Below are 72,089 nucleotides of genomic sequence, written 5' to 3'. Positions count from 1 at the left end.
CCCTGACCTCTGTGGTCATGAAGGTCCTGGAGCGCTTTGTCCTGGCCCACCTGAAGCTCATCCACAGATCTGTGCTGGACCCGCTGCAGTTCGCGTACAGAGCCAACAGATCCACAGAGGATGCTGTGAACATGGCTCTGCACTACACGCTGGAACATTTGGACTACGCAGGCAACTATGTCAGGATCCTGTATGTGGACTTCAGCTCGGCCTTCAACACCATCCTTCCACCCATCCTGGAGCACCAGCTACCTGCTGCAGGTGCCGGCCTCCACTCGCAGGTGATTACCGACTTCCTGTCCAACAGGTCTCAGCGGGTGAGGCTGGGGAAGAGCATTTCCAGCTCTAGGTCCACCAGCACCGGTTCCCCGCAGGGCTGCGTTCTTTCCCCACTACTGTTCTCCCTGTACACCAACAGCTGTGCCTCTCTACACCCCTCGGTCAAACTCCTGAAATTCGCTGACGACACCAGCCTGGTGGGTCTCATCTCCAGGGGGACGAGTCGGCCTATAGGAGGGAGATCGAGAGGCTGCAGAGCTGGTGCAGCTGCAACAACTGGAGCTCAATGCTCAAAAGACAGTGAGATGGTAGTGGACTTCAGGAAGAAAGCAGCCCTGCCCCCTCCCATCATACTGGGGGGCACTCAGGTGACCTCCGATTCCTCGGCATGACCATCTCCGGGATTTTGAAGTGGGAGCTCAACATCACGGGCCTGCTCAAGAAGGCCCAGGGGAGGATGTTCTTCCTCCGGCAGTTGAAGAAATATAAACTGCCGAGGACCATGATGGCCCAATTCTACACGGCCATCATTGAGTCCATCCTCACCCACTCCATCATCTCCTGGTTCCCCGCTGCAGCGGCAAAAGATCTTGCCAAGCTGCAGCGGGTGATTCGCTCCGCGGAGAGGGTGATCGGCTGTCCCCTGCCTCCCTCAGGTCCCTGCACGACTCCAGGGCGCTGAAGAGGGCGAGGAAGATCATGGCCGACCCATCCACCCCGGTCACAGCCTCTTCACCCTGCTCCCCTCTGGGAGAAGGCTGAGGATCCCAAAGGCTGTGAAAGCTCAACACAGACTGAGCTTCTTCCCCTCAGCCACCAGGCTGATCAATGCCATAGGTATGTTTTATGCATTGGCCGTTGGCACCAATGCATTCGCAGGAGAGTCTTCTCGAGTCTTCTTCTTTCGCTAGAGAAAAAAAACATAGATATCTTCGGAAATATTCCTCACGTCATTATCGTCATTTCCAGAATTCATTGTCTACAAAAACGGTCAATAATTTGGTCCGGTCACCGGGAGGCAAAACCAGAAGTGGAAACTGACGCTCGTTGGCTGTTTGGTCTTATAACCTGAAATTGGAAGCATGTAATAGGCAGAGTAGGGTGTCATTCAAACAGCTGTCATTTTAGCTTTAAACTGATGTGTTGGTTGATAGACAATAACATAGCGTGACACCGACAGACGAGGCAAATGTGCTGCGACCAGGTGGGCCGTCGGAACGTTAGGATAGGCACATGTGTTTTTACTATATTTCCTGCACTGTGCATGCTCACCCCCCTCCAATGTACAGTAAATGTCCTAACCCAGTAATACACGAGACCCTCTTCTTGGACCTAGTAAGGTTTTGTCAATAATCCAATGTACAGTTACCCCCCCCCCCCCTGCCTACCCACCACCCCCCCCCCCACGCACCCAACCACCTCCAATGTACAGCCCCCCCCCCCCCACCCCACCTCTACAATCTACAGTTTCTTCGTCAAATGTATATACTCTCTCTTTTTTTTTTACTCTTTTTGTATCACAAACAGTACTGTATTTGTAATCTGGTATGTCATAAATGTATAGATGTAGCAGTACTGTCTATCTGTATGTCATGTATGTCATATATGTTATGATGAATCGAAAATGGGGACCCTGATGTAAACAAGACGAAAGTCTTTCTCTGGTCTGCATCCCTTAACAATTGTGTGTATTGAGCTGTACTGTATTGTACCCATTCTGCAATCTGTTAATACAATTTTCAATCAATCAATCAATCAATCAATCACTTGCTTGGTATTCGTCACAATAGTATGTACTGCTGGCGGCTGGCGAGCCTGACGTCACTGTCTTACCACTGAAATGTTTCAGCACTACGGACAGCGATTTCTGTGTGTGTAATAATAACTTTATTTGTATAGCACCTTTCATACAGGGGATTGCAGTTTAAAGTGCTTTACATCAGTAAGAAATAAGACATAAAATCAGTGTAAAACAGGCAGCAAGAGCAAAGCATAAAGTGGGATACAATAATGCAAATATATTAATCAACATGATATCAGAACCATTCCAATAGGCTTCTTGAATTTCTGTAATCTGTACAAAACATGATAAAGGTCATAGTATGCACCCAGCGGATAGTGGGGCATAGAAATTAAAATAATAAAAGTAAAATAATAGCAAAGGTAAAATGATAGTATTGAGAAATGTAATTACGTCTCTCGCCCTTTGTCACTTCAGAACATGACATTGGAATTAGAAATTAGACAAATACCCTCTGTACCAGAGTGTAGTGTTGTTTCACTTCATTCTGTCACTTTTTAATTGTCACTACTGCTGACTGTTAGAATCCTATGATTATTTCTGTCTTCAGTTTTAATATGTTTAATCTCCGCTAACTCTGCATCTGTTAGACGATCCTGTGCGCCGTGCACCGTATAAAGATCAAGTGCCTTGTTGCTACCGCTGCGTCTCAACCTGCTCCATTTTGTGTGTGAATCCACATGTTTGCTGTTTGTTGTAGTGGAAAATTTTCTAAAACTGGTGTAAAATGTTGACCTTTCAAATGAATGAAAATTCCAAATGATGTACATGCATTTAATATGACGTTATTACATAAGGCTGACTTCCACATCCCTGTATAATTGGGTGTGGTTGAGGGTTTGAGATATCTTGTTCTTCTATGTGGCTCTTTGCCCGTCAATGTGTGGCTCTTCCATCCATAAAAAAAAAAAATATATTATAATTTTTATTTATTTATTTTTTTGGTCAACGGCAGCTTTTTGTCCAGTGAATGTCATCCATCAAAGCACCCGCTGCAGGCTCGCTGGGGGCCATGGGTAATATGGTAATGAGTTGCTCCTGCTGCTGCCATGGTGACGGACCCACCGCTGGCGCTGTAGTGTGCCGAGTGCCACCCCTTGACACTGGGCCCATACAGTCACTGAGGCCTGATGATCCAGGATGCATAATGCAGAGGATGCATAATGCAGTGTCATCTCTCTCTCACTCTCTCCATCCATCCATCCCTCTCTCTCTCTCTCTTTCTCTCTCTTTCTGTCTAGCTCTCTCCATCCTCTCTATTCATCCCTCTGTCTACATCTCTCTCTCCACATCTCTTTCCACCCTCTTTCACTTTCTCCACCTCTCTCTTTCTCTCTCACACTCTTTCTCTCTCTTCATCCCTCTCTCTGCCTTTCTCCATCCCTCTGTCTCCCTATCTCTCTCTAGCTCTCTCTCCATCCCTCTCTCTGCGTCCCTCTCATTCTCTCTCAATCCCTCTTTCGCTTTCTCTCTCCAATCCCTCTTTCGCTTTCTCCATCTCTATCTCTCTATCTCTCTTTCTCCATCTCTATATCCCTTTTTCTCCAGAGAGAGAGAGAGAGAGAGAGAGAGAGAAAGAGAGAGAGAGAGAGAGAGAGAGAGAGAGAGAGAGAGAGAGAGAGAGAGAGAGAGAGAGAGAGAGAGAGAGAGAGAGAGAGAGAGAGAGAGAGAGAGAGAGAGAGAGAGAGATGCTTAAAAGGATTTGGAAACTGCCCTAATTTGACATAATGAAGGGGCTCTTATCATTATTTGATCTGACTCAATGTGTAAGTAGGAGCGAAAATGCTCCAGATTGAACCATTAAAGTAAGATAAAAGGGGCTTTCAGTTCCACAGGGGGAATAACGTTGCCAGTGTAATGCAGTTGAAACCATTCCGTGCAGACATTAGAGGGACGGAGACGGGGTCGTCCAAATGTCCCAAAAAGCACATTTGCAACAGATTACAGACGACTGAAGTCCAGAAGGCGACCCCCCCCCCCAATGTCTGGCGCTGGTACGTGTTGGGTATCATCAGACCGTGGCTGCACGGTTAGAGAGCACCTCGCTTCCTATCGGCTTACTCCCCCCAGAGCGCTCTCCATAATTACACGAAGGTCGCCCCGGTCGCCCTCCTCTGACCAGATGACAGCGCTCTCTTGTCCATCTGTTCGGGCCTCTCGGCGGCCGTGGCCCGGGCAGAAGAGCCGCAGCTTGTGACTCCTGTGTGACTTCACAGGCACAGTGTGGCCGCAGAGCGGGGACTTGGAACGCAGTGGAGCCACCACGGTGACGTCGGACAGCTTTCCAGCCTCTCGGATTCCACACGCCCGCATACGATTAGTACACAGTTACTTCTATCATTCAGGCTCCACGGCTCGAGCATTTACAGTGTATATCCAGTGGTGGAAGAAGTACACAGTTCCTTTACTTAAGTACAAGTAGAAATACCCAGATAATGAGTACTCTGGTAAAAGTAAAAGTCCTCCATTCAAATTCTACTTAAGTAAAAGTAGAGAAGAATTTTCTATTTAATGTACTAAGTATCTAAAGTCAAAATAGCATTATACATGACGTTTGTGTATTCCAGTGCATGGGAGCATTCAAACCTCGATCCATTGACCTCTAAAGGTTATGTTAAAGTGGTATGTGGTCGAGTTATGCTGCTCTGATTAAAGGTTATGTTAAAGTGGTATGTGGTCCAGTTATGCTGCTCTGATTAAAGGTGATGTTAAAGTGGTATGTGGTCCAGTTATGCTGCTCTGATTAAAGGTTGTGTTAAAGTGGTATGTGGTCCAGTTATGCTGCTCTGATTAAAGGTTGTGTTAAAGTGGTACGTGGTCCAGTTATGCTGCTCTGAATACGTCCTCTTGAAGTTGACAGGCTTCATATGTGAAAGTACATAATCTTCATACATTTTTGCCATGCAAAATCTTTTTCTTCAAAGTAACTGATGGGTTCAGATACATTTTGTAGAGTAAAAAGTACAATATTTCCTTGAAATGTAGTGGAGTAAAAGTATAAAGTTCCCTAAATTAAAATACTCACGTAAAGTACAAGTAGCTCGAAATTGTACTTAAGTGCAGTACTTGAGTAAAATTACTTAGTTATTTTCCACCACTGCGATTAGGCTACACGGATCTGAGAATGCGGGGTCCGACAAAACGGACGCTCGGTTGGCCGTCTTGCAGTCTTGAACAACTTCACCGAAATTACATCTCGTGGTTTCTTTTAAGAGGACCGATGGTGTTGATTGAAGAGGTTTGATTGATGCTTTGAGATCGCAGACCGTGACATTCCCAAGTGCCATGGAATCAGCCATTTTCTTTTGGTTTTTTAACAAGTATAATTTTTCACCATGGGACATTTGTAATTAGGCGGCGCGTTGCGCCTTGCGGACCCCTTTACATTTAATTGTCTTCATTAAGAGCCTTTGGTAACATTATAATGTACAGTCATTATTGCGGTGCTTCGTGGAACACAGGCATGTAATGAATTATGGAGCGTTTTCCATTAGCGGCAGCCTATTGTTTCAGTAATTGAGTTTAATGACACGGAAGACCTCACATAATATTATTTTCTGAAGCACACTGCGACCTCAGAGTGATGGGATATTTGTATCCGTGATGAGGTGGCAGAGGAAGGATTACTTTCCTGGTTAAACATTATGGAATCCACTGATGTCTGACATCACACACCCAATCATTACCCAGTGTGTGTGTGAGCCCTACCATTACAAGCTTGAAAGATTCTAGCAATATTCCAATCTTCCAGATATTGGGTCTCATTCACCAACGGACTTATGACAAAAGTTAAGAGCAAATTTCATCGTAGCTCCACTTAAGACCTTTTCAGGCCGATTTTGGGATTCACGAACGGTCCCTTCTCTGGGATTCGCTCATAGCTAAGAGAGCAGGATTTAGGAGCGCTGAAGAGCAGTCGTAAGTCAGATAGACTGGTGTGCGCCATGTTCTTAAGGGCTTTATTTGGGAGGAATCATGGTGATTGCATCCATGTAGATTCTACAGACATCCTTGGAATTAAATAATCATAATAATAATAAATACGACAATATAAAAAAAGAAAATTGATCCACTTTTTCTCCTTATTTTTCTATTTTTCTCCCATCCCAATTTCGTGTTTCCAATTCTCCCCTCCCCTGTCTGAACGTTGCTCGCATATTCCCCCCACTGGTCGGTTGTAGGGAGGATAGAAGCCTTGCATCACGTGTCCCCTCCGGTACACGAGGAGTCAAGTCAAGTCAAGTCAAGAGTTTTATTTGTCACGACATACAAGTATACAGTGAAATGCGGGGGGTCTTGCCTGCAACAATAATAATAATATAATAAGAATAGAATAGAAGGATAGAACGACATTGTGCAATAATACAAGTAATCAAAGTAGGGCATATCGGTATATGTACATGAGTTTTTACAGAGCATGGTAAGACATGCTAGGTCCTGCGGTAGTGCAATACACTGTTAGCTACGGATGATGCACTGGGTCTTTATGTACTGTACACTGCTATACAATGCTATATTGTACAATCTCAAGTTATACTATACTATTTTTAAAGTGACCTTTCCTTTTGTAAAGTGACCATAAGTGTGAGCGTGTGCAGCATGAGTGTGTGTGTGCTCATGTTAAAGTGGCTGCTAGTGTGTGAGCATGTACAGTGTGTGTGTTGTGTGTGTGCTCATGTGTGCTTGTGTGTGGAGTTCAGTGTTCAAGGCTCTGATGGCCTGGGGGAAGAAGTTGAGCCCAAGTCTCTCTGTCCTAGTTGCTGGTGTTCGCAGGCGTTTGCCTGACCGCAGCAGCTTGAACAAGCTGTTGTTGGGGTGGTGAGGGTCTTTCATTATTCTGAAGGCTCTGGATTTGCACCTCTTGTTATATAGGACCTGCAGGGGTGGTAGTGCAATACCCGTAGTACGCTCGGCTGAGCGTACCACTCTCTGTAGGGCCTTCTTGTCCTGTGCCGTGCTGTTTCCATACCAGGCAGTGATGTTTCCAGTCAAGATGCTCTCTACAGCTCCGGAGTAGAAGGACTGGAGTATCTTCCCCGATACTCTGCACTTCCTTAACTGTCTCAGGTGGTAGAGGCCCTGCTTCGCCTTTTTTACGACTGAGTCTATGTGTGTTGTCCATGTCAGATCCTCTGAGATGTGGATCCCCAGGTACTTGAAGCTGCCTACCCTGTCCACGGTAGCCCCGTTTATCCAAGTCAAGTCAAGTCAAGTCAAGTCAAGAGTTTTATTTGTCACGGCATACGAGTATACAATGAAATGCGGGTGGTCTTGCCTGCAACGATGTGCATAATACAATAGTAATAACATATAATAGAATCCAATAGAATGACATTGTGCAATAAAACAAGTAAACAGAGTAGGGCATATCGGTATATGTACATAAGTTATTTACAGAGCATGGTAGGACATGCTAGGTCCTGCGGTAGTGCAATACACTGTTAGCTACGGATGAGGCACTGGGTCTTTATGTACATGCTATATTATACAATCTCAAGTTATACTATACTATTCTTAAAGTGACCTTTCCTTAGTGGCCATAAGTGTTAAAGTGGCTGCTAGTGTGTGAGCGTGTACAGTGTGTGTGTCGTGTGTGTGCTCATGTGTGCTTGTGTGTGGAGAGTTCAGTGTTCAAGGCTCTCATGGCCTGGGGGAAGAAGCTGAGCCGAAGTCTCTCTGTCCTAGTAGCTGGTGTTCGCAGGCGTCTGCCTGACCTCAGCAGCATGAACAGTCTGTTGTTGGGGTGGTGAGGGTCTTTCATTATTCTGCAGGCTCTGGATTTGCACCTCTTGTTGTATAGAACCTGCAGGGGTGGTAGTGCAATACCCGTGGTATGCTCGGCTGAGCGCACCACTCTCTGTAGGGCCTTCTTGTCCTGTGCCTAGTATGTGTGTCCCCTGCTGTTTTCTCCTAAAATCCACGATCAGCTCCTTGGTTTTACCAATGTTCAGGAGCAGGCTTTTGTCCTGGCACCAGCATTCCAGTACCTCAACCTCCTCCCGGTAGGCCTTCTCGTCGTTGTCCGAGATCAGCCCCACCACCACTGTGTCATCCGCAAACTTCACTATGGAGTTGGAGCTGAACTTGGCCACACAGTCATGTGTGTATAGTGAATACAGCAGGGGGCTCAAAACACAGCCCTGGGGGGACCCGATGCTCAGGGTGATGGTGTTGGAGGTCTGACCCCCCACCCTGACCGCCTGGGGCCTTTCACTCAGAAAGTCCAGTATCCAGGCGCTCAGAGCGGAGCTCAGACCCAGCTTAATCAGCTTGTGTAGTAGTGGCGCCGAGGAGAGTGGCAGCCTTTTCATAGCAGCTCCCACCCCCTTTACTTCTTATCCCGTTTACTACTTTCTTACTTATTCTTTTTGTGATTATACTTACTTAATAGGTGTATAAGTGACTGTGCGTTGCTTTAGACCAAGTTAAGGCATTTGTAACAACTTTTGTGAAGTTAGCTGAGTTAGGCAAGTTCGGTCGAGCACAACTCTGAACAATGGACACCGGCGGCGAGCTGGTTTACCCGCGGCAGGACAACAACAACAACAACAACAACAGCAACAACGGCGGGCTGGTTTACCCGAGGGAGGCTCTCCTCTGCTTTCGAAACAGAGTTGCAGAACCACCGAGGAATCTACCAGCCGAAATAAGGATTCGCAGACGGGGAAATCGAGCTGGCACGAGCGTGAAGGACAGGATAAAGGACATCAGGAGATTCAAGCCTTACCTGCCCGCTGTCGTCATGGGGAACGTGCGATCGCTGGCCAACAAGACCGACGAGCTCTCAGCCCTGATGATCAACCAGCGTGAGTACAAGGAGGCAAGCCTACTGTGCTTCACCGAATCCTGGCTGAACGAGAACATCCCGGACAGTGCAATAGAACAGGAGGGCTTCACGGTGGTGCGCGCCGACCGGAGTAAACAGAGCGGCAAGCGGAGAGGCGGAGGGCTTGTTGTCTTTGTTAACTCCAAATGGTGCCACCCGGGGCACATCACCATTAAGGAACGTATCTGTTCCCCCGACATTGAACTATTGGCACTGAGTCTGCGGCCATACTATTTACCGCGAGAAATAACACACGTCCTGGCTCTCACTGTTTACATCCCACCCAGCGCGGCGGCGGCGCAGGCGAGTGACGTCATACACTCCACCGTCGCGGCGCTTCAGACAAAACACCCGGATGCATTTATTTTTATCAATGGGGACTTCAACCATGTCAGACTGAACAAGACCCTGACAAACTTCACCCAGTATGTCACCTGCAAAACCAGGGGAGACAAAACTCTGGACCTCCTGTATGCTAACGTGAAGGAGGCTTTCAGTGCGACTTCCCTGCCCCCCCTCGGCCAGTCAGACCACAACCTTGTGAGGCTTGTATCCACATACACGCCTCTCATTAAGAGACAGCCTCCGACCACCATGTCTGTCCCACAGTGGTCTGACGACGTCGAGGAGGAGCTACAGGAGTGTTTCAGGTCGACAGACTGGGATATGTTTGAGAGGGCCTACGGTGATGACATTGATGGACTATCCCACTGCATCACAGACTACATCAGGTTCTGTGAGGAGAGCATTGTACCCACAAAGAGGGTACGCTGCTTCTCAAACAATAAACCCTGGATTAGCAAGGACATTAAACACCTGCTAAACAGGAAAAAGAGGGCCTTCATGGCAGGGGACACTGAGCAGGCCAGGGCTGTCCAAAGGGAGCTCAAAAAAGAGCTAAGGGCAGCCAAGGTCAGCTACAAGGACAGGCTGGAGGGCAGACTACAGGCCAACAACACCAGGGAGGTGTGGGCGGGGGTCAGGAAGATCACTGGTTTCAAACAGCAGGGCACAGCTGTGGAGGGCCCTCCAGAGCGTGCAAACAAGTTCAACTCGTTTTTCAACCGCTTTGACCAGAGTGGCCTCCCCACACCCCTCCCCCCACCCATCGACACCAGCACCAGATCACACCTACAAAGCAGCCCCCCCACCCCCCACCCACCCACACCCATCAGCAACGGCACCCCACCCCCAACACCAGCAGACTGCCCACCACCCCCAACCCTGACGATCACAACCAGTCAGGTCAGTAGGCAGCTCTCCAAAATTAACGTAAACAAGGCCAGAGGACCGGACAACACCAATCCCAGGGTGCTCAAGGTATGTGCAGAGCAGCTGGCAGCACCGCTCCAGCATCTTTTCAACCTCTCCCTGAGGCTGGAGAGGGTGCCCCAGCTCTGGAAGACCTCCTGCATTGTCCCGGTGCCCAAGAAGGGACGTCCCAGCACCCCCAACGACTACAGGCCAGTCGCTCTGACGTCACACGTCATGAAGACGTTTGAGAGACTGGTCCTGCAACACCTCAAGCCCCTGGTGCGTGACTCCCTCGACCCCCTGCAGTTTGCATACCAGGCAAACATCGGGGTGGAGGATGCCATCATCTACATGCTCCACAGAGCGTACACGCACCTGGAGAAGCCGCGCAGCTCAGTGAGGATTATGTTCTTTGATTTCTCCAGCGCCTTCAACACCATCCAGCCGTCACTGCTAGCGGAGAAGCTCTCTGCGATGCAGCTGGAGCACGGCTTGGTGGCCTGGATCAAGGACTACCTCACTGAGAGGCCACAGTACGTCAGACTAAAGGACAGTCAGTCTGACGTACTGGTGAGCAACACCGGCGCCCCCCAGGGAACTGTGCTGTCACCCTTCCTCTTCACCCTCTACACCTCAGACTTCTGCCGCAACTCCAGCGGGTGCCACCTGCAGAAGTTCTCAGACGACTCCTCCATCGTAAGCTACATCACCGACGATGATGAGGAGGAGTACAGAGCCCTGGTGGAGAGCTTCGTGGGGTGGAGCGACAGCAACCACCTCCAACTCAACACCAGTAAGACCAAGGAGCTGGTGGTGGACTTCCGGAGGGGCAAGAAGAGGCCCCCCCCGATTCCCATCTCCATCCGAGGGGTGGATGTGGAGATGGTGGACTCATACAAGTTCCTTGGGGTACACCTGAACAATAAACTGGACTGGTCGGACAACACAGAGGCCCTCTACAGGAAGGGACAGAGCAGGCTGTTCTTCCTGAGGAGACTCAGGTCCTTCAATGTGTGCAACAAACTGCTGCAGTCTTTTTACCAGTCTGTTGTGGCCAGCATCCTCTTCTATGCTGTGGCATGCTGGGGAGGCTACATCAACTCAAGGGACACCAACAAGCTCAACAAGCTGGTGAGGAAGGCTAGCTCCGTGGTGGGAGTCGAGCTACCTAGACTTGAGGTGATGGTAGAGAGGGGGATGATAAGGAAGCTGGATGCCATCATGGAGAACCCCTACCACCCCCTCTACGACGAGCTAGTCAAGATGAGAAGCTCGTTCAGCCCCCCCCCGACACTCAACTAACCGCCTCGGACAGTCCTTCATACCAGCGGCCATCAGGCTCCACAACAGTGGGCAGCGACTAGCAGCCTCCAGGCCCCACAACAGGGGGCAGCGACAGCGACTGCTACCAGACATTGACCTGGGACTTATAGGAACCCAAGGGGGACAAAGTAGACTACCCTGGTACTTTGATTAATGTATACTCAGTAGATAGTAAATTATAACACTACCTCATGCATACTGCACCTTATGTGACACTGTGAATAATGTGAATATTCCTCAGCTAGTCAGATAGTAAATTATATTGACCATATTGATCAAATTGTTTACACTGCCTGTGTTGTCTTTTACTACTGTATACTGTGTTGTTTTACTACCTGTACCCCTCCCCCCCTCCCCCCCATGCTGCTATGATGCCTGAATTTCCCCAAGGGGATCAATAAAGGAATATCTTATCTTATCTTATCTTATCTTGTCCACCAGTCTGGTGGGGACTATGGTGTTGAACGCTGAGCTATAGTCAATGAACAACAGTCTCACATAGCCCCCCTTCTGGCGGTCTAGGTGAGAGAGGGTGCTGTGCAGTACTTGGGAGACCGCATCATCAGTGGACCTGTTTGGCCTGTATGCAAATTGCATAGGGTCCATATCACTGGGGAGGGAGGCACAAATGTGATCCTTAACCAGCCTCTCAAAACATTTCATGGCCACAGAGGTGAGTGCCACCGGTCTGTAGTCATTGAGATCTGTTGGGGAGGATTTCTTTGGTACCGGGATAATAGTAGACACCTTGAAGCAGGCAGGTACCACGGATTCCGCCAGGGATAGATTAAATATGGTGGTGAACACAGGGGCTAGCTGGTTAGCACAGGACTTAAGTATGCATCCTGTTAGTCCATCTGGGCCAGCAGCCTTCCTGGTGTTCACCCGCATAAATGCTCTTCTCACACTGTGTTCCGTCAATGAGAGAGCGCCCCCGCCCCCCGCCGATGCCCCCCCCCCCCCTCCACGACAGCCGGCGCGTCGGTGACATCACTAGCCGGTGAGCTAGCGTCGCCAAACCGTGCGTAGAAGGAGTTGAGTTTGTCCGCGAGAGAGGCGTCGTCGCTCCCCATTGAGGGGGCGCTGACTTTGTAGTCAGTTATCGTCCGCAGTCCCCGCCATAAGCCTCTTGTGTCATTCTGTGCCATTTGTGGCTCCATCTTGTCAGCATACATCCTCTTAGCAAGTTTAACAGCCTTGCGCAGAGTATAGACTGTTTCCTTGTACTCCTCCATATTTCCTGTCTCTCTGCCCAGGTTGTAAGCAGTGGTGCGAGTTTTCAGAGCTGCTCTGATAGTACTGTCCACCCACGGTTTCTGGTTCGGGAACACCCTCGCCTTTTTTGTGGGGACAATACTATCAGCTAAGGTTGCTATGAAGCTAACAACAGTATCTGCGAACTCGCTGACGTCACTGGCACTTCCCTGGAACATTCCCCAGTCTACGTCCTCTAGAGCGTCCTGAAGCGTGGCCTCTGATTGGTCGGACCATCTCTTTACCTCACGTGACACGACGGCGTCACGTGATCTCTGCCTGTAGCCCGGAAATAGGAAAATGGAGTCATGATCGGACGTGCTTGTAGCCCCCGCTAATGGCGGAGCCGGTACCGCTTTATAGCCGGCTCTGAACGGGGTGTAGCAATGATCCAGCGTGTTTCCTCCCCTGGTGGAGCAGGCGATGTGCTGAAAAAAGGATGGCATCACTTTCTTCAGATTCGCCTGGTTGAAATCGCCGGCTACGATCATGGCTGCGTCCGGGTGCTTGATCTGGTGGATGTTGAGCTGCCCCTGTAGCTCCGCCAGGGCCCTGACGGTGTTCGCTTGGGGAGGGATGCACACCGCAGTCATGATGATGGCGGTGAATTCACGGGGGAGATGAAACGGGCGACATTGAATGGCCAGATGATCCAGGTCCGGGGAGCATGAACTGGAGAGTATCTTAATCTCCTTTGGGCTTACCCAGCCATTGTTCGTAAGGAGACAGACACCCCCGCCAACACTCTTACCGGAGGCTTCTGTACGGTCTGCTCGGAAGACGGTGAAGGAGTCCGAAGGAGAGACGCTGTGATCCGGAGTCGCTGGTTTCAGTCATGTCTCCGTGAAGCACATGATGTTACAGTCTCTCACTTCTCGCTGGAATCGAACCCTCGCCCGTAAATCATCCATCTTGTTCTCCAGCGAACGTGTGAGGATTGGTTCAGTCCCCGCCACACGCTCCGCTCCTTTAAGGTACTGTGTTGATTGATGCATTCCCCGCCACACGCTCCGCTCCTTTAAGGTGCTGTGTTGATTGGTGCATTCCCCGCCACACGCTTTTGGAGCAAGTATCAATTCCAGCGCGCACCTGTCATAGTTTTTGATTAGCGCCCCAGAGGCTTTTTATACTGGGACTTCCCTTCAATCGATGTCGGGTCGTTTTGAATACTTCTGTTTCTGCCTGTTGTTCCCCGTTGCTGTGCCTCGTCTACTCTCCCTCCAGGACATCTGTGGATTGCCGCTGGTGAAGACCTTGTCCCCCGTTTTGAGCTGCGCCTCGTTTACCCGCTTTACTCTTGCGCTTTGGTGAGTTTGAACCAAACCCTTTTTTTGGACGATTCTGTTTTGTGTGTTTTGAAGAACACTGAAGAGTTCTATTTTTGCTTACACTTGACTCAGCTAAGTTGTGTGTTAAAGGAGACACTGAAGATTATCATTTGCTTGCACTGGACTCAGCTGGGGTGTGTGTTTAGAAGAGACACAGAAGTTTATCGTTTTTGTTTTGCACTGACCCTCAACTAAATTGTGTGTTGTGGTGAACACTGAAGATTCGTTTTGTTTGTTCTGACTCAGCTAAGGGAGGAGGAGACCGCACTGCCTCTGTGTGATGTGGACTGTTATTTACCTCTCTCTCTCTCTCTCTCTCTCTTTTCCACCTCGAGTTGAAGCTGGGAGTATCTGCAGAGCCGCTTCAGCGTCAATACCGTTTCCCCACCTCGAACACCAAGAGGATCTGCAGAGCCGCAGATAACTCTGCTGAAGGCAGTCTCCCTTTGTTTCAAGATTGTTACTTGCTCCTTTTTGACTCTGAAAATAAATACGCCCTAGTATTTGGCTAACTCTGAACTACCTGTCTGTGCCGTGCGTTTGAGGTCGGTTTCAAACCCTAACAGAACGTGCATTTGCCAGAAAAATGGATGGGATCGCCGGACGGTAAGCAGATCTTTTTAGCTTTATTCTGATTCCGCTCCTCTTTCCCCTGTGTTTCTTCCTGCCGCCGCCGCCTTTGTCCCCCTTCTCTTTGTCTCTGTCCCGCCTGATCTTTGATGGCCAATCTTGGCATAAAGTGTCTCTAAACTCCTCTTTAAGTCCGGAGTTTAGGTCTATAAGTGACTGGCGGTCGTATGACGTCCCCGCCAGTGTAGTTTCCATAAAAAAAGTAGTACAAATAAACATAATAGCTAAAAGTATTCACAATCTTTGCGGAGCAAAACCGACGGCGACTGACCTGGGTCGCGCCATCTCTGTGTGGAGGCAGCCTGTCACATCTTTTCACCTGCCAGCGAGGAGTAACGTGTGGGAGGCTCACACTACCCCCGTCATTTCCTGTCTCTGCTGTGCAGACATCCCCCAACCGACCTGTAGGAGTCTCTGTCCACAACGTCCAGATTACCACCCATCGACTTCCACCCGCTGGCTCTGCCAATTGAGTCAGTATGAAGGCCGGCCCAAGCCGAGGGCAACGCAGACAGCCGGATTCGAACCCGGTGTCTCTTGCGTTGGTGACGAGCGCAATGTCCGCTGCGCCACCCAGCCGCCCTATACGACAATATTTGTATGATACAAAATTCCGTTTTACATTTACAGTCATGCCTCAACGACACATCGTGATGTCTGAAAATATATAAAAGCACTACACCAACACTGCAAATGACAGTGGATAAATAAGAACTAAACCCAATCGCATGGAAACAGTATAGCTATAGTGGAATAGACTGTATTAATAATATTTATACTGTCTTGTTGCACGCTCCTGGCCACCTGCCTCAGCACACAAACACACACGCATACTGTATATAGCTTATGTGCGTAATGAATGAACAGTAAGCTTATTATTATTCTAATGACTTGTTTTATTAGGAGATTTCAGATACTGTATGCGCCGCCCTATAGTAGTAAAGGCTTGCGCAGAGGTCCGTGCAGAGTCCGTACGCACGCCCAACTCTGTGGGAGCCTTTACTACTATAGGGCAGCACATACAGTATCTGCAATCTCCTATATGGGGACAGACTTACATGCATTCTGTAACTAACCCTAACCGTATCCCTAACCATAACTTAACCATAACCCTAACCTAACCCTAACCATAACCATAACCTAATCATAACCATAACATAACCCTAACCCTAACCCTAACCCTAACCCTAACCCTAACCCTAACCATAACCCTAACCCTAACCCTAACTATAACCTAATTTGTGTTATGGGGACACCCACATTTTGTCTCCATAATGTTTTTGGTACCCATTGCATGAGTGTGTAAACAGGTCAGTGTCCCCTGTACACACACCTACACACACACACACACACACACACACACACACACACACACACACACACACACACACACACACACACACACACACACACACACACACACACACACACACACACACACACACACACACACACACACACACACACACACACGTCAACAAGCAGATTGCCACCATCAATCACAATTCCAATGGATCCTGATGGCAAGGCTCAGCAGTGTCCTCTAATACAACTCAAGTCAGCTATCTGTTGACTTACATAACCTCTCCTGTGCCCTGGAGGCCGGGGGGCTACGGCCGGCTGAGATGCTATCTGGAGTCGAGGGAAGCGCGCTGACTAATTCATAAGGCTGTTTGCTGAAGAGCACGTTGTCCGGTCATTAGTCGCCTGTCAGGCGCCCCCCCCCCCCCCCCCCCCCCCCCCACGCTCACCAAAACCAAGGAGAGTCGGGCGGTGTTGTGTGTCACGGTAAAAACAAGCCCCCTTCTGTGCTCTTTGACGTTTTGAGTCACAAGGACAACGAATCGGACGGGGTGAGTGTCTTTTTTGGTGTTTTCCTTTAGACCGCAAACGCCTTTTGAATGTACCCCAGTGTCTTTAGAAGCTTTGATGATCTTTTTTTATAACGTTATTTTTAGATTCAAGATGTTCTTCCTGCGCTCACCACCGTCCTTGTGTAACTCTGTTTACTGTCGATCCTTCTCTTTTTACTGTCGTACCTCTGCCTAGAACCAACACTCTAAAGAAAACTGCAATGTATAGAGCCATAACATAATTGGAATAGGATCCCATTACATATCATACGGACGGAAAACAAGGACAGTTTCAAAAAGAAACTTAAAGGAGCCATAATCCGGAAGGAAATCAATATATGTCATGCATGAGTGTAGCTGCAGCCATGTTATCCAAACATCTTCTGTTTACTTTGTGTTTTTTTAAAGGTACTGTATGGTGAAATGGATTCACCTATGACCTTTTTGTTTTATTTTCTATTGATTATGTATGTGATATATGACTGATTTACACTGAATGTTTCATATTTGTATGTGTATATCTGTGAGGACCCCAGGAAGAATAGTCAACACGTTGATGATGACTAATGTTTCAAGTTTCAAGTTTCTTTAATAGTTGTCATACAGAAGTACAGAATACTTTCATACAAAATGCTTCTTACTGTTACGCTCCAGAGACTGTGCTAGACAAGATAGTATCAAATAACATAGTATAGCATGTAAATTAGAAGTAGAAAATGAGGTCCCAGTGTTCAGTATAGACATATGTACAATGTTCGATGCAGAATAGACGTAACTGAGTTACCATATAATATACAATACTATGCAGTGTACTAATGTACAATACTATATAGTGCAAAGCAGAAATGGGATGAGGTACAATTTAGGTACAATTTACAGTAAGGTGTACGAGTTGTAGTGCAATCCTTCATCAATAAATATAAAGTGTGGGGAGTGGGTGCTACAGTGTGTTTGTTTAAAGTGAGTGTGTGCTATAAAGTGTGGGGAGTGGGTGCTACAGTGTGTTTGTTTAAAGTGAGTGTGTGCGTGTGGATGTGTGTGCTATGTGCGTTTGATGGTTGTTGTTGTGTAGTGTTCATTGTTCGTTGAGCAGCCTGATGGCCTGGAGATAGAAGCTTCTTCTGAGTCTTTCTGTGCTCGCCTTGAGACTCCGGTATCGCTTGCCTGACCGCAGCAGTTCAAGGAGGCAGTTGTTCGGGTGACTGGAGTCTTTAATGATTCTCTTAGCCTTGCCCCTGCACCGCTTGTTGTAAATGTTCTGGAGGGTGGGGAACCCCTCTCCAATTGTGCGTTCGGCTGAACGTGTCACTCTTTGTAGTCTGCTTCGGTCTTGTGCAGTGCTATTCCCAAACCAGGAGGTGATGTTGCCAGTCAGGATGCTCTCTATTGTACATGAGTAGAAGTTCTTAAGGATCTTCTGACTGACTTGGAACTTCCTTAGGCGCCTGAGGAAGTAGAGGCGTTGTCGTGCCTTCTTCACAACACTGTCAATGTGTGTGGTCCATGTCAAGTCCTCGGATATGTAGGCTCTGAGGTACTTAAAGCTGTTGTGTTGCTACTCCGCTGAGCCACACAGTCGTGTGTGTACAGGGAGTAGAGGAGGGGACTCAGAACACAGCCCTGGGGGGCCCCTATGTTGAGGGTGATGGATGAGGAGGTGCAGTTGCCTGCTCTCACCACCTGGGGTCTGCCCGTCAGGAAGTCCAAGACCCACTGGCAGAGGTCATAGTTCAAGCCCAGGTCCCTGAGCTTGGCTATGAGTTTGGAGGGGACTATGGTATTGAATGCCGAGCTGTAGTCGATGAATAGCATTCTCACATAGATCCCCTAATGGGGATCCTAATAAACATAAACATTTGAAGTCCTCAGATGAGTTACGTCTAATTATTGACAAGTCAAGACAAGTCAAGAGTCAATACAGATTATTAACGCTGTTCACATAAAATAATCTACAATTTGACAAAACCATCCCTTAGAGGTTTATGAGCCTCAGACGCTTAGGGCGAGCAGTGGCTCAGGGGGCGAGCAGTGGCTCAGGGGGCGAGCAGTGGCTCAGGGGGTGGGGCGAGCAGTGGCTCAGGGGGCGAGCAGTGGCTCAGGGGGCGAGCAGTGGCTCAGGGGGTGGAGCAGTGGCTCAGGGGGCAAGCAGTGGCTCAGGGGGCGAGCAGTGGCTCAGGGGGCGAGCAGTGGCTCAGGGGGCGAGCAGTGGCTCAGGGGGTGGAGCAGTGGCTCAGAGGGTGGAGCAGTGGCTCAGGGGGCGAGCAGTGGCTCAGGGGGTGGAGCAGTGGCTCAGGGGGCGAGCAGTGGCTCAGGGGGCGAGCAGTGGCTCAGGGGGTGGAGCAGTGGCTCAGGGGGTGGGGCGAGCAGTGGCTCAGAGGGCGAGCAGTGGCTCAGGGGGCGAGCAGTGGCTCAGGGGGTGGAGCAGTGGCTCAGGGGGTGGAGCAGTGGCTCAGGGGGTGGAGCAGTGGCTCAGGGGGCGAGCAGTGGCTCAGGGGGCGAGCAGTGGCTCAGGGGGTGGGGCGAGCAGTGGCTCAGGGGGTGGAGCAGTGGCTCAGGGGCACTGGATCGGTTGTCTGGCAATCAGAAAATTCCTGGTTCGATTCCGGCAGGATGTCGAAGTGTCCGTGAGCAAGACACTTAACCCCTAATTGCTCCTGATGATGAGCAGGTTGGCACCTTGCATGGTCGCTTCCACCGTTGTGTGAGTGATTGGGTGAATGTGAGGCATAAGTTGCAAAGTGCTTTGGATGAAAGCGATACAGTGGTGTAAAGTAACTAAGTATTTTTACTCAAGTACTGTACTTGAGTACAATTTCGAGCTACTTGTACTTTACGTGAGTATTTTCATTTTAGGGAACTTTATACTTTCACTTTTTACTTTGAAGATAAAGATTTTGCATAGAAAACATGGCAAGAATGTATGAAGATTATATGCTTTCACATTTGAAGCCTGTCAACTTCAAGAGGACATAATCAGAGCAGCATAACTGGACCACATAACACTTTAACATTAACCTTTAATCAGAGCAGCATAACTGGACCACATACCACTTTAACATAACCTTTAATCAGAGCAGCATAACTGGACCACATAACACTTTAACATAACCTTTAATCAGAGCAGCATAACTGGACCACATACCACTTTAACATAACCTTTAATCAGAGCAGCATAACTGGACCACATAACACTTTAACATAACCTTTCCTCAGAGCAGCATAACTGGACCACATACCACTTTAACATAACCTTTAATCAGAGCAGCATAACTCGACCACAAACCACGTTAACAGAACCTTTAGAGGTCAATGGATCGAGGGATGAATGCTCCCAAGCACTGGAATACACAAACATTATGTAGAATGCATACTTTTACTTTAGATAAAAGTACATTCAATAGAAAATACTTCTCTACTTTTACTTAAGTTTGAATGGAGGACTTTTACTTTTACCGGAATACTCATTTATATGGGTATTTCTACTGTTACATAAGTAAAGGAACTGTGTACTTCTTCCACCACTGGATATATACTGTAAATGCACGAGCTGTGGAGCCTGAATGGTAGACAGCGTGCCGCTCCTCATTCTGCAGAACATTCTGCTGTTCGTTCAGGAGGAGTTGCCCACTGTCTCTAACCCCTGTCCCGGGTTCCCTGTCTCTCTGAGTCAATGACTCGAGTGTTAGTATGTCATTATACAGATTGCAGTGACTGTTCTACCCCATATTTGTTACGAGCACCACTGAGGTAATGGATCAGCTTCATACCGTCTTCTGTCTGACCTACAACGTCTAAACCATGCCTGCTCAACTTCATTGCTGGGCTAAGTACTTCTATTCTATTCTATTCATATATATGCTTATTACATGTATTTAAAACTATTTATTGCTCTTATGTCTGCCCACTACAAACACGGGAACTCTTTACCCCTGTCCCCGTCTCCCCGTCTCTCTGTGAGTGGATGTCTCGTGGTGATGGCCAAGGTGGTGGATGTCTCGTGGTGATGGCCAAGGTGGTGGATGTCTCGTGGTGATGGCCAAGGTGGTGGATGTCTCGTGGTGATGGCCAAGGTGGTGTGATCTTCTCTACATGGTTTTTTCCCCATACTTCAAATGGATCCGAGCGGAATACATACATTCATCCAAATGGAATATGACTCTTTTGAGCTCTGAGCCTTGACATTTAGCCTTTTTCTTATTTTCATACGCTCGTTTTCCTCTGCTTTTTATTTAGTTGTTCTTGTTCTTAGCTCTATTCTATTTACATTTTTCAAAAATGTTCTTATGTACCTTAGTTGCTATTGCATGTACATATATTTGTTTTATTACATGTATATGTATATACATACACAGGAAAATTCGCAGAGTAAAATTTACTCAAATTGAGTAAAATTTTACTCCCAAAAAGACAGTATTGGCTCCGAATCTAAATAGAGTCAAAATGACTCTTGTCACAGAGTTAAATCTTCAGAGTTATTTCTACTCCATTTAGTGTTAAAGGGGAACTCCAACATTTTGGGAAATTAGCTTATTTAACATCTTCCCTGGAGTTAGACAAGAAGATACATACATTTTTTGTCTCTGTGCGTGCATTTTAGCTTTGGGAATAGACGCTCCGTTAGCATAGCTTAGCTTCATCACTGGAAGTGAGGCAGGACAGTAGCCTTACAGTGCCTTACAGTGTATTGCAAGGTCTGACATTGACCAAACTTGATATGCATGACCTTGGTGGGCTCTAGGTCAACTCCTGAAAAGGGGGTCAATGTCAGACTTTGCAATCAAAAGTTAGGGGGCTAATAACCCTTGCCATAATTTCAGTGCGCCCCCTAACTTTTGATTGCAAGGTCTGACATTGACCCCCTTTTCAGGAGTTGACCTAGAGCCCACCAAGGTCATGCATATCAAATTTGGTCAATGTCAGACCTTGCAATACACTGTAAGGCACTGTAAGGCTACTGTCCTGCCTCACTTCCAGTGATGAAGCTAAGCTATGCTAACGGAGCGTCTATTCCCAAAGCTAAAATGCACGCACAGAGACAAAAAAGGTATGTATCTTCTTGTCTAACTCCAGGGAAGATGTTGAATAAGCTAATTTCCCAAAATGTTGGAGTTCCCCTTTAACATTTAACTCTACAAAATACCAATTTGCCTCATTTAGCATAAAGTAAAAACAACTCTAACATCATTTCACTCAACACAGAGTTGTATTTTACTCCATAGAGTTGTGATCCCATCAATAGAGTTGTATTTGACTCTGTATAAGAGTAGTAATTGCCTCAATATAGAGTTATAATTCCCTCAATATGGAGTGTTATTTTAATCTATGGTTATTTTTAACTCAATATAGAGATATTTTAAGTTATATTTCACTCAATATAGAGTGGTATTTTAATCAATATAGAGTTATATTTCACTCAATATAGAGTGGTATTTTAATCAATATAGAGTTATATTTCACTCAATATAGAGTGGTATTTTAATCAATATAGAGTTATATTTCACTCAATAGAGTTATATTTCACTCAATATAGAGATATTTTAAGTTATATTTCACTCAATATAGAGATATTTAAAGTTATATTTCACTCAATATAGTGGTATTTTAATCAATATAGAGTTGTAATTCCCTCAATATGGAGTTGTAGTTCACTCAATATAGAATAGATTTCACTCAATATAGAATATCATATTTCACTCAATATAGAATTAAATAATAATTTACTCTGGAATAATACATTTAAAATAAACGGGGTCAAAGCAGAAATCAGTATTTAACAATGCACTTTTATTTGCAACAGGCATATCCTTTGGGATGCAAACTGTTTTACAACAGCGTGTGAACAAGAATCATGACTTCAAGGGGCGATCGATAGAAAAAAAGGTCATTAATAAAATAAGATTTATCAATAAGCTTGTGCAATCTTTGTCTTCAGTTGCCAAGAAATTTGAAATTCCTAGTACCTTGGACTTAAAGGTCTATGATGACTTAAAACACTGAAGTCGACAAGGAGGCGTTTCAGTTAAAGAAACCAGACATGGGTGTGTTGGAGATTTGTTCACCCCAAGTTGCTTATTAACATGGAGCCTATCCTCATCCAAAATGTCACACAGGTACTGTATATGTTTGTACTTTGAAATGATCTTTGTTTCTATACGCCCAATGTAATGTAACATAGTAAAAAAAAAAAAAAAAAAAACGCGTCTGAGGAAGAACTTGCTTGGTGTGGATCCTTCCTAATCTAATGTGATCTTTTTACATTACACTTGTCACAAACATTCCTCTCTTGCTAATCACACTTGGTATATGTCTACGTGATTGTTAGATTCAGTGAGCCCCTCTGCAAACAACTCCATTATATACAAAAATCACCATGACTTCAAGGCTTCATGGGGAGAGTAATCGATAGAAAAAAGGTCATAAATAAAAGACAATTACATTTTGGCCTCTGTAAAGTGACAGCAGCATCTGCACCCTTTTAAAAAGGGATAGCTCACCCAAAAAAAGAAATCTATCAATTACACACCCCATGAATCCTTGAATTCATGGAGATTTGTTTGTTTGTCGCATTCCTCAGCCAATAATTCAAGCCAGTCATCAAATTATTGGCTCAGGAATGCAACAAAAATAAATCACCATGACTTCAATTAAGGCTTCATGGGGATAGTAATCGATCAATTACATTTTGGCCTCTGTAAAGTGACAGCAGCATCTGTACACCCTTTTAAAAAGGGATAGCTCACCCAAAAAAAGAAATCTATCAATTACACACCCCATGAATCCTTGAATTCATGGAGATTTGTTTGTTTGTCGCATTCCTGAGCCAATAATTCAAGCCAGTCATCAAATTATTGGCTCAGGAATGCAACAAAAAGAAATCACCATGACTTCAATTAAGGCTTCATGGGGATAGTAATCGATAGAAAAAAGGTCATAAATAAAAGACAATTACATTTTGGCCTCTGTAAAGTGACAGCAGCATCTGCACCCTTTTAAAAAGGGATAGCTCACCCAAAAAAAGAAATCTATCAATTACACACCCCATGAATCCTTGAATTCATGGAGATTTGTTTGTTTGTCGCATTCCTGAGCCAATAATTCAAGCCAGTCATCAAATTATTGGCTCAGGAATGCAACAAAAAGAAATCACCATGACTTCAATTAAGGCTTCATGGGGATAGTAATCGATCAATTACATTTTGGCCTCTGTAAAGTGACAGCAGCATCTGTACACCCTTTTAAAAAGGGATAGCTCACCCAAAAAAAGAAATCTATCAATTACACACCCCATGAATCCTTGAATTCATGGAGATTTGTTTGTTTGTCGCATTCCTGAGCCAATAATTCAAGCCAGTCATCAAATTATTGGCTCAGGAATGCAACAAAAAGAAATCACCATGACTTCAATTAAGGCTTCATGGGGAGAGTAATCGATAGAAAAAAGTGACAGCAGCATCTGTTCACCCCAAAGAAATAAAAGAAAACTAATAGTGTTCATCCCCAGTGCAATAGTTCAAGAGCTTAGTGATTTTCTCTTTTCCTTTTTTAAATCACAGGAAACAGTATGGAACAATAAATGAGCTTGAATCGTCATCACTGTATGACATCTGTATATCGAATGCTTTGTAAAACAAAAGCTCTTTGACATCAACTACATGAGGTCCATCTGTAGTACACACAACTTTAAATGCATAAAAATGGTCATCCAGAGACACGGTTTGTAGTGCAAATGTAAACAACAGGAACCTCTCATCTTTAAGAACAACACAGTGGATTTTGTGAAAAACTGGAACCTCACTAAGAACTTTAAGACAAACCTGGACGATACATATTTCCATGGTGTTTGACCCATCTAACATTTAACAACTTGGTGTCACTTGGTACCTGAAGAGTCTCCGCTATCTCACAGCCTCTGTCCATCACATTTAATGCTACCATTTTACTTGGACCAAGCACCAGTCTGTTGGGATCAAATGTCTGCCAATTGTATGCTACTTGACTTTGGTGTTTCTTTGCCAACGTTTTAGTTATATTTTTGAAGCTTTTTTGTTGTTTTTTAAAGAAATTATGCTTCGCTTCATAGCGCATGCACCAGACATGCAAAAGTGGTCCAATTTTACGAATACATGTAGGATAGTGCACCATAAAATGATGCTTTGGTAGTAGCCTCCTGTTGGGAAACAAATGCTTGAATAACCCGTGGTGCTCTGCAATCAAGTGTTTTAAATAAATTGTAATGCCAGTTGATAACCTGGGAGAAAATACAATATCTGCTATTTGAAGCAACAGCAGAAGCAAATACCAGTGTTGATCATTTGGACAAACCAAGTCTCCAAAGATAAGTGGTAGATTGCGAAGTAAACACCAAGATTGGATTGCATTTAACCCCAAGTCATTTGAGGTCTCTACTAACTTCAATGCAGGTGGCTTGTTGTTTTGTTCCAGGTAACCATAGTTAAAGCTCTTAATTCTCAAGTCTATTTCCTTTGATGTTGTGTAGTTTTTAATCAAGTGTAGTATTAGCAGTTTAATTTCATATTGTGCCATGCCCTCCAAGATATCATGCATAATATCGACAGAGAAATTGTCACATGTATTGAAGTACTGCAAGGAATTTAGAATGCAAGAACGTTTAACTCCCATCACATAGGGAAGACCAATAGTCGTCTCCATTTTTTGGCAGTGTTCTGCATGAAGTGCTCGAGTTCGCATAACTATCTTGGGTGAATCTTCTTTGAATTCTGTCTGAAAGTCCTCTTTCTCAGCAAGACAAAAGCGGCAACAATATCTGGCACTGAATGATTCTACGAAACCAAACAAACCGTGAATACCAAGGTTGTCACCTGTAACTTGGACAATAGTTCCATACACTGGCTGATCATACAATGGGACCTTAATTCCATCCTTCTCCAGTATTTTAATATCTTCCACAAGTGGAGCAAGTATTTTAGAAAAGCCATGTGTTTTAATGTCTTGGGCATGGAATAAAGCGACCAAATGAATATTAAGCAGAATTGAGTTGTACTTTGGAGAAAAATTACGCAAGGTGAAATAGATTGCTCCTAATTTATGTATTCCCTTTTTACTCCCCAACGGATTCGCGCATTCAAAATCATCATAGAAAAGCTGCACCTGAATTGCATGCTTCTGTTTTGAAAATAGAGGATGACTCTTGAAAAACTCTCCATCACACAAGTCATTAAGAAGATCTTCTCTTAAACTGGAATCACTCTGCATCATCTCTTCTATATTAGGGTGTTTGTAAATAAAGTCTAATGTTTTCAAAATTGGGATATAAACACATTTATCAGTAACAACAGCCTGATCATAAGTTCCAGTAGTCCGATTGCGCAGGGTATCAAATCTTGTACCAAGGACATATTCAACTGGGTCTACCCTTCCCCACTTCTCTGTAAAATATTGCCTTCTCTTAGTTTCAGAATTTAAGATACAAAAAGGATTTTCAATTTCTTCAAAACACTGATCAATTTTACACTCAACCTCACTTTTGAAAGGTTCCTGTAAAGATAGACACTGCTTCACATATTGTTTTGCTTGATTATGGATATCATCAACAATCACTTCCATTGAAGTTACCAAAGAGTTGATTATTGTTTCACCTACACCTGCCACTTTAAGTTCAGCTACTGTTGCAGCACAGCTGTCTACAAGACTATTATTAAGAAGGACTGGAAGGACTGGGTCAGAAGGGGCACTGCCTGATGGAAAGTCATCAACATAACTTTCAGCTAAATGTTCAGCTGTAGAGCGGCCTTCACCAGGATCATCACATGGTTGATGACATGCTTTAAGATGCTTTCGAAACCCAGAAAAAGTGCAAAAGACATGTAAACAACCAGGCTAACCACATTTAAGACGAAGTGTCCTTCCTGAACAAAGTCCGTGGATCATCCTCAAGTGCCTCATCAGTGAATTGGCATTTGCCTGAGAGTTTTTGCAAATGAAACACAGCATCTTATCAAAAAACACTGGAGCATCAGAGGCCTCAAGATAAAATATCTTCTCAGTATCAAAAGTCTGTGCAGCATCAGAGGCCTCAAGATAAAATATCTTCTCAGTATCAAAAGTCTGTGCAGCATCAGAGGCCTCAAGATCAAATATCTTCTCAGTATCAAAAGTCTGTGCAGCATCAGGAGCCCCAAGATAAAATATCCTCTCAGTATAAAAAAGAAATCAGTGCAGCATCCGAGCCCTCATCTCTTTAACCCTGGGGTTGACATTAGTGGTAGCAGCATCGATCTTGTAAACGGCGGTTTGCAAGAAGTTGTACATATTGGCCAGATCCCGGTTGTATGAGGTACCAAAGACAAAATGAGCTTTGAAAAGCTCATCAAAAGAGGCAAGAGAGTCTGGTGACTTACAAGGGATTGCATGTTTGTCAATCACAATGAAGTACTTGTGAATCACACTCCTCTGGGTCCCCACAGCAAGCAGATAGGGTTGAAGGCTCTCCGTGATGCTGTCCAGATGCCCCTGGACACTGGTCCCAGTCTGTGATGAGAGAACTTCATTAGTCTTGCTATTAAAATTAGTCACGGTTTGCAAACAGTGGTCTTTGCATGATTTCAATCATGCAGGTCAATATTAGGGACAGAACTAGGGATGCACGATAATTATCAGGCCGATATCAGCAATTATGACGTCATCCCGATAAAAGTATTGATAGCTCTGATAATAAAAAAAAATATATATATTTTTTTTACTTTTTTCTTTTCATGTCAACGTTCACACGCACAATATATGCTTATTTAGGATTTGACTTGATTCAACAACAAAGCAGTCGGGGCAATGGCAAGCCAAAAACGGTCGAAAATGTGGTTATTTGAAGTTTGGATTTTTTTCTTCTCACAACTGAGGTAGGTAGATTACATTTTTAGAGACTAAAGTACCGAAAAAGGTACCGTTGGGTACCGGTATCGATTCACAGGTACCGGTACCGTATCGGTTCAAATGTGAATAGCATCCCTACTGACAAAGCACAATACCTGTTGGTTTTTAGTTGTTCAGGGAAACACATTGTTAATGACATTGACGGATTGTGAATTTTGTGATCGACTCAAATTATATTTATTTGGAAAAATAAATATAGTCACTTTATTTGAAGAGTCAAAACTGTTCTCTTGGCTTTGTTTTGTTCATATAGTAACGCTCATGTCATGATACATCTGGTTAGGTCAAAACTACAGGAATATACATAAAAAAATGTATATTTATAATAATACAATAAATATATATATCGGTTATCGGTATCGACCTTGAGGAGCAGAAAGTTATCGGTATCGATATCGGGGTCAACAAATCAATATCGTGCACCCCTAGACAGAACAGTGATCCTTCTTATACTTTAATTTAACTGTAACTAGGGATGCTCGATATTGGCTTTTTTACCGATATAGTCCAACTCTTAATTTCCAATACCGATATCAACCGATACCGATGTATGCAGGGTTTCCCCCCCAAAAAACGGAATAATTTCAGGTAATTAACATTACATATGTCTTGTTGTGGAATTAACATAACATTATGCATACTTTTGACAATAAATAAAATCAGAATTTGTTCTTACTTGCCTGGGTAAATAAAGGTTGGTTATAGAAATGTAAAAAAAATTATTAAATTTTTTTTACCGATACCGCTATTTTCCTATATCACATTTTAATGCCAATATCGGCCGATAATATAGGCAACTGTAACCTTACCTTTATGAACTTCACAAGGTAGTCAATGGCTTGTCTGGCTGAGAGCTTTCCCGGTCTCTTGTTGCGGCCCTGAGGTGATGGTGGCATGAGGTGGACAAGCAGCAAGAGGGAGGACATCTCACTGTCCCATCCTGAAAATACAAAAAATTTAATAAAAAAAATCAGAAATACATTTGACTAAAAGCTGTGTTTCCATTTGTTTAAAAAACAATTCACCCTTCCATTATTATATTCCTTTAATTCAAGCATACCATTGTTCAGTTCTATTGTGTCTGTTGTGGATTCAGCATTCTGAAGCAGGTCTTGAAGGTCGCCGGTCTGGGTGAGGCCACGGCTTTGTTCAAGGACTTTCTGCCTGCAGAAAGTAGGCCACTTCTCCAGGAACTTTGCAGAGATGTCATCAACTCCTGCTCCTCACCTACAAATCCCTCCATGCCCTCGCCCCCCGGTACCTGTCTGATCTCCTCCACCAGTACACTCCATCCCGGAACCTACGATCCTCTGATCTAGGTCTCCTCTCCATCCCTCGCACCAGGTTACGGACTTTTGGGGACAGAGCCTTCAGCGTGGCGTCCCCTACCCTCTGGAACTCTCTCCCCCCCGAAATCCGCAACGCCCCAACCCTGGACACCTTCAAATCCGCTCTAAAAACACACCTCTTCACCAAGGCTTTCCCCATCAGTTAGTTTTAGATTAAATTAGGTCCATTATCCCCTACTTTCCCTCATCCCCTCTTCCCCCTCCCCCCCTACTTTCCTTGCCCTATTTTTTGTCCTGATTGTAAAGCGACCTTGGGTTCTATGAAAGGCGCTATATAAATTTGATTTATTATTATTATTATTATTATTATCACCAAACATCAGACTGAAATCCTGCTCAATCTGCAGACAAGATGGAATAAAACATGGTTGAAATTTTTTTGTCATACATTGTTAAATAGTAGGGCTGACCCCTATTAATCGATTAGTCGACTAATCGGTCGAAAGGGGCCGTAGTCGACTGGCCAACCTCTTAGTCGAATATAATATTATATAAAAAAAAAAAAAAAAAATCAAAAGAAAAGAGGCATAGAGCGTGGCTAACGCTAATGGCAGGCATGCCAGAGGCTAACTGCCTACAAAAACAGGCACAGAGGCACTGAAGGAGGATTTCACCCATCTAATGAACACACTATACTAGACAAATATCAAGATGTATCCATCAGTGGACCAACTGCATGCTTTTGCAGAGGACAAGAAGCCTTCAGTCGACTCTAATTTCAGTTAGACTTTAATGCAAGCCACATACCATTCCTGTGATGTCTAGGAATCGTGGAAAGGTGGTGAATATTTCAGAGGACTTAATTGGGTCATGCACCATTTCTTGGCGATGGGTGAAGGTCTGTTTCATCTTCTCCTTGATGATTGCTTCATCAGTTGTATGCTTCATCAGTGCACTGGCCTCACGACACTGGGTGTCTGTGGTTAGCTGGTTTTCCTCACAGAAGGGGGCTCTGTCGCCAGAATTTGGACCACCTGTAACAGTGTAGAAACCACACATACTGCTGCAATACTTTTCAGTGATATTCATTTACTATAATGATCCATCTTCACAGTTGCTAGATAAACAGTGGACTGGGACAATCAAAATTACATACCGATCAGTGGCTGAACATTACGGCTCTTCTTTTATCCCTCTGATGCTACTTTTTGAAGTGATTTCACCCTCCATGCCAGAAACCCACTCCCATCTACTGGATTGTAATACTGCTCCTAAAACACAAGAAGTAAAGAGAAAAAAAAAGTGTTATTTGGTTTAAATGGGCATGTGTAAATGTGTTTATTTCTCTCCTTAAAACTTAACACATGCCCTTCTCTGAAGAATTGCTAAAATCAAGGTCAACAGGTAGGACATCTGTGGTTCTGAAATTGTTGAGGTTAGGAGAAATGGTCAGCATACAGAAATGTTAACAATTATTTAGTTGAAATCGTACTCCGCACAGCCCTATTTTAAGCAATTCCAGAGAAGTGAGGAGTAAATTTCAGTAATTACCTGAAATTATTCCTTTTGGGGGGGGGGGGAGAAACCCTGCATATATCGGTATCGGTTGATATCGGTATTGGAAATTAAAGAGTTGGACAATATCGGTATATCGGATATCGGTAAAAAAAAAAAGCCAATATCGAACATCCCTAGAAATTATATAACAAGAATGAACTATAAACATAATAATTGTTAGACTAGAAGTCTTTATTTGTCATGCAGTTTTAACACACACACGCAAGATGGGCGACCCACAGGAACACACACACACATGCACTGAGTCGCCGATGAAATGTCTCTCTGCACTTTTCCCTGATGTACTTACATATCCCAAGCACACGGGGGCAAAGCAGCCTGCGATTCTTGACCAATAAAAAGTGTTTAGGGGCGGGACTCGGCCGCGTAATCGCTCAACTAGAGACACAGCGAGCGAATATTTGAGGGGGGAACGACATCGCCGCTCAGTTCGCTGTCGCTCGCGGCAGGTCAGGATAGTCTGATTGAAACGAATACATTTTAATCATTTTCGCAATCACGCTCGCTCGCGTCGCTGCCTGTCAGGAAGGGGTGTAAGACATTGATTGGTTCACTCTATCCTAAATAAAATGGATTGTGCTTTGTACTGTAGGCCTACAGCTTAAATTAACATGCAGGGAAAGCCTAAACTGATACCCAGTATGTTGTTGCATAGGGCAGTGGTTCTCAAACATTTCATGTCAAGGACCCCCCAAATTGACAATTAGCCCACAGACCCCCATTTGAAAAGATGTGCCATGGACCCCCATAAGACAATATTTGTACGGCTCTAGCAGTGATTCTCAACCATTTTAATTCCAAGGGCACCCATTTAATGGCATTTCTATCTTTGGGACCCCAATTTATATTGTAAAATCAATGTTAATTTAACTCTTGACGGTGTACAATGGACGTTGGGGTCCATTTGTACACCGTCAGAGTTACAGACCAATAAGGGTCCATTTGGTTCCTAACTATCAAGGCGGACGCCATTTTGAGAACCAACGGCACGCTGTGCAAAATGTTTCACTCACCACACTCCAAAAAAGTTGTGAAGGTCAATTGGCCCTCAAAACAGATGAATTTCTGCCGGTCAATGTGTTTAACATGTACAGCCTGCATCTGATGGCAAATAAATAATAACAGTTACTAAGATGATATAGGGCACAACAACTCATGCATTATGAGGAGTGTTACAATTAGAAAATATTACAAAAGCACCATACAGTAAATTTTGCTGAGTACATTTTACTCAAACTGAGTACATTTTACTCAAACTGAGTACATTTTACTCAAACTGAGTACATTTTACTCAAACTGAGTAAAACTTTACTCACATCTTGGGCTCAAATTGACTCAGTTTGAGTAAAATTTACTCTGTGAGTAAAAAAAAACTATCTGAGGCAGAACACACATACCTAACATTACGGTGATGGAGCGTCTCACAAATCTATGTGCACGTGCACCCGTTAACGAGCGACAGTGAAAAGTGTCTGGGCGGAAACAAGCGCTTGACAGTTTGGTTCCGCATTAAGAGTCAATCCACAATCTAGAGGCGAATTGTTGGGCATTCATTCAAATTAGTCAACCCAGTACAATGGTTCAAATAAACACTTGTTGAACCGAACAGTGCATCAAATTAACTTGTTATGTCCATTTACCACTAGTAAAACAGTCAACCTACAGCACATCGCGGCAAATTTACGTGAATCTATTTAGAGTAAAACACACGTCGTCTCTGCCACCGTTTCAGCAAAATCCGCCAACATGTAACATATAATTGTTCCATCTCCTGTACTATGTCTACTTGTATTGTATGTTCTTAATACGTCAGTTTTTGTATGGATATAGTTATATCACTACTTTTAACAACAGCCGACAGGCATGGTCTACAGGTATGGTCTCAGGCCTATACAGGTATAGCCGCATGCAGGTGGAAATTAGCTTCTGGCTAACACTAGCTCATATACATTTTACATGAAAACCGACATGTTGATTAATGTGCACTGTCCCTGATAGCAATACTGTTGATAATTGAATACTCGTGTTGCACCGACGTACCTGTTCTTAAGTTATTGTCCATAAAACTGTAAAACGTTTATTTAATAGCGTGCGTGCAAACGTAGCAGCTAACATGCTAACATCATGATAGATGGCTCTGTGGCTATAGCTGTGGCTATAGCTGTAATGTACGGTGACTCTATTTAGAGTAAAACACACGTCGTCTCTGCCACCGTTTCAGCAAAATCCGCCAACATGTAACATATAATTGTTCCGTCTCCTGTACTATGTCTACTTGTCTTGTATGTTCTTAATACGTCAGTTTTTGTATGGATATAGTTATATCACTACTTTTAACAACAGCCTACAGGCATGGTCTACAGGTATGGTCTCAGGCCTATACAGGTATAGCCGCATGCAGGTGGAAATTAGCTTCTGGCTAACACTAGCTCATATAAATTTTACATGAAAACCGACATGTTGATTAATGTGCACTGTCCCTGATAGCAATACTGTTGATAATTGAATACTCATGTTGCACCGACGTACCTGTTCTTAAGTTATTGTCCATAAAACTGTAAAACGTTTATTTAATAGCGTGCGTGCAAACGTAGCAGCTAACATGCTAACATCATGATAGATGGCTCTGTGGCTATAGCTGTGGCTATAGCTGTAATGTACGGTGACTCTATTTAGAGTAAAACACACGTCGTCTCTGCCACCGTTTCAGCAAAATCCGCCAACATGTAACATATAATTGTTCCGTCTCCTGTACTATGTCTACTTGTCTTGTATGTTCTTAATACGTCAGTTTTTGTATGGATATAGTTATATCACTACTTTTAACAACAGCCTACAGGCATGGTCTACAGGTATGGTCTCAGGCCTATACAGGTATAGCCGCATGCAGGTGGAAATTAGCTTCTGGCTAACACTAGCTCATATAAATTTTACATGAAAACCGACATGTTGATTAATGTGCACTGTCCCTGATAGCAATACTGTTGATAATTGAATACTCATGTTGCACCGACGTACCTGTTCTTAAGTTATTGTCCATAAAACTGTAAAACGTTTATTTAATAGCGTGCGTGCAAACGTAGCAGCTAACATGCTAACATCATGATAGATGGCTCTGTGGCTATAGCTGTGGCTATAGCTGTAATGTACGGTGACTCTATTTAGAGTAAAACACACGTCGTCTCTGCCACCGTTTCAGCAAAATCCGCCAACATGTAACATATAATTGTTCCGTCTCCTGTACTATGTCTACCTGTCTTGTATGTTCTTAATACGTCAATTTTTTTATGGATATAGTTACATCACTACTTTTAACAACAGCCTACAGGCATGGTCTACATGTATGGTCTCAGGCCTATACAGGTATAGCCGCATGCAGGTGGAAATTAGCTTCTGGCTAACACTAGCTCATATAAATTTTACATGAAAACCGACATGTTGATTAATGTGCACTGTCCCTGATAGCAATACTGTTGATAATTGAATACTCATGTTGCACCGACGTACCTGTTCTTAAGTTATTGTCCATAAAACTGTAAAACGTTTATTTAATAGCGTGCCTGCTAACGTAGCAGCTAACATGCTAACATCATCCTGCATGATAGATGGCTCTGTGGCTATATAGCTGTAATGTTGCAAATTAGTTACACACATTGCTGTTTAATAAATTAACAAATAATAATAATAATCTTAGCTGGTATTTGGCATCCAACTTGATCCAAGAGAAGGAACATATTGCTGTATTGCGCTCTTGCTGCTACACCTGAGCTTGAAGTGACGACTTGCCGAGAGAGAAAGATGGCATCGTCACCTTTGGAAATTATATTGATAGTAGGCGTGACCAATGCTGTATTACTCCAATAGAAACTCTTCTGTAACTTTACTCTCACTCTATTGGCCACAGGCAATGATTATGCCCCAAATGGAGTAAATATGACTACTTGAGAGGAAAATAATAACTCCGTAATAATTACTCTGGGAAAATGACTCCCCAGTTTTTCCTGTGTACCAACTATTCGCCTGTTTTATTCTCCACCCATCGATCATCCATAGCAACACTATATTATCACCGACATCCAAGTTAAGAGATATCCCTTTGAAGAGCCCATCTAAGGTTTCTCTCCTCCACATCACCTGTGGTGCTTTTTATCCCATATTGGTAGGTTTTTAGTGAGTTCTTCTTTATCTTCATTGGGGGAAGTCTGGGAGTTTTGCATATTTGGATTTTATGGTGTTTTTTTGTTCCTGATTTATTGTGATGTTTCTTCTTGACTTGTTCAAGAAGACTTGTACAGCCCATGGGGGCATTACCTTGTGATTTCGGGGCTTTACAAATAAATTAGATTAGATTTGATTTGATTTAGGAGCCACGTCAGACACAACCTTCCGAGACACAACCTTTCTGTAATTCACACCGCCAGGATCTCCCTCCCCCCCACAATCCTCTTTGACACTGAACAGCCTGACATTTGACTGTGAAAAGGTTACACGGAGGAGACCCAAGACCTTCTGCTCCGATATGCAGTATACATACGTTATAGGATACTTGATGTCCACACTCTGTCTACGGGCAGCAGGTTAGATTTCCCGTGGCCCCTCGCAGGAGCTCCTGTCAGGGGGAGCTGATTTATACATTCCTCATTGTTAGCGGAGCCGACTGCTCCAGATTCAACACTTCCTGCATTTCGCTTCATCCAGAGAGGAAGCCGGGGTCCGCGGCTCACTGAGACAAAGTCGTCCTGAACGGCCGCTGTTGGTCAGAGCTTGTGAAGGAGTAATTTTTGGAGACAATCAGGTGTATTTGTGGCCACTGCTGCAGTGTTGCAGTACTCGAGTCCAGGACTCGGACTCGAGCCTCGATGCACTGATGACTCGGGCTTGGACTCAAGCGTTGACTGCATTCAGACTCGGAAGGTGCAGACGAGGACTTGGACTTGATGAATACAGTTTTATAAATGTATTTATTTAATTATTCATTTATTTGTGTAATAGGCCCTAATCATTTGGCATTTGTTTGGCTATTGTGTTACAAAGTAAATAAACTCCCTTTGAAATGGTGACCGCTGTGTCATTTATGTTTAATGTAGACCTTTTTTTTGTTATTATAGTCAGCTCAGACTCAACCTTGATGACTTGGACTCGGACTCGGACTAGGATAATGGGGACTCTGGCTCTTCTTTGGTGACTTGGACTTGGACTCGGACTCGAACACTGGGGACTCGAGACTTGACTCGGACTCGAGATTTAGTGACTCGACTACAACACTGGCCTACTGTGCCACATTGAACTGACAGAGTATTTCAAGAGTCAAGGTAGTACTTGAAAGAATGGCCTTGAAAGCTGGAGTCTAGAGGGGAGATAAGAGAAAAACAGAACTCAAGGGGACGGTTTCTTGGACAAATATTATACCAAGGGACTCTCACTCATTGTATGGTGATGTGGAAACCCAGTAATATGACTATATTTCTGAGACAGCGGACATGGTGTCGCTTACACAGACCCATAGTTTGTGCTGCTTGATGGTGCGCCAGCTAGGGGTCCCCAGATATTAACGTGATCCTACTACACCCATTTTAAGAAGCCGATCTGGTGTTTGATGGGGGCAGGCATCCTTCTTATCTAACCCACAATGCAAAGCATTTAACATCCTCTTTTGATGTTCGCTAGCATTAGTGCTAACATTAGCTATGGCACATTAGAGCTGCTATGTCATCTACCAAATGGTATACAGCTAATGCTAGATGGTCTTTTATTACCAGTAGCTAGCGTTAGCTATAACATTTGGCAGCTGCCATTAGCTCTAACATTTGGTAGTTATGTTAGAATAGAATAGAATAGAATAGAATAGAATAGAATAGAATAGAATAGAATAGAATAGAATAGAAATACTTTAATCATCCCGAGGGAAATTTGACACTACACATTAAACATTTTAGACATTTAGTTAGAACAAAGTCACAAATAAGAATAACAAAACAAATGCCTAAGAATAAGAATAGTAAAAAATATATAGAGTAAAAATATACAGAAGTCTACAGAAGTCTACAATAGGTGTAATATTGAACAGTGTTGTTTTAAAAGTAAAAGTCCAGGAAGATGGTAACTGTCACCCTGTGCTCAGTGATGCGTTGTATAGTATGATGGCTGTCGGAATGAAGGACTTCCTGTGCCATTCAGTGCTGCATTTAGGGAGTGTTAGCCTGGCATTGAACATGCTCCTCGTGTCAGCCAAGTCTGTGTGTAGTGGGTGGGAGGGGTTTTCCCTGATGGCCTGGAGCTTAGCAAGGCTCCTCCTCTCCACCACCATCGCTAGAGAGTCCAGCTCCACCCCAACCACGCTACTGGCCAGCTTATCCAGCCTGTTTGCGTCCCCTGCTCTCAGTCCGCTGCCCCAGCATTTCACAGCGTACAAGAAGGCGCCCGCCACCACCGACTCATAGAACATCCTCAACATTGAAGGATCTCAGCCTTCTGAGGAAGTAGAGTCGGCTCTGGCCCTTATGGTACAGTGCCTCTGCGTGTTTTGACCCGTTCAGTTTGTTGTCGATGTGCACACAGAGGTATTTGTAATCCTCAACCATGTCCACATCGACTCCTCTGATGGAAACGGGGGTCACAGGTGCACTCCTCCTTCTCCCCAGCTGCACAACCAGTCTCCACAACCCTGGTCCTCGCCACATTTAGCTGCAGGTGGTTTTTATCGCACCATGTGACAAAGTCCACTACCAGTTCCCGGTATTCCCTCTCGTCACCGTCCTTTATACATCCCACTATCGCAGAGTCATCAGAACACTTCTGAAGGTGGCAGGACTCTGACAGATAGTGGAAGTTGTTGGTGTAGACGGTGAAGAGGCAGGGATAGAGGACTGTCCCCTGCGGGGCCCCGGTGTTGCTGACCAGTCTGTCTGACACACAGCTCCGTAGGCGCACATACTGTGGTCTGCCCGTCAGATAGTCAACAACCCAGGACACCAGGGGGGCCTCTACCTGCATCACCGCCAACCTCTCACCCAGCAGCCCAGGCCTTATGGTAACAAAAGCACTGGGGAAGTAAAAAAAAAAAAAAAAAAAAAAACATGACTCTCACAGTGCTCCCCGGCTTGTCTAGGTGAGTGTAGGCTCAGTTCAGCAGGTAGATGACAGCATCCTCTACCCCCAGTCGGGGCTGGTAGGCGAACTGGAGTGGGTCTAGGTGGGGTTTGATCACCGGGCGGAGTTGCTCCAGGACTAACCTCTCCATGGTCTTTATTATATGAGAGGTTAGTGCTGAAGCTAGCTACAGTAACAGCAAAAGAGGATGTGTTAGACGTTTTGCATTGTGGGGTAGATTAGGATTAGATGAACACAGGTATTGGAAGCAGAATTTGTAAACAATGCCAGTGGAATTTGACGGAGTATGAAATTTTTTTCCTGAAAGATCCCATGTAGCACCTTCCAAGAAGCTTCCTAATAATAACAATAACAATAATAACAATAACAACAATAATAATAATAATAATAATAATAATAATAATAATAATAATAATAATAATAATAATAATAATAATAATAATAATAATAATAATAATAATAATAATAATAATAATAATAATAATAATAATAATAATAATAATAATAATAATAATAATAATAATAATAATAATAATAATAATAATAATAATAATAATAATAAAAAAAAAAAAAAAAAAAAAAAAAAAAAAATAAAATAATAATAATAATAATAATAATAATAATAATAATAATAATAATAATAATAATAATAATAATAATAATAATAATAATAATAATAATAATAATAATAATAATAATAATAATAATAATAATAATAATAATATACTTTATTTGTATGGCATCTTTCATATAGGAATTACAGCCCAAAGTGCTTCACTGCAGTAAAATAGACATACAATTTGTATAAAATATAATAGAATAAAAGCAATGCAGAAAATAAGAAAAGAGCAAAAGCAATGCAGGTAATAACAATACAGATATTGACACCTGTGGACTAGGTTGGCTACTACCCAAACATGATGTGGAATAATGAAATACCTGTCTATTTCTGCATAAAATAGATGTAAATCATTGTCAAAACTCACTCATTAGGGTGGGGTGATGCCGGTCCTCTCTTTTGTTTCATAACATAATAAACCCCATAATAAAGCCCCATAAACCCATTCCACTAGTAATTACTTACACATGTTTTCTGCCTCCAATATATCAAAAGCCAGAACACTGGTGCAAGTGCTGTTTATATATATATATAAAGGTTGCTCGAATTCGAACGTTACTCCCGTAGATTTCATATCCGTATAGTGGGATTGGATGAATCAGTCAAATGCACAGACGACTCGTTCCCGTCAGTGTTAGCTGAAATTCTAGGTTCAGAGACCCTCCCTACAACACCGACAGTGCACCAACGTTACAGAGTCGGCACCCGAGACTACAGCGGCAACAAAGTGAGGGTGATCATTGCTAGCCTGCGTAAAACTGAAATAAGAGACACGATCATCACGGATGCACGTAAGAAATGGGGAAAACTGACATACAAAGGAAAACAAGTGTCGTTCTATGAAGATATGTGCAGGGAGGCTATTACTCTAGGAGCCCGTTACAAGGTTGTGATGCATCAGTTCTATGAGAAAAATCTCCGTCCTATCCTACGTTATCCAGCGAATCTTTCCATTGTGGAGGGAAATGGAAAAAGGTTCGGGCTCCGTTCGCCTGAAGTGGCCGAAGAATACATGAAGGAAATACATCGTGGATGACAAGTTTATTCATCTTTTTTTTTTTATCTATGTTGGATAACTTTGCTATGGCTCGGACATCAAAAACGGCATCAAACAAGCTTTTTGACAACATTGAGGTACAAATAGTTTAATACGAAACGCTAGACACTATATTTATAGATTTATGGTTTTGTGCAGGTCATGATCTGATGTCGACATTTTGGGACATTCTGGATTTTTTCGAACGCTCTGTGTCATATTGGAATATACTGGAATACACTGGAATGACATAACTCTATGGCAGGAAGAATACCCTGGAACATAACATCAGTTTTACACAAGTCATGATTGGTGGCTAACTTTCTGGAATACACTGGACTTTCACAATGAAGGCCCGGGAACAATAACATCGGTATGTGACCTGCACATGAACCAGATATGGAAGATCAATAAACCTTCATAACGGATTAATGCCCACCCTTGTCGGGGGACGTACTGCATACACAGATTTAAAAACCTCATTTTCATCTAGATGTGTAAGCTTGGCAAAGTTATTTTAAAATTTAAGCAATTGTTCCCTAATTTTAGGGATTTCTATAATTTAGTTCTAAACATCTTTCTTTCTTTTTCTCTGTTTTCTGAAATGTTCCAACCTATACATGTTAGTAGAAGGTTCAAATGAGTATACTAATTGAGGCATATTTTTCATTTTATTTTATTACATTAACGGGAGAGTGGCTAGGCCACGAGTGACATTCTATTAAATTAGAATTAAAGTTTTAGATCCTATGGCAATTGGCATAGGAAAGTTAAGGATAAATGGCTCATTCTGGGCTAACCGGTGGTGTAAGGGAGGGTGGAGTTGTACGCGAAGGGGGTGTCAAAGGAACACAGGTACCTTGTACGGCTCTTTGAGGGAGGTGGGTTTAGGGGATTATTTGTATATATGTATGTATCGGCTCTCAACGAGACCTCAATAATTGGATATATATCCATTGTGAATTCGTACTCCAGACGCATTACTAACAAGTACACAACAACATGTATAGATTATGGCTAGTTTGAATATAATGATTTGGAATACTGGGGGAATAAATAAACAACATAAACGCAAAAGCGTGCTCACACTGATGAAAAACAAACAGGTTGATGTGGCTCTTCTAAGCGAAACGCACCTTTTAGTGGAAGACAAAGTAACGCTAGCGGACAACATATATCATAACATTAGCCACTCTTCCTTTGGAACGAGATCCCGTGGAGTTGCTATAGTCGCGAAACGGAAGTTGAATATTGAATTGCAGGAAGTATGGTCTGATACAGATGGTCGGATAACCATAGCTAAAATTGTATACAGGAACAGGAAAATAGCGTTGGTAGCGGCATATGCCCCAAATCTTTACGAGGCTAACTTCTACGCTACACTTACCAGAACAATGTTAAACTTTCCTGAATACTCATTTATAATTGGCGCGGATTTTAATGCCATTTGGGATCCCGGGATGGATAAATCTTATCCCACCTTTTCCAATGATTCAAATTCATCTAATGCATTACAGGATTGGTCTAAGAATACAGGTGTAAATGACCTATGGCGATCACTCAACCCAACGACCCGAAAGTACTCTTGTCGATCTGCAAGACACAACACATTCTCCAGAATAGATTATGTTTTTGCATCCCCTAGACTATTTGATAACTATGACGTGTATAGTCAAGTTAGACCGCGCTCACAAGTTCTAACACTGGGTGCTGTAATCCCATAAAGTTCAGTATATCAAAAAAGCAGGGTAGCCGGACCAGCACTCTCAGGTTCAATGTTTTTAATGGCAGCCTGAATAGATAGCAGACATGTTTCGGACAATGTCCTTCTTCAGTGATATGGCTAGCAATGGAAATACATCCAAGATGGTAGTTAAATACACCTGGCAGGTAATTACATGACATGACACGGCAGGAAATGACATCATTTCAATCAATCGGCAGGTGTGCCGGTGCAATGTGACCAAAGGAATGACCTATCAAAGTAGTCCAATCATAAATCCATAAATTATACATATATATAGATATATCTATATCTAACACCAATCTATATTATAAACAATACAAAACAAAATTACCAGAAACTTGATATTATAACATATAACATGCCCATACATTTCTAGGGCTAATTGAGCCCCTTTACATATTTAATTAAATAGTTTCAAATTATACATTGGGCATCCTTGAGAAACATACCTCTTGTTTAGCAACAAACAACTTTAATAAAACCAGAAATAACACTGTAGGTGTAAGGAGGTTAGAGGAAACAGGTTAAAACGTTCTCTTCATTCATTCCTCTAGGTTCGATACAATTGAACAGGTGGATATAATAACATTCACGTTGCAACAGCAACTTGTGTCTGTCTCCACCTCGCACTGGCCTGAGTACTAACTCTAGTCCCATATATTTGAGATCGTTGACGGTATGTTTACACTTGGAGAAATGTCGAGCTACCGACGACTTGACATCTGAATTTCTCACAGCACATTTGTGTTCACTGATTCTTGATTTAAAGGCTCTCGTTGTTGTGCCCACATAAGAGAAATTACAAGGACATTTTAGCAAATACACCAGATTCGACGAATTACACGTAATCCGTCCTTTGACTGGTATATTTTTCCCCGTTTTAGGATGTGCGAAAAATTTACCTTTAATCATGCCTTGGCACTGTACACAGGATTAGCAGGGAAAATTCCCATCTGGGATATTGGACATAAAATGAGAAGGTTTCTTTAAGGGCAAATCAGTTTTGACTAGGAGATTAGATCAATTCGCTTGTCTCTTATAAAAATAGTTAGGCGAATGCTGAAACGCTGCCCCTATAAGAGGGTCGGACTGCAGAATATGCCAATGTTTATTGACAATACTCCGTGTGTCTCTCGTGATAGGGCTGTAAGTAGACATAAAAGATACTTTGTCTGTTTTGTCTTCTTTCTTTCTGGGGGTGAACAACGTGGCCCTATCGATATGTTTGGTTTTGTTCAGGGCTTTGAGTGTCAAATCGGCACTGTAGCCTCTTTCGTGGAAACTGCCACGGAGGACCTCTGCTTGTGCAATACATCTATCGTCAGTATCACATATTGTCTTATAACGAAGTATTTGGCTATAAGGTAGACTATTCTTCAAGGCTGGGGTGTGATAACTGGAATAATGCAAGAACGAGTTACGGTCTGTCTCCTTTTTAAAAACCTCTGTGTGTAATGAGATGCCATTAGGGGCTTTCTTGATCAGAACATCGAGGAAAGGTAAATTATGCATATCAAACTTCAATGTAAACTTTACCGTTTCTCTACAGGTGTTCAGGTACTCAAGGAAGGCAAAAAGATCAGATGATGAACCAGACCAAATAAAAAGCAGATCGTCAATATAGCGCATATAAGATTTGACAAATTTCTCAAACGGGTTATTATTAAAGATATGATCTACTTCATATTTGGACATATAAAGATTGGCTAGGTTCACAGCGGCTGGAGAGCCCATGCTGAGGCCTCTGTTTTGCAAGTAGTATTTATCTTGGAATCTAAAATAATTTCTAGTTAGAACTAGGTCGGTTAAACTAACTAGCGCTTCTGTTGGGGGGAGTAATACTTCCCTCGAGTTTAAATAAAAACTGTGGCAGAGCCAATACCGGAAACAATAGGTCTACCAGGAGGGTTAATCAGATCCTTGTGGATTTTAGGTAAAGTGTAAATAATAGGGGTAACCGGGTACTCTTGTGAGAACTTGTGAGCGCGGTCTAACTTGACTATATTGATTCAAGCACTATATTGAAGCACTGGCCTTGTCGCTCTCACGTCTAAGGCAGAGAGAGACATGTACCCTTCTCCACGGTACGACCCTCACCAAGTACTGGCAGGATGCCATCATACAGAGGGGCCTGCGCATCACCAAGGAACCCACGCTGGGGAGAGTTTTGTGATAAATGGTGTTCGATCCTGGATAAATGTTCTATGGATCTACTTCTTTTAATCATTGATAATGAAGGCTCTAAATTAGCCAAGGTCAGAGCGGAGCTTTCCTTGTTAGAGGACGAAATTAAAACTATTCTAACCCCTGACCAACTGACCGAACTGCTCGAGTCAGTGAACCAGAAACTCGATAAATACAAACACGACATCGAGCTGCACAAGAGAGCCAAGAGGAGAAGAGACGAGCAAGACTACGCAGCGCATATGGTGTACCCATGGCTCCATAATCCAGGAACCGCAGGCTGAATTGGCAGCCCAGAGACAGGCAACGGCATACTGACTCCTCCTCCACAGCGGTGAGCTCAGATGAGGCGCCCTCTCAGCCGGGCAGATACCCCCTCCGAAGCCAGTCTATTTTTCGCGACAAGCAGGACGCTCCGCTTCCTCTCCGACCGGAGAGAGAACCCACAGGAAGACGAGGCGGAGCCAGAGAAAGAAACCCACGGTTCCGGTGATAAGCATTACATCCAATATTGTCAACATTTCTGATGCACTATTGAGCGACCCACACCACAATATCCTTTCTAAAGGTTTATCGTTTGTCCCGGCCCGCAAGGTGGACTCATTTACTACCAAGGTAGAGTTATTTAAGTTTTTTAGAAACATTAAGTTGAAAGCATTTTATGCCAGAGGGTTTGATAAGAGAACTCAATATGTTGTTGTAAAGGGTCCCAGCCAGCAGGACCCACGATTGATGACCTCTCGCCAACCAGTGACTTTACGTTTGCCAGATGCCACATGTTCTTCCCCCCCCCCCCCATGACGAGATATTGGTCCGAGTACGAAAAACCAAAAAGGCCAAGAAAGAAAGCCAGTTACAAAAGCAGCAAGCCTTATCAATAAAAGAAATTTTAGTAAAAATATAATCAAAAGCAACGCCCTGGGCCCCGTTCCCCGTACCTGGTTCAACTAAGTCGATCAAGATGTCATTATCCAGATTCAGTTAACCCGATGTTTGAAGCCGGGATTTTCATGTTCCTCGAAGGTGGATTCAGTCTCGTTAACTCAAGCCAGACTTGAGACCCAGGATAAGTGCGCGTGCCCGCCTCAGCCGAGAAGGCAGCAAGTGTCGAGAGCAGAGATCCTGATTCTCTAGCGGCATTGATTGATTAATTGATTTAAAACTTTAGTAACATATTGCAGTACGGCTCAATCACCTCGCCGACAAGTTAAATGCGTTATCTATAGGCTAATTTTAAGTCCCTCATTACCTCAATCAATCAGATTATATTTCTTTAAACTTGCCTGCTGGATTGAATAATCAAATGAGATCTTGCTAGCGAAAATAATTAGTTGAACTGTTATACAGAATAACGATACGGCTCTCTTCCCATCGATTGATGTATGGTCGATCTTTTACTTATCTCCACTGTGGTCTAACGGGTTCTTCTTTTGACTTTCACGCAGACGACCGGGGTTCGAAACCCGGTCTTTTCCTTCTTTTTGCGATGTAGGAATAATTCAATTTGGTGCACGTTGAGAGCTATATAAAGAATGACATCCTCAATGCATGTAGATTTATAATATTTTAACTTACAACTAGGCTACTTTCCCAGTTACAATTAAAATAACCACATAATGTGTACATCGCACCGAGCGAGCGCCACGGTATATATAACGTGCATTATTTAGGACAAAGTGAATTTAGTATCAGCATTTTGGGTCTATTTTACATTTCAAAAGCCCCCTCTGGAAGAATGGAGCACAAAAACGTAATTCAGAATGGTATAAAGCAGATCCTAGACTGTGGGAATAATTTCAGGAAACGCGCTGTCACTTTCTTTGCGGGGGCGTGGCTGTGCTTCATCCGGCTAACTTGAACTTAAACCCTGCTTTCGACCAGGCTCAAACTTTTGGATCTGTTGTCATGGTGATTTGGACAATCCAGGTACGGGGAGCCGGAAAGTCCGGCTTAAGTCAGACTTAACCGAAAGTTATCCGGCTAACTCAGTTATCCAGGTACGGGGAACGGGGCCCAGGTTTCTAACTCTGGTTGGAAGACAGTGATTATATTGTTGTGTGATTCAGTGATTCAGAATCACTGTGAACAGTGATTCCTGTTCTACCATTTTGTGTATGTAATAAATGTGAGGCCATGGAGAAGAGAGGGGCCACTATAGCCGTATAAACTATTTTTCACATGTAATAATTATGGAAACATATATACTGTTGGTATAAAGGTATATATATATATATATATAATGCTATATTAATTATATGTTTCATAATTTTCTGCTTAAAAAGAATGATATGCTTGGCGATGATACCTACAGAAGGCCTTGCCTGTCCTGCCTGCATTCTTACTGATCTGCCTGTTCCGTACTGATCTACCTGTTTCTCTTACTGATAGTGTGAGTCAGAACGAGAGGCCCCATGCAGAAGGGAGTGAACGGCTGGAATGCCAAGGCCAAGAGAAGGGAGCCCTAGTCAGAGGGGCATTGTATTCTTATGAATTACTTGATTTGATATGTAACTGCAAAGTAACAAATAACTGAAGGAGGGATATGACACGTACTGTACAATGATTGGAAGCTATGTACTGATGATGGCGTGACGTGACGGACCTTATAAAAAGGCCGGCTCGCTAGAGACAGACAGATTTTGATTTTGGATTTTGACATGTTTTAGAGGAACTTTTGGTACTTTGTGACCTGATTTTGCATTCTTTTGTACTCTTGTATTTTTTAATTAAAACTTTTTGGAAACTACTTTGTGTTAATCCTTCTAACCATCCTGGTAAGCTTTAAAATATGTTGCACTTGTAACCTTACCCATTTTGCATGATAAAGGAGAATCGGCAGGAACACTGCCCCGTCCACACATTATTTATGATGTAAAAACTCTAGTGGTAATGATCACATATGTCTTTCTTCTCACTACAGAGACCTAAAAAAGAAGTAGATAATATGGGCTTATTAAAATGATATAGAATTTTGACTCTAGATAGTAAGCGTTGCATTGTGACTTCGTCAAGTAACTCTCTCCAAGTTGCCGTGTGACGGATTAGGGAAATGGATATCATCTGATTAACGACAGGGTCATACTGGTCAGATAAAACCTTCCCGGTGATCAAATAAAATAGAGATTTCGCAACTTCTATCACTTGACCTGGTCAATGACGGAGGGGGTCGGAACGTGCATTCGCTATCTCTGTCGGTCAGGTGTAACAACAACATTTTGTAGACGCATTGGATTCTGAATGTCAAACACATCGCAGGGCCCTGCTTGATGTCAAGATGAGCAGATCAATGAGTTATGGGGTTATCAATCTGACCTGAGATCTAGCGTGGCATATATCATGGCGTCCCTAGTGGTGGGCTTTTATAACTAATTGAAAAGGTAATAACAGCCAAGAGAATATGAACTTTGAGTAACATAATGTTTACTCAAAGTCAAAAACCTAATGTAGAAAGCTCTACTCAGAAAAAAATCACACTTCAATAGAAAGCTCTATCTTCGTGATTAAAGTAACGTTTACTTGCGACTAAAAGGTAACGTAATGTTTACTCAAAGTCAAAAACCTAACGTAGAAAGCTCTACTCGGGAAAAAAAATCACACTTCAATAGAAAGCTCTATCTTTGTGATTAAAGTAACGTTTACTTGCGACTAAAAGGTAACGTAATGTTTACTTAAAGTCAAAAACCTAACGTAGAAAGCTCTACTCGGAAAAAAAATCACACTTCAATAGAAAGCTCTATCTTTGTGATTAAAGTAACGTGTACTTGCGACTAAAAGGTAACGTAATGTTTACTTAAAGTCAAAAACCTAACGTAGAAAGCTCTACTCGGGAAGGTCCTTCCCCTCGGGGGAAGGATCCGTCTCTCGCACTTTAGTAGAAAGCTCTACTTTGTGATCTGCAGGTGCGAACAGGAAGCTACCTAGCCCGAGGCTACAGGAGGCTACATAGACCTAGCCCACTGGAATGCAGGCTAACTAGCCACAAGTGAATTGAATGCTAACTGGAGGCGACCAAAACGGAGCCCACTTGGAATGCAGGCTAACTAGCCACAAGTGAATTGAATGCTAACTGGAGGCGACCAAAACGGAGCCCACTTGGAATGCAGGCTAACTAGCCACAAGTGAATTGAATGCTAACTGGAGGCGACCAAAACGGAGCCCACTTGGAATGCAGGCTAACTAGCCACAAGTGAATTGAATGCTAACTGGAGGCGACCAAAACGGAGCCCACTTGGAATGCAGGCTAACTAGCCACAAGTGAATTGAATGCTAACGGGAGGCGACCAAAACGGAGCCCACTTGGAATGCAGGCTAACTAGCCACAAGTGAATTGAATGCTAACTGGAGGCGACCAAAACGGAGCCCACTTGGAATGCAGGCTAACTAGCCACAAGTGAATTGAATGCTAACTGGAGGCGACCAAAACGGAGCCCACTTGGAATGCAGGCTAACTAGCCACAAGTGAATTGAATGCTAACTGGAGGCGACCAAAACGGAGCCCACTTGGAATGCAGGCTAACTAGCCACAAGTGAATTGAATGCTAACTGGAGGCGACCAAAACGGAGCCCACTGGAATGCAGGCTAACAAGCCAGTGCTAACAGAAAGTGAACTGGCCTTAGCCAGACAGGAGCTAACAGCCGGCTACCAAGCCAGAGCTAACCGAATGAGTTAGTAAGCGAGTAGTGTTTCTGTGATCGGTGTTTTTGAAAAGAAAATGCCGGGAAGCAGAAAGCTAAGGCTTGTCGGTCCAGAGGAGTCTGGATGGTAAAGCCTAGGGGTGGAAAGGGACCTAGCCTGGAACTGCGCCCGTAAGGGAGGTTCAAAGGGTCTAAGTGAGAAGTAAGAACCCCCGGTCAAGATCCAGGGGAAAACATGGTGGAGAAACTAATACTACAGGTGCGAGACGGGAGCTTGTCTCTCACTGTTGCAGCAGAATCAGTCATACGTGGAGGACCTGTGCAAGGATCAGGCTTACTGCTTGAAAAACTATTCATAGGAGTACCAGTGTATGCTGTATGACCAAGTCAAAATGCTTTCTCAACACAGATACAATAAAAGTGAAAGGAAAGGGGAGAACCCACGAGAGGAGAAGGCTCAACTTCGACCTCCCAGAGCCCAGCAACAGCCAGCGGCTAACGTTAAACCTACCTACTCAAAAAACGACAAAAGGGGGGCCTCCCAGGAGTTCCCCCCGAAAACAACCAAGGACAGAACAGGGAAAAAGAAGTTTTCCGACACCCAATACCTACCTGCAGACGATTGGGCCGCACTAACCCCAGAACAGCAAGCAGAGATGAGGGCAAAAAGGGAGGAATCCAAATCCCGGAAGGAGAAACAATAGAATCCTTACCTCCTGGGGATGTGACACATGACACTCGAACATGGGAAGAAGGCCGGGTGACAGAGGGTCTGTTAACCCTCAATATAGATCCCCAGGAGAGGCCCCTACTGAATGCTATTGCACTCAAAACACAGGAGACTGATGGGAAGTTAACGTGTCAAGTGGGAAACGACCAATACCTAGTAGACACCGGGGTGGAAATCTCCCTGCATATAAATACACCCATTACCGGATCTATAGAAGTGGAATTAGGTAATGGGACCAGAGCCCTCATGGGTACAGGAGAGAAGTATGGGATATCAGGAGTGGTAGGACCACCTAATTCGGAACCCCTGTTATCCCCAAGAGACTTGATGCTACTGTACGAAAAGGAAAAATTCATACCCGATTGTGACCCGAAAAGGCCACAGCAAAGAGTCTGTGTCAAATATATGAAGCCGGTGGACATACGGAGCGAAATGGACAAGGTTGTGGAAGAGTCCGAAAGTCACGAGAAAACCCTCATACGAGAAATACTCAAGAGAGGCTCGTATGCTACCCACAAGAACGACGTGGGAAGGGTGGACCCCACGTATACACACACTATAAAAGGGACCATACCACCGAGACAAGCACAACACAGGGTTGACCCCAGGTGCAAAAAGGAACTGACAGAAACCATCACGGAATTGGAACAAATGGGCGTATTGACTATGTTGGACTCTGCTCTAACAAATACCCCTGTAATGGGAGTCCCCAAACCTGATGGATCATGGAGATTAGTGCACAACCTAATTGCTCTGAATGCCAGAACTTGCTCAGATACCAGGACAATGATAAACATAGCACAAACAACCAGGAATCTGCCCAACAAACATTGGAAGTCTAGCATTGACCTGGCTAATGGATTCTGGTCAGTACCTATCGACCCCCTATCCACCCAAAAGACGGCGTTCACCTGGAACGGGCTGTCTTATGGATGGACAGTATTACCACAAGGGTATAAGAACTCCCCGAATGTGTTCCAATGAGTCATAGAGGACATCCTGAAAGGTCTGGATGTCACCATATACATCGACGACGTGTATTGGACCAATGACTCGGAAAAGGAACACTTGGAACTACTGGACCAGGTAGTGACCCGCCTCTCCAGGGCCGGATTAAAAATAGGCCTCAAGAAGTGCGAGATCGCGAAACATACCCTGAGGTATCTAGGTTTCAACATCACGGACACCGGAAAGTCGGTCAGCAGAGAATACCTGGATCAGGTAGCGGCCATAGAGAAGCCTGTGTCCCTGAGTCAGCTGGACTCTGCCATGGGAAAATGTGGCCACATTATGACCCATGTGCCTGGCTATGCGACAAAAGCATCCCCACTCCACAAACTGAAAGGCAAAGCTCTCGAGGGAAAAAACCCTAGGAATAGGAACATCCCCATAGAGGAAGCGGACCCAGGCTGGACGGTGTTCAAGACCCATGTGCTGGAAAACTGCAAAGACCTGGAAAAAAGAGACCCCACCAAACATCTGGAAGTATTCCCACAAGTGGAGGGTACGCAAGGGATAACTCTGAAATGTCAGAATAGAAAGGGGAAGACCCCTTGTCTACTTTTATCCATGCAGTTCACCAATACGGAGGAGCGGTATACAGAAGAAGAACGAATCCTATGTGGAGTATTTAGATTCTGGAATGCCCTGAAAGACTTGGCTCAGGATAAAGATATAATAGTGACCACAGAGTTTCCTGCCCTGCAGAGTGCCTCTAAGGGAACTATTACAGGCTCAAGGGCCATGACATCACGATGGGGACATTGGTCGATGATGTTGACGGATCCTAAAATGAGATTTATCACAACGGGAACCAAGTGTCCCCTAGAAACGAAAACCAAGCTCACAGAGCCTGAGGTCGAACCCAACTGGATACTCTACACGGACGGAAGTCAGCACAAACAGGACGGAACAAAGACAAAGTGGGCCTATGTTCTAAAACACAACAATGAGACCATCAAAACAGCAAGCGGCTGGACTGATGGATCGGCCCAGACGGCTGAGGTAACAGCTATACTGGAGGGCATAATAATGGCCAAAGGGAAGCACATACCGAAACTACTTATTGTAACCGATAGCCAATACTGTTACAACGGAGGAACAGAAAACCTGGAGTACTGGGAAGCCAAATGGTTTGAAACCAGCACAGGCAGACCAATGGCCCATGGTAACCTCTGGGCCCTCATAGTGGAACAATTCAGAGGCATGAAAATAGCCTGGAAATGGCTAAAAAGCCATACAGAGGAAACCGGGGTCCATTACCAGGGAAACAAGGAAGCCGATACTCTGGCCCAAAAACGCCTTAAGGTCGGTGGGCTAAACCTCAAAAGACTGGCCTTAGTCATGCCCACGGCCTGGGAAGACAAAGGCACGGTGAGAGTACCGGAGGACGAGGCTACTCACATGATCCGACAGGTACATGATAACCTTGGACATGTCGGAAGTAAGAGGATGTTGGTATACCTAAGAACCAACCACATTCACATACCTAAAGCGAAACAAAGAGCGATAACAGTCCGGAAGGCCTGTGAACAATGTGCGCTGGTAAGGGGGACAAAACCTGAACCTGTGCCACCGGGACGAATAGCAGTATCTGAAGCAGGGCTGCATTTTTCTGCCGACGTGTTTGGACCCATGTCAGAGGGGACGAAAAAGAAACACAAGCAGGGACTGGTGATAGTGGACAATGGGCCAGGTAGACTCAGAATGTACCCTATCCCCACTCCGACGGCTGCAGTTATATGCAACTGCATATCACAGTTCCTAAGGGAAGAGCCAAAGGCCGAATCGCTCAGGATGGATAATGCCACCTACTTCACTCACGGATCAGTAAAGACACTACTGGAGGAAGCGGGTGTAATGGCCCAATACTCGGTACCCTACCAACCCAATACGAACGGGGTGGCAGAGAGAGCTGTACGCTCTATAAAAGATCAGATAATCAAGGAGGATATGTTGGGATGAACCAACCTCCCTCCTTAGGATACACCAAGCTGTGAATTTGGGAAGAGAGGATAAGAGATGTGTTTCAAAAGATAACACGGTTGTCTCCTCTCCTTTCTCCTTAGGTGAAGCCGTGTGGGTACTCCGAAAACCCCTGGCAGGAAATCCCAGCAAGAAGTGTGAACGCAAAGATACCATCATTGAAATACTTAGTCCCAGGCGACTTAGATTACAGGACCTAGGTATAGTGCACATAGATCAAGTCCGCAAAACCAGGTGAAGAATTGGGAAAATGGCTGGAGCCTCAAGCTTTACACCACAGGAAACGGGAAGCAAGATGGCCCAATTGGGTGTAAGGGGGGTTGTTCCGGGACTTAGAGAGTCCATGCCTTTCGCCCTGGAGTGTGCCAGGCACAAAATATTGATCTGTATGGCGCCAGGATTGTCCCCTTTGAATGGGGACGCTGGAAACATAAGAGGAGCCAGCGTTTTCATGGGCGTGGCTGACGGAGCAGTTAAGGCTGCAAAAAAGGGGTATCTGTCAGATAACAGATCACTAGTACGTCACCCCGACACCCCGGAAGCAGAACCTGTGGAAGGACCAGGAGGAAGCATAATCAGATGGACAAAATGGGGACACAACCTGGATAAATGCACCTTGTGCCTCGTCCAAGTGACTAACCTACTGTGGCACGGACCGTCACGGAATCGTCCAGAACAGGTCCCCACGGATCACAGACCTCTATACCGCCCTGGCGATGATACCTACACCTTTGGGCCAAAGAAGGGCCCGAGGGGATGCAGAACCATTATCTGCCAAGCATGTTATATCGAATACGGACCCCGTATAGTGCTGGCAGCGTACCCTCCTATGACCTCACAATTAGCATCCAAGTGCGGGTGCTCATTGTTCGGATCTTTCAAGAATGTTCTATTTGAATCCCTCTGAAAGGGCTGACAGGCACCACACAATGGATGACTCAATGGTTAGTCATTAGAGTTTGTTTATTTAAACAAACTAGTTGAGATGTTTTCTCCACAATACAACCTTTATAATTCCCACAGTTGACCACAGGCTTACCATAGGTCAAAAACCAATGGGCGATGTGATCCTGTCAGTGCTATGGTGAGAAGTGACAGCCCGCCACCATTTGAAAGGCAGCTGCGCGAACTGCGCATGCTCAGTCCCAATCACAAACACCTGTTAACTTATTTAGACCCCTTTACACATCTGATCCTTATATTAAACAAACCAAAAGTCTTGACACCTCCCACTTGGCCGACTGATACAATCCAAGGAGGCCACTAAAATACAGGCCACTATAAATACAAGTCACTAGAGTGTTAATGGGCATCTCAGACTTTAATCAAACTGTTGTAAGTATCTACATTAAAGTGCTTTTAACTAAAGTGTCCTTCAAAGGTAAGTGGGACATTGTGAACACAACCCGCATCATGAACACAAACTAACTAAGGAGGTGGGCCCCACCACCTTTCCTCCTACTGAGTGTAGGTTTGCCCTTGAACCACTCAGTTGCCTCACAGGGTTACCCGCTAACTAAACAAAAGGGTCACAAAGTCTTTTGGGTACCCGATGGTGAGGACTTCTTCTGCTGGTCTTCAACCGGAATCAGGACCACCAGCCTCCGCACATCCCTGCGAAGGACGATGGTTGTGGGCAGGGTAAAGTCCTTTCCCTGGGGCCTGTATACATGGGGGGCATGAAAACCCTTTGCAGGTTGTGACATCCGCGTCACGGACTACCCCCTTCTTGTCTGGATACGTGAAGACGATCCGGCCGAGCCGGAACTGTCCTCTTAAGGCATTCTGGTCTGCGATCCAGACCACATTTCCAACCTTGACACTCCTCTCTGCTCGGTGCCACTTATGCCGGATGAACAGGTTTGGACCTGCCAGTTCGCTCCATTTCGACCAAAACTTGTCCACCCCAGCCTGGACAGCCCTCAGCCTGCGCCACGGATGAGTTTCCACATCAATCCCTTGCATGTCTCCTCCTTGTCCGGTGCGCCCGAGGATAAGGGAGTTAGGAGTTAGGTACTCGACTGTGTCCTCTTGTTCCTGTGCCTTGGCGTCGATGGGTCGTTCGTTGGTTAAGTTGGCTGCCGAGTAGAGGAGGGTCTGGAACTCCCCCCAGGTGTAGCAACCGGTGGTTCCGTCGAGGCTGTTGAGAGCTCTTTTTATGAGCTTAACAGCTGCCTCTGCTGCTCCGTTCCTGTGGGGCGAATCCGCAGGATGGAAGTCCCACTGCCACTCAGTGCCATTCTTGGCGGCTGCGTTCTCGACTGATGCCTTCTGCACACATGCTAGGTGCCTGTGCAACTCTCTCAAGGCAGGCTTGGCGCCTACAAAGTTTGAGCCTCTGTCCGACCATAACCTCCTGGGATGCCCCCTTAGAGCAGTGAATCGGGAGTAGGCCTGAAGAAAGCTCTCCGAAGACTGGTCGTCATCAAGGTCAGCATGGACAGCCCTGGAAGCCATGCAGCAATACACGACTCCCCATACCTTCTTCCTGGTTCTTTTCTTGACGGCGTCCCTCACCTCAAAGGGCCGAAAAGGTCCAGTGTGGTATGCTCAAATGGGTTTGCCCTGCTGGTACGCTCCGGAGGGAGGTTTCCCATCACTTGCCGGCATAGCTTGGCTCTCTGCTTCTTGCAAGGGACGCACTCATTGACCACCCTTTTGACAGTTCTCCGACCTTGTACTACCCAAGCCTTTGTTCTTGTGAGCAGCAGTGTGGCTGCAATGCCTTCATGATTGGCCTCATGAGCTTCTCTAGCCAGCAAGGTCCCCAGCCATGATTTGTAAGGGATTAACGGTATAGCTGTTCCGTCTTCACTCCACGATTATACTCTACCGCCGCAAAGCAAGAGTCCTGTGTTGTCATCTCTGGTCACAACAAGGCGGTTCAGGGTTGTGTCCTGAAAGTTTACGCCGTCTTGGGCTGCAAGGGCCAAGTCTTGGAAGGCCACCATTCTCTCTCTTGCAGAGAGCTCTGGTCCCCTTGCCTCCCACTTTGCTGAATCTGAGGCTTGGTATTTAGCGCTCAGCCAGGATTCCGCAGCTCGTTGGACCCAGGCGACAGTTCCACCTAGCTTTGTCAAGCTACTGAACCGTTTGCGCTTGGCAAGGCTCACGAGAGCAACACCCCAGGGTGGTTTCCTCTTTGGCCTGTTTGCTTGGTCTTTTGCCTTCAGCCAGGATTCCGCAGCTCGTCGAACCTGGGCGACTGGCTTGTCGAACCATTTGGGCTCGACGAGGCTCACGAGAACAACACCCCAGGGTGGTTTCCTCTTCGGCCTGTCTGCTGCTGAAGTTGGACCTTGGTCATTCAGCGGAGGTTGCAGCGCAGAGTCTCTCGATTCTGCACCAAGGTCAGTGTTGCTGGGGCCTGAGAGCTTTTGTGATTGAGCCCTGGTGACTACAGCTGAGGATGCCTCTCTCTGCAGTCTTTGGATGTCATCAGCGACGTTAGTCACAATTTTGCTGGCCATCTTGACAGGCCACTCAGCTTCAGGCCATCCCAAGAACTTTGAGCCTTGTTGCCACTCTGACTCATAATGCTCCTCTGGAGTTGCTCCCCTTGTGACGATGTCAGATTTGTAGGGATTTCCTCTGCCCGCTTCTTGGTAGGAGTCTCTCACGATCATCACTTCTTTCCATTTTACGGGTGTGGCAAGACCCATGGGGTCGTAGAATCCAGCGACCTGGCTTAGCAGTACTCGACGGGTCAAGGGGTTTGGAGTGTTACTTCTCACTTCCTCTTGGCGCAGATCGAGTCCAGTACTCATCTTGCCTCGCTTTCTCGAGAAATTGATGGACGTCATTATGCGAAGCTTGTCAGTCTCTGGTTCGTAGCCAACTCCCAGTGCTTTGCTTTCTTCATCCCGCATCTGGTTGGATAACACCAGAGTCTTGGGTGCAGACACAGTTGTCTTTGGGTTACTGGAGCTGTCCACATTTCCAGACCTCCCACTTTGGCCTGTCAAGACCCACGGTTTGAGGGAGAAGCTTAGAGTGGTCAGGGGCCTGGAGTTGTAAGCACCGGGGTATGTGCCGGAACCACCTTGCGGTGCGTGGAAGATGTCATATGGTGTACTCATGGCATTCAGAAGTGCACCATAGTTGAGACTGGGGGCCATGCTGGGCAAGCTAGGCTGGACGCCGCCTACAGGGGTTTGAGTGACTACAGGGGTTTGAGTGACTACAGGGGAGAACTGGTCAGGGTCTGGGTGAGCACCGATCGTTGCTGCTTGTTTATCGCCGTGCTCTTTGCCTTCAGGCTTTACCTGTTCTCGCAGGCCGTCGTCGTTGTCGGGCTGGTCCCAGTCTCGCCGCGACCATTCCTCCCACAGTGTCTCATGTCGTAGCTTTAGCTCCTTGCTACGGTCCCTTGACTCCATTAAATTAGTTACTGGAATCAGGTCTGTCCACTCACTCACAGCTTTGTAGAGCTCGCCAATCTCCTGATTCAACATTTTATTCACCAGTTCAATCTTCCGTTCGCGCTCCCTCCTAGTCATCTTCTTAAGGTCAGTTGCCTCGGCCTCGTCCAATGCTGCTTCAGCCCATTTATAGAGGGTAGCAATGTCCCTTTCAGCAAACCTGGTCCAGAAGCTCTTTACGACGATGTCATTAATTCCATCAAACGTACGGTCGCATTCCGCCATTTTCTCGTCGACTTGCACCGCCTTCTTTGTGGTCTCTTCATCGTCCGCTTCTCTCAGGGCCGTGCCATAATCAGAACCAGCATCTGCGACTCTGGCATTCTCCATTTTGAAGTTCGACCATGCACCTCTCAGTTCACTTTCATTTAGTGCGTGAGCCCTCCTGGTGAGATGGTTGGCTTTTTTGGAAAAAGCGGTCTGGGCTGCTGAACGCCTCTGCTTCAGCTTCTCCAGCTCCTCCTCTGTCGCTGCCATCTTGCTAACTTTTCCTTCTTTGACCGTTGTTGACTTCTGAGCTTTTCTCCCAACTGGGCTTAATAGTCTCGTTTTCCGACTGTTCCCTTTTATTGGCTTTAGCTCTTTGTCTTCGGCTAGCAGGTTTAGCAGATGTACAGGGGGCAGTATGGACGGGCTGTTAGCTAACAGTCAGATGAGTTAAGCAGCCTCTTTAATTAATTATTTTGGTCCTTGCTTCAAGGTCATCCGGCCTTGGTTTATGATGAACCAATGGTTTCTTGGTTGGACCAGTGGTTTGGTTGTCACATTGGTTTATGACTTAAAACCTTTCCTGGTTTATAACTGAACCATGGTTTTTGACTGTTCAGATCTTTCAAGAATGTTCTATTTGAATCCCTCCGAAAGGGCTGACAGGCACCACACAATGGATGACTCAATGGTTAGTCATTAGAGTTTGTTTATTTAAACAAACTAGTTGAGATGTTTTCTCCACAATACAACCTTTATAATTCCCACAGTTGACCACAGGCTTACCATAGGTCAAAAACCAATGGGCGATGTGATCCTGTCAGTGCTATAGTGAGAAGTGACAGCCCGCCACCATTTGAAAGGCAGCTGCGCGAACTGCGCATGCTCAGTCCCAATCACAAACACCTGTTAACTTATTTAGACCCCTTTACACATCTGATCCTTATATTAAACAAACCAAAAGTCTTGACACTCATGGCTTGGCTATGCTCTGGCCAAATGCCAAGACCATACAGAGGTAAAACTAGGTTCAGGAATATACCTGACAAAGGGCAGAGGATACCTGCAAGATGGGGATGCCCCAGTCCGCAAAGGGGCCGCAGGCCGAGGAGGTATAGCCTTCAAGGGCAGCACAGAAAACCTGGCCAGTCTGATGGAAACCTATCTCGAGAAAACCATAAACACCTGTTTCCCCAGGGCAATGCCTTCAAGGGGGGACAAGATGTTCCTGGTGAAAGGACCAGACACATTCTGGGTAAAGGATACGGAGGAGAGGTCAAGACTGTTCACCAAAGGACAGGAGGTCATGACAAATGATAGACTGAAGGGAAATGACCTTCTACTGGATGTAGCCAGCCTGGTGCGCATGATGCTGGCTAAAAGGGCCGTGCTACTAACCTCGGGACTGATCTCCTTGCCCTTCCCCAACTCTAAACCCAGGCACAGTGGAGAATTCGATTGGTTGACCACTATAAGTGGAGAGCTCACGGAAGGGTTCCGAGAAACCCTATCACTAAAACTACTGGTGAGAGACGGGCCTGGAATAACTAAAACGGGCACGAAAGGGAAGTCCATATCACCAGGAGATACAGAGAGACCAGTGAATGGGAAAGAATACCAATGGGTGATACTCTCTGTCACGCTGAGTGTGGGGCATATGCCACACCCTATCAGAGGCATCTCTGTGGAGATTACCCCTGGGAAAGACAGTCCTGTGATAGAAAGCATTAGGAAGGGGTCCATGGTCAAACCAAAGAGGGTACACTACCCCGACGGCATGGGACCAGGCCTGAGGGCGCCCAGTATGTGGGATCGCATTAGGCGAAAATCAAAAGCCTTAACCAAGTAGTACGAACAGAAGCACACAGGCGATAACCGTCTCACCTTTTCTTCTCAGGCAGCGAAGATAAGGCAAGAAGGGGGAATATGGCCTATCTGAAGAAGACCACAAACACCGATAACCTGGTCGCCCCGGAGTACGGGGAACAACCCATACCAATGCACAATGGGCCTAGTCCCGATGACACACTAGGACCCATTACCCCGACATCAGAATATTGGGCACCACCAAACCCACCATACAATGACCTGCCAGTCATAATCAGACAACCAACGCATATGGGCAGGGACTATATATATGAGCACATGACCTGCCTAAACAAAGGAGCATATGCGGTGCCCCGCCCAAATGACGAATCCGGAAACAGGGCTGCTCGAAATGAGATCATGACCTGCTTAAAGGTCAACCTCCACGTTGTATTTTTGTTCAATAAACAATGTGGACTAGGCCAACAGTGGCTTTCATGAAGAAGGGAAAAAAAAGTATTGAAATTGACCCAGTTTTAGCGTTTTTATCAAACATTTTGTCTGCCCAACACAATCACCACGCACGTGCATATTTTAATCAATGGTTTCATAACGTGCGCGTGTAATGTCGTCACAACAGGTGCAGGACAACAGGGGGCTCACCAGGGGGCGCTGAGAGTCACACAGCTAGTGGCAGGCAGAGAGCCTTGCTACCATAGATATATGCTTGCTACTACTAGCCGAATGGAAATGTATCTGTTTCACCTCACTATTGCGCCGTGATTATAGCCATCCATCCATCTCTAAAGCTAACCACTATTTGTAAAAGCCACAACCACGTTACCATATTTGTAATAATGTAAATCATTGTGTCGTTGTACACATATTGTGTTTATAACGTTAGTAGATAACATAGCTTAGCTTGGTAGCTATTGTGCTAACAACATATCCCGACATCCGGCTCGCTGGCCGGCATGAACGGCCGACCCAAAATGGTTCTCTCCTCTCTGTACACCCCAACCCGTCCCCACGGGTGCCCTGCCGGGGGGCCCATGGACGCGACGGCGGCGGCAGCCGCAGGGTGCCCGAGCCCGCAAAGGCTAGTGTTACACGATAGCTATGAGCTAACTAGCGCTGCGGGCTCTGGCGCCCTGCGGCCGCCGCTGTTGTCGAGTCCACAAGCTTCACTCGGTGCATCAGTCACGAAAGGGGCTATGATGAGCTTGGCAAGCCAGAGTAAAACACAGTTTTCATTCAATCAATCAATAACAACATTAACCAGACTCTCGTTGTGTCTATTATGCTAACGCTAACGTTACCTCATTGTGTCTATTCTACACAGATAGCCTCTCGTGTCTATCTGCTAACGTTAGCATTAGGCTAACTAACGTTACGTCCCTAACCCCCAACAACAAGCGTAACTAATCAGCGATCTTTTTGTCAGACTAAACTCTCCGCTCGGTGGCAAATTGTGTTGATGTCGGTTTTGTTTCATCAATAAATTAGGCAGAATACACAGTGACTGTATCCTTTTTTATTGCACTTGTTTCTTGCTGCAAACATACATAAGACATCCTACGCGAGACATTAAAGATGGCGGCGTTCTGTTTTCGTTCAGACTCCCCAAACAGTGACGCGTCTCTCTTCTGACCAATCAGTGGTCTGCAGTTTTTCACGTGACATTTCTGGAGCTCTCATGCTGATCACCAGCAGCCCCGCCTCCCCACACGGAGACAAAGTACTTTATTTTAGTGGAAAAGCAACATTAGATTCGGCTCATTAATATGCAAGCCACACCTGTTGTGACGTCGGCGTTTGATAAGCTTTTTTGATTCGCGCGTGCATGTTATTCGTGCGTGGACCTTTTTAACTCTTTCAGAGTGGCATTTCCGGTGTCAAATGGAAAAAAATAAATAATGAAATTATATACCAATGATGTAAACTACCCATAATTGATCAGTAGGGTTTAACCTAGAGGTTGGGCTTTAACAATGGATATAGACTGGGAATGGGAGCAGTCAGGTTCTGACATTTCATCCGGGAACAGGGCCGCTCCAAACATAGAGGAGATATCACCAAGCCTGGCGAATCAACCCAAAAAATCAGCCAAGACTATGCAGTTAAATGTATACTGAGAGTGACTCTAGTAGCACTCGCCATCGCACTAACCCTGGGATTTATAAGGGCAATTGATTACCCCAGGACTCGTACTGAATGGGAGTTTGAAGAACCAACGATTAAGGAATATGAAGGAATACCAGTGACCCACTAGAATGATCACTCGGGTCCCATGTGAACCAAGAAACACATCAGAGAGATGGGAGGCCTGGTCAGACTATATATTCACCTCTTTTAGTGACACGGGTCAGACAAAGGAAGGAATCCCTGACTGTTCATTACCTGATCCGGACCCACAATGCTGGTTACTAAACCCAGAGGAGGGATGTAATCCATACATGACATGGAAAGACTTGGCCGCTCAGAAGGACGAGATTTGCCTCGGTGCGGTGGGAGCAGAGGTAACGGCAGTATACCCTTCTGACCCCAAGGGGGAAATCTCAACTAAAATGAAACTAGCCAAGGGAGGAGCAAGGATATACCCCTGCACCAGGGTCATAGCACATTCCAGGTATCAGGGTGACCTGGAGTGGGGGCCTTGGGAGGAATTATCTAACTGTTCTACTACCAGACTGAATGGAACCCGAGCAGTAGAAGTGAACCTGAGCAGGAAACCAAGTGATAATACAGGATTGGCCAAGGTGACCCTGTATACAAAATGGCCCCCGGCATGGGAACGAGAGGCTGAGACCTTCTTTAGATTCTTGACCCCCAGACAGGACACTCAGACGGAGGCTCTGAAAGGCCTGAACAGGATATACCTCTCACAGCTACTGACCAAGCAGGGGGATGCCCTTTTCAGACCACCACTACATGGTTTAAATGGACCGTGGCGGTAACAAACCCAGGACGGGTAAGAATCAAACCATACCCACCTACACTTCCGTGGGTGCGCAGCCTCTCCCTGGCGGGGGGGAGGACTTTATGGTACACAGACGTCCCGACCTTGACCCCGAGCCAGGTGGAGAAACTCGAGGGAAAGTGGGGAACGCAAATACTGGACTCTCTCCTCGATTGCTTATCTGATAACCTAGCCAAAACTGATGAGGTATGGAGGGGTCTCACCACCCTTGAAGTGGGAAAAAGAATTATTAACGAAGCGGGTGAATTAGTCCCTATATGCCGAGAAGCACGGAATATGGGGGTCCCACGCCCATACGCGAATGGAACTCTGGGCCAGGAAGCCACCTGTCGTGTGAACTTCAGGAATTATTTGAGGAGGTATAGAGTGAGGCCAGAACCCACAAAGTACGACAAACACGAACGCAGGTGGGCAACTCGACCCCTCAATGAATGGAAGGCCTATGCAGGAATAGGCCTCATTAATGAGGAGGTAAAACTGGTGGCTACATGCTGGCAGAAGGAGCCAGAATCTGAGGAGACCAAGTTGACCCTGTTCATCCACCAACAGTTAGCTGCTCAGATTTTGGGGTTCCAACTAAATGTGGGTAGGCATGTAGACCTAAAATCCAGCACCCCATACCCCGGAGCATTAGTAGTGGCCGTGGGGAGCAATAACAAAGCTCCCCCAAAAGAAGGCAAACCTAAACCGAACCTCAATCCCGATGGATCGGAAAAAGAGGATATATTGGAATGGAAACATGATTGGAAAGAAAAGGATCCACAGATACCTTTCACTATGGTGAACATTAAAGAGAGACAATTAGGCGACATCCTACTACCCCCACCTCTTATTCTCACCAGGAAGACCTCTAGTGGCTACATAATGAGATGGGGTCTGGAACCGAGCTTCAAAGCAACGGGGGCCCAGCTCGGGGATTACCCCAGAACTACTTATGGTAGAAGGGGGAAACAGTATTGTACGCAGAATGACCAGAGTCTGTGTACAGCAAAGGATGCTTATCCAGACCTACATGTGGAGGAGGCTACCTCAGCTATGGTGGATTTAGCCTCTACTCTGACCCTGACCAGGGGGAGATCCTGGAATGGGACTAATAGTATGTGGATCCATTGGGGCACTCTTCCTCTGGCAAAAGCCCAGGAGATAGGATGCGACCCTCGAAGAATAGTAGAAAGGTACTACATTGTACGTAACCCTCCCCCACAAGAACATGCATGGAATAATATGCATTGGTACGATTCCCCAGTCTCACGGGACACCGATGACCTAATGAGGTGGAGGGCAGTTTCGGGGGGGTCTGGAACACTGTATTATGACCCCAAATTCTCCCGATCCGTGAGCATCCCCTTGATAGTGGCTAACTGCTATCGCTCTTCCCCCACTGCACGACTAGGGGCGAAGCAGAATGAGGCCACATGGCAGGCAAAGACTTTGAAGTGTGGACACCTAGCAACGCTGTTCGAAAAAGGTCTAGATAAAGGATTCCCTTACTATTGGCCACCGGAGGCATATCTGTTAAACAGATGGAATTTCATCAATAACCAGTATTGTAATAACAGAGGGAGTGGTAACCGACACCTGTTTAACACCTGCACGGGATGTAACAAAGCCCTGTTTGACTTTGTATCCCCATGGAAACCCATATCTGCTTACCTGGAAACAGGAGGACAGCTGAACCAAGAGTTTGGATGGACAGGGAGGGGGTTTCACCTAGAGGGTGTCTTTCCCCTTTCACATGCTAACAACATGACAAACGGATCCTGTTCACAGGATCGAACTCCACATGTGGACGAATGGAGCAAAGGGAAGGCCATCACTCAATTTGCGGTGGTACTGGGTTCCATCATCGGCCGAGGGGCTGAAGACATTGGGACTGCGCTCAAGGACGGTGTGGGTGATTTATGGAGTTTTGCCACCTCTGTGGTACAGACGGCTAGAAATGCCATTCTGGGAGTTATGCGTTGGGCTCTCCCCTGCATTTTGATAATAGGGGTCATCGTTGCTATAAATCTATTACGTCATATGGGTCTCTTCCCCCAGATGGGGAGAGCCATAAATAATGTAAGACAGCGACTAGGGCCTCCAACTGAGACGGTACCCCTTCTTAAATGATTCCCTTACAAGATAAGAAAATATTTGTGTATAAAGAACAGTGTTCTCTTCTTGCCAAAACACAGAGACACTCACGGAGCACAGCAAGCAACCCAGCAACTGAAGAAAATGGCCGTTACGGGTTTTGCCATCTTGGAAGATGAAATAATGTTACATGAAGGTCAGATGGATTCCGTGATGGGTATTTTGGAAAACGAGACCCACGCCCCTAGAAGAGCGACACTCATGTCAATTATGTCATCACCAACCCTGGCTACACCGGTGATGCCTGACCTAGGATCGCCAGCAACAACGATCGCATCAGCGGAGATGACACCTGCTCAGACCTTGGGAGCGACCTGGGTGAGACGAATGCCTCTTCATCGGGGAAGGTGGGACGGAGTAGACGACGGTCAGCGATCTCAACTGTATGCTGAAGACTGGAGGAAGATGACCAATGAAGAACTTAAGTCACCCGCCGCTTGGTCCGAAATAGTGGGGATAAGCCAAGGAAGAAGGCCTTATTCTGACCCTTTTACCAGAATGCCATTTGATGATTTTTTTCTCTTAAGCATGGGGTCAGAGTTGCAAGCAAGTATTTCTCACATCTTGGAGGGTGAGAACTGGCAGGGGATCGTCCCCGCCTGGGTGAAGATTTACAAGGCGACACGGGAGGGAGACCCCCACTATGGCAAAACGTGGGCTACCGTAGAAACTTGGGGGAAAAGTTATGAATACTTCAAGATTGATTTAATCTTTTACCCTAAAGTAAGCGCGGCCCACATCGAGACCTGGGCCGGAACCCGTCGAGTTCAGAGGGATTTGCAGACGTATCCAGTCCAGCCGTCCATCGAGCGAGGGGCTGTGATGGTTCAAGAGGCCAGGGGAGGTGTAAAGGGTCCCAGCCAGCAGGACCCACGATTGATGACCTCTCGCCAACCAGTGACTTTACGTTTGCCAGATGCCACATGTTCTTCCCCCCCCCCCCCCATGACGAGATATTGGTCCGAGTACGAAAAACCAAAAAGGCCAAGAAAGAAAGCCAGTTACAAAAGCAGCAAGCCTTATCAATAAAAGAATTTTTTGTAAAAATATAATCAAAAGCGATGCCCTGGTTTCTAACTCTGGTTGGAAGACAGTGATTATATTGTTGTGTGATTCAGTGATTCAGAATCACTGTGAACAGTGATTCCTGTTCTACCATTTTGTGTATGTAATAAATGTGAGGCCATGGAGAAGAGAGGGGCCACTATAGCCGTATAAACAATTTTTCACATGTAATAATTATGGAAACATATATACTGTTGGTATAAAGGTATATATATATATATAATGCTATATTAATTATATGTTTCATAATTTTCTGCTTAAAAAGAATGATATGCTTGGTGATGATACCTACAGAAGGCCTTGCCTGTCCTGCCTGCATTCTTACTGATCTGCCTGTTCCGTACTGATCTACCTGTTTCTCTTACTGATAGTGTGAATCAGAACGAGAGGCCCCATGCAGAAGGGAGTGAACGGCTGGAATGCCAAGGCCAAGAGAAGGGAGCCCTAGTCAGAGGGGCATTGTATTCTTATGAATTACTTGATTTGATATGTAACTGCAAAGTAACAAATAACTGAAGGAGGGATATGACACGTACTGTACAATGATTGGAAGCTATGTACTGATGATGGCGTGACGTGACGGACCTTATAAAAAGGCCGGCTCGCTAGAGACAGACAGATTTTGATTTTGGATTTTGACATGTTTTAGAGGAACTTTTGGTACTTTGTGACCTGATTTTGCATTCTTTTGTACTCTTGTATTTTTTTATTAAAACTTTTTGGAAACTACTTCGTGTTAATCCTTCTAACCATCCTGGTAAGCTTTAAAATATGTTGCACTTGTAACCTTACCCATTTTGCATGATAAAGGAGAATCGGCAGGAACACTGCCCCGTCCACACATTATTTATGATGTAAAAACTCTAGTGGTAATGATCACATATGTCTTTCTTCTCACTACAGAGACCTAAAAAAGAAGTAGATAATATGGGCTTATTAAAATGATATAGAATTTTGACTCTAGATAGTAAGCGTTGCATTGTGACTTCGTCGAGTAACTCTCTCCAAGTTGCCGTGTGACGGATTAGGGAAATGGATATCATCTGATTAACGACAGGGTCATACTGGTCAGATAAAACCTTCCCGGTGATCAAATAAAATAGAGATTTCGCAACTTCTATCACTTGACCTGGTCAATGACGGAGGGGGTCGGAACGTGCATTCGCTATCTCTGTCGGTCAGGTGTAACAACAACATTTTGTAGACGCATTGGATTCTGAATGTCAAACACATCGCAGGGCCCTGCTTGATGTCAAGATGAGCAGACCAATGAGTTATGGGGTTATCAATCTGACCTGAGATCTAGCATGGCATATATCAGTTGTTAACGAAAATGTGCCTATAAGTGTTATGGTTTGTAACCGACCCCAATCGCACAACACAAGACAGGTATGATGGTTTGCCAAGAAACAGATATTTATTGAACACAGGGAAAAACAGGGAAAAGGGCACTGTCCCTTGAAGGGAGAATCACAAATACAGGAATATAATATGAGGGGAAGGAAGGGAACGCCTAAGGGAAGGAGGAACTAGAGACTAGGTAAACAAGGGACAAGGAGAACTAGGGAGAGAGGACTAGGGACTAGGAGAGCTAGGGATAGAGGACTAGGGACTAGGAGAACTAGGGAGAGAGGACTAGGGACTAGGAGAGCTAGGGATAGAGGACTAGGGACTAGGAGAACTAGGGAGAGAGGACTAGGGACTAGGGGAGCTAGGGATAGAGGACTAGGGACTAGGAGAACTAGGGAAAGAGGACTAGGGACTAGGAGAACCAGGGATAGAGGACTAGGGACTAGGGGACTGAGGCCCGCGGAGGCGGGCTGGGGAACAGGGAGGAACTGGGAGGACTGGTGGAAATCATCTGGGCCGCTCTGCAGGACAGAGGAGATAGTTAATGCACAAAGGGAAAAAACAGAGCAGGTGCAGAACAGTCCAAATAACAAGGTGAACAAAGTAATAATATCTTCGTGTGACAAACACACAGGGGGAGATGTAAAGTCCAAAAATACTATTCTAAGTGAGAACCAAAAACAGAGGCAATACGCTGGGAGATGAAAAGTCCAAACTAACTAACAGAGGCAATACGCTGGGAGATGAAAAGTCCAAACTAACTAACAGAGGCAATACGCTGGGAGAGTGACATCACAATCAAAACTCACCCAGCGTATGCGTAATGGTACAGGAACAGCAGCGGCGGGGTGCCGGCTGTCCGAGCCGAGGACAGAGTGGTGCTGGAACAGGCGGCGGTGGCGAGGGTATCGCCACCGGGGAGCCGGCAGTCCGAGCCGAGGACAGAGAGGTGCTGGAACAGGCGGCGGTGGCGAAGGTGTCGTCACCGGGTAGCCGACTGTCGGAGCCGAGGAACAGAGTGGTGCTGGAACAGGCGGCGGTGGCGAAGGTGTCGTCACCGGGTAGCCGACTGTCGGAGCCGAGGAACAGAGTGGTGCTGGAACAGGCGGCGGTGGCGAAGGTGTCGTCACCGGGTAGCCGACTGTCGGAGCCGAGGAACAGAGTGGTGCGCCACTGCTTGAGTGCGCACCGGAACCGAGGGACGCGTCGGGGTGCGTCTGCGAGGAGGAGTGTGCCAAGCACGAAGGTCTAGAAGATGCGCGTTGCGCGCTGGTCTGGAGAGCGTGCCAAGCTCGAGGGTTCTTGGAAGATGCGCGTTGCGTGCTGGTCTGGAGAGCGTGCCAAGCTCGAGCGTCCTTGGAAGATGCGCGTTGCGCGCTGGTCTGGAGAGCGTGCCAAGCTCGAGGGTTCTTGGAAGATGCGCGTTGCGCGCTGGTCTGGAGAGCGTGCCAAGCTCGAGCGTCCTTGGAAGATGCGCGTTGCGCGCTGGTCTGGAGAGCGTGCCAAGCTCGAGCGTCCTTGGAAGATGCGCGTTGCGCGCTGGGGACTGGAGAGCGTCTGCGCTGGTCTGGATGTGCGTCAGGACGAACAGCTGCGCGGGGGTCTGCAGTGGAACGCTGGGGTGCCTCCCGTGGAAGTACAGGGAGCGCAGACCAGTCTCCCCCACAGGCAACGGCGACAGCTGGCGAAGGCTGGAGCAAACATCTCGACGCCGGAGAATGGAACAGAATAGGCAGACAGAGGATCTCCCGAAAGAGTCTAGATGTTTAGAGAATATGACTCGGCAAGTATACAACACGACCCCACCCAAAACGAGGGGAAGCGCCCTGGTATTTAAAGCCCACAGGGGGACTAATTAGCCTGCCACCACAGGTGCGAGAGATAATAGAATATCGAACAGGTGTGGCCACTAAGGGTAAGGAACGAGAGGGTGGGGGCTAGAGAGAGTGAGTGAGAAGGGAAAATAAACAGTATAGAAGGGAAATAAACAGTATAGGCTTAAAGAAACAGAGAAAAGGTAGTGAGCAGCGGGCAAAACCTCACAGTATCCCCCCCTCCAACGGGAGCCACCCGGCGACCCAAAACAAATACAGACAGAGTGGCAGGGGGCAAAACAAGAGGTACTGGCCAAGCCAGCAGGGGAAGCCACCACAAGAGTGGGGCTAGCAAAAGAAACAGGGTCGCCGAGGGGTAACTGGGGGAACTGGTCTAGAGGAACTGGTCTAGAGGAACTGGGTCTAGAGAACTAGTCTAGAGGAACTGGTCTAGAGAACTGGTCTAGAGAACTGGTCTAGAGAACTGGGCTAGAGAACTGGTCTAGAGAACTGGTTTAGAGAACTGGTTTAGAGAACTGGTCTAGAGAACTGGTCTAGAGGAACTGGTCTAGAGGAAACTGGGTCTAGAGAACTGGTCTAGAGCAACTGGTCTAGAGGAACTGAGGGGCAAGCAGGGTAGCAAAGGGGTAACCATGGTAGCACCGGGAAAGGGCTAGCAGAGGGAAGGTTGCTGCCAGGGCACTGATAGCTACAGGGCCTATGCTAGCTGTACTGCTACATCAACATAGAGGCTGCGCAAGCTGCCGGAGCCAGGCTAGCAGAGGGAAAGGGTAGCTGCCAGGGCACTGATAGCTACAGGGCCTATGCTAGCTGTACTGCTACATCAACATAGAGGCTGCGCTAGCTGCCGAGCTAGGCTAGCAGAGGGAAAGGGTAGCTGCCAAGGCACTGATAGCTACAGGGCCTATGCTAGCTGTACTGCTACATCTACATAGAGGCTGCGCTAGCTGCCGGAGCTAGGCTGGCAGACAGGGCTGGACCAGCATGAGAGAACAAGCTAGCTGGAAGGACAGTCCTAGCTGTGGGAATACTGACCTTGCTAGCTGAAGGGCAGTCCTAGCAGTGGGAGAAACTACACAAAAAAGTGGAGGCCATGCAGAGGGACCGGGTTAGCTGCTTGGGCCTGGCTAGCTACAGGGCCTATGCCAGCTGCAAGGCTGCATTAACATAGAGGCTGTGCTAACAGCCGGGGCCAAGCTAGCAGACCGGGGCCATGCAGAGGGAAACTGGGTTAGCTGCCAGGGCATGGCTAGCTACAGGGCCCATGCCAGCAGCAAGGGCTGCATAAACATAGAGGCTGTGCTAGCAGCCGGGGCAAGACTAGCAGACAGGGGCTCTGCTGAGGGACTGGGTTAGCCGCCAGGGCATGGCTAGCTACAGGGGGGTCAAACAGGGCAAAACGGGAAGCAAACAGGGGAGCTAACCGGGGAGACTAACAGGCTAAACAGGGAAGCTAAACTGGGCTAAACAGGGGAGTAACAGGCTAACAAGGGAGCTAAACAGGACTAACAAGGAAGCTAAACTGGGCTAACAGGGAAGCTAACAGGGCTAACAGGGGAGCTAGAGGGGACAAGAAAAAAAAAGGCAAACTCAACATACACAGTCTGTGCTGGCTGGGGTCGTAGACTTGGTGGGGTCGTACTGTTATGGTTTGTAACCGACCCCAATCGCACAACACAAGACAGGTATGATGGTTTGCCAAGAAACAGATATTTATTGAACACAGGGAAAAACAGGGAAAAGGGCACTGTCCCTTGAAGGGAGAATCACAAATACAGGAATATAATATGAGGGGAAGGAAGGGAACGCCTAAGGGAAGGAGGAACTAGAGACTAGGTAAACAAGGGACAAGGAGAACTAGGGAGAGAGGACTAGGGACTAGGAGAGCTAGGGATACAGGACTAGGGACTAGGAGAACTAGGGAGAGAGGACTAGGGACTAGGAGAGCTAGGGATAGAGGACTAGGGACTAGGAGAACTAGGGAGAGAGGACTAGGGACTAGGGGAGCTAGGGATAGAGGACTAGGGACTAGGAGAACTAGGGAAAGAGGACTAGGGACTAGGAGAACCAGGGATAGAGGACTAGGGACTAGGGGACTGAGGCCCGCGGAGGCGGGCTGGGGAACAGGGAGGAACTGGGAGGACTGGTGGAAATCATCTGGGCCGCTCTGCAGGACAGAGGAGATAGTTAATGCACAAAGGGAAAAAACAGAGCAGGTGCAGAACAGTCCAAATAACAAGGTGAACAAAGTAATAATATCTTCGTGTGACAAACACACAGGGGGAGATGTAAAGTCCAAAAATACTATTCTAAGTGAGAACCAAAAACAGAGGCAATACGCTGGGAGATGAAAAGTCCAAACTAACTAACAGAGGCAATACGCTGGGAGATGAAAAGTCCAAACTAACTAACAGAGGCAATACGCTGGGAGAGTGACATCACAATCAAAACTCACCCAGCGTATGCGTAATGGTACAGGAACAGCAGCGGCGGGGTGCCGGCTGTCCGAGCCGAGGACAGAGTGGTGCTGGAACAGGCGGCGGTGGCGAGGGTATCGCCACCGGGGAGCCGGCAGTCCGAGCCGAGGACAGAGAGGTGCTGGAACAGGCGGCGGTGGCGAAGGTGTCGTCACCGGGTAGCCGACTGTCGGAGCCGAGGAACAGAGTGGTGCTGGAACAGGCGGCGGTGGCGAAGGTGTCGTCACCGGGTAGCCGACTGTCGGAGCCGAGGAACAGAGTGGTGCTGGAACAGGCGGCGGTGGCGAAGGTGTCGTCACCGGGTAGCCGACTGTCGGAGCCGAGGAACAGAGTGGTGCGCCACTGCTTGAGTGCGCACCGGAACCGAGGGACGCGTCGGGGTGCGTCTGCGAGGAGGAGTGTGCCAAGCACGAAGGTCTAGAAGATGCGCGTTGCGCGCTGGTCTGGAGAGCGTGCCAAGCTCGAGGGTTCTTGGAAGATGCGCGTTGCGCGCTGGTCTGGAGAGCGTGCCAAGCTCGAGCGTCCTTGGAAGATGCGCGTTGCGCGCTGGTCTGGAGAGCGTGCCAAGCTCGAGGGTTCTTGGAAGATGCGCGTTGCGCGCTGGTCTGGAGAGCGTGCCAAGCTCGAGCGTCCTTGGAAGATGCGCGTTGCGCGCTGGTCTGGAGAGCGTGCCAAGCTCGAGCGTCCTTGGAAGATGCGCGTTGCGCGCTGGGGACTGGAGAGCGTCTGCGCTGGTCTGGATGTGCGTCAGGACGAACAGCTGCGCGGGGGTCTGCAGTGGAACGCTGGGGTGCCTCCCGTGGAAGTACAGGGAGCGCAGACCAGTCTCCCCCACAGGCAACGGCGACAGCTGGCGAAGGCTGGAGCAAACATCTCGACGCCGGAGAATGGAACAGAATAGGCAGACAGAGGATCTCCCGAAAGAGTCTAGATGTTTAGAGAATATGACTCGGCAAGTATACAACACGACCCCACCCAAAACGAGGGGAAGCGCCCTGGTATTTAAAGCCCACAGGGGGACTAATTAGCCTGCCACCACAGGTGCGAGAGATAATAGAATATCGAACAGGTGTGGCCACTAAGGGTAAGGAACGAGAGGGTGGGGGCTAGAGAGAGTGAGTGAGAAGGGAAAATAAACAGTATAGAAGGGAAATAAACAGTATAGGCTTAAAGAAACAGAGAAAAGGTAGTGAGCAGCGGGCAAAACCTCACAATAAGTGATGTTGTTGATGTTGATGCTAGGCCTGTGACAGAGCCAGACACCTCCCTTTTTCCTAAAAGAAAAGTATTTAAACCCCGTAGCCTGTTTACTCCCCATCTCAACCCTCCCTCAGTTGAAACTTTCTGCAGATTGGTACATAATGATGTCCTTAAGTTATGTGAGACCAGTCACAAAGCCCATCTTTACCCAAATGTACTTGAATCAGAGTCTGATTTCTACGGAAATCAAAACGGACCTCAAAAGCCTGAGATTGTCAAAGGCAATTACAGAAAATGTATTTAAGTTTATGTTTGTAGAGTACCCGGTTACCCCTATTATTTACACTTTACCTAAAATCCACAAGGATCTGATTAACCCTCCTGGTAGACCTATTGTTTCCGGTATTGGCTCTGCCACAGAAAAAATCTCTCAATTCATTGATGTGCATATTAAGGATTTGGCCTCTTCTCAACGTGGTTACTTAAAAGATACTACTACTTTTTTGAACAGGCTTTCAACCTGCAACATTAGTCCTACAGACTTACTAGTTACCATAGATGTAGTCAGTCTTTACCCCAGCATTCCACATGCTGACGCACTTGACGCTCTGAGTTTGTATTTAAACTCGAGGGAAGTATTACTCCCCCCAACAGAAGCGCTAGTTAGTTTAACTGACCTAGTTCTAACTAGAAATTATTTTAGATTCCAAGATAAATACTACTTGCAAAACAGAGGCCTCAGCATGGGCTCTCCAGCCGCTGTGAACCTAGCCAATCTTTATATGTCCAAATATGAAGTAGATCATATCTTTAATAATAACCCGTTTGAGAAATTTGTCAAATCTTATATGCGCTATATTGACGATCTGTTTTTTATTTGGTCTGGTTCATCATCTGATCTTTTTGCCTTCCTTGAGTACCTGAACACCTGTAGAGAAACGATAAAGTTTACATTGAAGTTTGATATGCATAATTTACCTTTCCTCGATGTTCTGATCAAGAAAGCCCCTAATGGCATCTCATTACACACAAAGGTTTTTAAAAAGGAGACAGACCGTAACTCGTTCTTGCATTATTCCAGTTATCACACCCCAGCCTTGAAGAATAGTCTACCTTATAGCCTTATACCTTATAGAGAATATGTGATACTGACGATAGATTTATTGCACAAGCAGAGGTCCTCCGTGGCAGTTTCCACGAAAGAGGCTACAGTGCCGATTTTACACTCAAAGCCCTGAACAA

This window comes from Notolepis coatsorum (genome assembly GCF_963971535.1).
Source record: "Notolepis coatsorum genome assembly, chromosome: 4".
In the NCBI taxonomy this organism is placed as follows: domain Eukaryota; kingdom Metazoa; phylum Chordata; class Actinopteri; order Aulopiformes; family Paralepididae; genus Notolepis; species Notolepis coatsorum.
Note: the sequence above shows the minus strand (reverse complement) of the source record.